At 35.3% G+C, this 72,089-nt stretch overlaps 1 protein-coding gene across 1 annotated transcript; it reads left to right on the forward strand.

Moving 5' to 3' along the window:
* Window positions 1–5,587: 5,587 nt before the first annotated feature.
* Window positions 5,588–31,477, forward strand: C2H5orf15 (chromosome 2 C5orf15 homolog). The gene is made up of 3 exons (XM_031953061.1): window positions 5,588–5,816; window positions 23,423–23,931; window positions 28,995–31,477. The coding sequence occupies exons 1-3, from the start codon at window positions 5,651–5,653 to the stop codon at window positions 29,124–29,126; spliced, it is 807 nt and encodes a 268-aa protein (XP_031808921.1). The 5' UTR covers window positions 5,588–5,650; the 3' UTR covers window positions 29,127–31,477.
* Window positions 31,478–72,089: the final 40,612 nt, after the last annotated feature.

A 72,089-nucleotide genomic window follows, 5' to 3' on the forward strand; every position in this document is an offset into this window, starting at 1 on the left:
ACTTTTGGGATTTTCTTGTACTGGAATGGTTTGCCTTTTTCTTTTCCAGCTTTTTTACAGATAAGGAAACTTAAGCAGAGTTAAATGACTTGCTCAGGGTCATACTGCCAGTAAGTGTCTGAGGCTAGATTTGAACTTGGGAAGATTAGTCTTCTGACTTTAGGCTTAGCACTTTTTCCATTTCACTTAGTTGTCTTTCAGTAATTCTATTTAAATGTCACATATATAAATGAAACCTATATTCATTCACAGTATCAATGAATAGCTAACTCAAGGAAGAATGAACAAATGAACTTAAGGTCATCTAATCTTTGTATCTAATGTAAAATAATCCCTTTCCTTATGCTCTAGATCCCATCCTTTCCTGAAATTACCTTCACAATCCTTTCCTTTCTAATATTCAGACTCTACTTGCTTTTAACTTGCTGCCTACAAATATTTTCAGGTCTTCAACTTTACTCAAAACCCCCAAAACACCCCCCCCTCCCCAACCCTTACTTGACTTTACCATTATTATTACTTTATCTTTTATAGCCAAATTTGTAGAAAAAACTGCCTATTCTCAATGCTTCCATTTTCCTTTTCACTCCTGCCCTCCTTTCATTAATATTTCAATACCTTGCAATCTGATTTCCTATGTTACTTAATGGAAACTGATCTCAGGTTATTTAGAAATCAAGATTGCCAAATTTTGGCTTTTTCTCAATTTTCAGCCTTCTTTACTGTTGTTTAAAATTTGATAATTTTCCAAAATACTTTCTCCTGCCTGGGATTTCCTGTAGAGAAGAAAGTTTTCTGGTTAGAGGGTGGTCAACTCCTGCCACCTTCTTGAGAATTGGTTGACTCCCCCCTCCCCCTGCTACTTCCTCCTTGGATCTTCCTGATTGTCTCTCTGGGTTCTTTTAGCTCTCCCATCTCTTGCTAGGATCACCATCCAGGTGTACTTTTTCTAAAAGAGTGGTTGTTTCTCAGCACTATATTGGGCCTATCTTATCATTTATTTCTTCACTATGATCTAGTCAGTGTGGGTATCTCATTGCCTGCTCTGCTGCTCACTTTTCCCACAAGAATCAGACCCCAATCCACTTAATGCCCCCTTGTTACAGATCAGCCCTGAGGGGAGCTACCTGGATAGAAGTGTCAGTACTCAAATTAGACTCCTGTATTTACTTGTTTTAGAACTCTGGCCAATGCTTTATTCCATATAGCTAGCTATCTACTAGTGTTCCAGAGTGTTATGGGCCAGAACTCTGAACTTGAAACAAAGATGCTTACAAGATACTAAGTGGAACTGATGAGCCGATAGTTATCTAGTTTAGCATGGTTTAGCATGATTAATTAAATCTTACCACAAATGGTTTCCTAGGGATATGATTGGTTTATACTCAGTGTAGAGCATATAAGTTGGGAGCCTCGGCTAGGTTCATTCAGAGGCAGAGAAGACGGGAACTGGGGGGCAGGAGCTTAAACTCTCTGAGGCTCTAGAGAGAGCTAGAGAAGACAAGCACACTAGATCTCGTAGCCAAGGAGAAAAATTCATTTCACCTTGAGTCAAGCTCCTGGTGGCTGTCTTGGCCTCTTGCACCGAGACCAAGGCAGGTCTGAAAGGCTCTCCAGAAAGCTGCCCAGCCCCAGCAAAGAGATAAAGGATTTGGACTTTAATCCTTGACTACCCTTGTGATTACTAAACTGAAAGGCTGCCCCAGAGACCCTAAGAAACTGAACCAAAGAACATTACATCAGGGGACAACCGATGCAGGCATCTTGCCATTACCCTTGACCTCACGTGTGTGTGTATTATCCCCTTATTTAACACTCCCCAGATCATCATTCCTCAAATATGCATTTATGTACCTAATAGGGTATATGCTTCTTGGGGCTAGGTGTGTGTGTGGGCTAGTAGAAATTAACTTACTTTTGTATCCTAGCACCTAGTACAATATTGGACACAAAAAGGATGCTTAATAAATGATTGTTCACTATGTGGATGTCTCTTCAACCTATTATCTTAAGCCCCAGTTTCTTGAACTCCAGTATTAAATCATCAAGTGCTGTTTGAACATGACTTATTTAATGTTGCATAGACATCTCATTTCTCCATTTTCCCCTTCCACTTAAACCCATCCTGTATCCTCATATATTTTTTCTACCAACCTTGTCACCCAGATTGCAAACTTGAAATTTGCCTTCTTTTTTCTAACCTTCAACTCCAACTCTTTCTTACCACCACCCTAATACAGTGCCTTCAGTTGCTCTCACCTGGTCTATTGCAAGATTGCTAAATTGGTCTGCCTCAAGTGACTCCCTTCAAATAATCACAGCTGTCAAATTGATATTCTTAAAGCACAGGATTGACTAAACTCTGCTCCAAAACTGCAGCTTCTATGGCTAAAGCTTTTCACAGTACAGTTATAACCTAACTTTCCTATATTATTGGGCATCAGTTTGCTTCATGCATACTTTATTCCAACTAAATTGGTCCTGAACTTATTGTTCTCTGTGTTTCTTCCATCTCTGTGTTCTGCAATATTAAATGTCCTCCTCCTCCTTTGTCTCTTTAAATCCCTAGGTGTTTTTTTTTTTTTTTAAAGGGTCTGTCACATCTCCTATATGAACTTTCTAATTCTCATATAATAATTTGTGTGAACTTTGAATTTGTCTATCTACTTGTTTCCATCCCCAATCAGAATATAGTTCCCCCATTTCACAGTATCTGATACATATTAAGCATATATTAAATTCTTGTAGAATAAATGAATACCATGAAAATAATAACAGTAACTGGATTTGAATGCAGGTTTTTGTGGCTCTAAGTCCAGTTCTCTTTTCATTATACCACATGAAGGGTGGTCTGAAAGTAAGGACAGAATTGACTGTATAGTCTGAAGTGAGACTTAGGAAAGTGTGTTTGAAACAAGTATGTCTTGTTCTATACCAAATCCTGTGGAATTTTTGAGAAAACATGATAGGAATGAAATTTGGATTACTGGTTCTGTCTGGGGTATAGTGGTTTCTCAGTACATATGAGACAAATAACACAGAAAAGATATTCTCTATAAGGTTTCATATATATGGGTAGCCAAGAAACCTTGCAATAAAGAGGGCATTCATCATTTTCTTGCAGTGTTTGCGTTAAGGGATGAATAAGGCCTCAGTCACTGACATCATTGAATCTATATATTCCTGGTAACTCATGGTAGCCAGAAAAAACTCATATAATTAAATGTAGGGATAGAACATTGAACCTGTTTCCTTCAGAGGTCTGTTTAGAGCTGAACTCTGCCTTCTAGTTTTCTTTAAGTGGATTATGAAGTTCAGAACTTTCACAGCAATAAAAAGGGAAGAGAAAATTGCATATGAAATGAAATTTTGGAAATTGTATCTTTTGATTAGACAAAAAATAGAAAGTGTCTTGTTAATATAAATTACTGTTTTGACATTTCTCTCTACACACAATTATTTTTTATTTTTTGGTTAACCTGTGGCCCAGTACCCCTTATGGACTCTGATTACACATATATATGTTGGATTTAGACTTGGAAGTTTAACCCAAAGAAGGTTCATTATGCCTTCACCTTAAGAGTTTTAACTTCAGAGAAATCTCTAAGATAAAATTTAAGTTTGTGTCTAAGTTTCCCCAAATGTGGGTAATTCCCATGGGAGCATAGTGTACAGCTCTGACATTGGGAATGGAATAGATTTTATTTTGCCACCACAGAAACTGCATAAGACACAAAGGACTAACAGAAGCCTATGAAGAGATACAGAAATACAAGAAGCATTCAAATATTCCACCCAGAAAGTAAATACATTTTGTGGGATGAGGCTTCTGAACAGGTAATCACCTTCTGACAGGCTTGCATCATTTGAGTTACATGAGAATTAGGAGTGGAGTCTACAAGGAACAAAACTTTAACCCTCCTCATGGTATACTTCCCCATGGTTTTAATAGCAGAGTGATTCTATATGTGTTTTCTGGTTTTGGAAGCACACTATTAAGGAAGTTTTCCTCTAGAAAACTAGTGCTCAAATGTTCAAACTCATGAACACATACCTGGAGTTAATTAAACATGAGGCAATTTCCAAAGATTCTGGGATCATGTTGCCTAGGGTATTAAATTTAAAATTTCCCCTCTTTTAACAGAGGAATTTGGGGCTACAAACATTATCCATGAACTACCTATTGGGGCTGAGCAGACATATACATGTTTGTATATTCTGCTATAATTAGCTATAGGCAACTAGGTGGAACAGTAAATAGAACATTGACTTGAAGTCAGGGTAGGACAAATTCAAATCTAGCTTTGGATATACTTAAAAACTGTCTGAATGCATGCTGCTGGGCAAGTGGCTTAACGTCTGTCTGTCTTATTTGCAAAAAGGGGATGAATAACCACCTACTGTCCAGTGGTGTGAGATAAAATGAGATATTTTTAAAATGCTTTGTAAACCTTTAAACAAAAGCGCTAGCTATTATAAACTATTTCTCTGCCTGCTAAACTCTAAAAGAAGATGCAGAGGAAAAGGAAAAGAGGAAGTTCTGAAAGTAAATATTTTTTTAGTAATATAAAAGTAATATGGAAAAAAGTTTCATAGTTTGATTTATAGTCTGGGGAGGGAAGGGCTGCTTCTCTCAAAAGAACTTATTGTCTCTGATTCTCAGGCACAATTCATCTTGGAAGACTCCTTATTCACAGTAAACCAACCAGAGGGATGAATTCTCTCTGTCCTCTCCGCAAGGCCCTAGGCATATATGGTATCCCACAGTGGGTACCTTTCTGATGCCTGGAAAGATTCACACTGTACTTTTATCCAGTAAAATAGCGAAGTATCAAATTAACAGAAGTGTCTCCTGATCAAGACCCTCCTCACTTTAAAAAAAAGGGGCACGCCTGAAGCTTGCGTGGCTTTTTTTTTTTTTTGACTCCATCTCCCTTCTCCATTCTCACCAAGCATATCAGATCAGAGTAAGGAGGGATTTCAGGGACCTGGAATCCAGCAGAACAAGTTAGGTTCTTCCACAGAGCTCCCTTTCAGGCACATTTAAATGGCCAGCGAAATGCTCAGAATGTCTCCTTTTCTCCAGTATAAGGCAGGGAGAAAGACCGAGCTTTGGCCAGAGCTGTCAAACCCACCGCAGAAACCATGTTAAAATATAATGGGGAAATATTTAGCCAAATAAACTTAACAATAAAACAGAGAGGATAAAGGTGTATTTAACATTAAGTCAGTAGGGGTCCGCAGGGGTCTTTATGTACGGGTTAGTGACCCCTCCCCCTCCTCGCGTCTTCTCCCCCTCCCCCTCCAGTGTGAGTGACCCCCCAAACGCTCTGCAGTTCGCCAAGGACGCAAGGGCGTATGCTTTACTGCTAACTTTCTACTCGATCTTGGGTAAGTTTCCCCCCCCCCTCTCTCTGCCGTCCTCGTTTTTCGCGTTTATAAAGTGACGTCCCTGCAACCGGGGACCTCTAGGAGCGCTGCTACTTCCTGCCGGCCCTGGGAAGCCTCTAAGCGGTTTCCAGTAAGTATTCCAGCCTCTGCCTCAGGCCTCCGGGGTGGGCGGGGCCACGCCTTACTGGCGATGACGTCGCCACGCAGGAGACGCAATCCTTAGCAACCGGCGCTCGGGTCGGCTCCGCCTGTCCGGGCTATGGCTGGTGTTCCCGCCCGCAGGACCATGGAGGGGGCCCTGCAGGAAAGGCCCCCGCCTCGGCTCCGCGAGTCCTCGCGCCGCCGTCCTGACCTTCCAGCCCGGGCCTCGCCCGTCCTCCTGCTCCTGCTGCTGCTGCCGCTCGCCTCCCCGGAGCTGCCCGGCGGTGAGGGCCGGTTGGGCGCAAGGCAGGGGTCTGGGGGAACCGAGAGCTGGCGGCCGGCCTGGCCCGGAGGCTGTCGGGGCCTGCGGAGTCCGGGCCGTGACGGGTCGGGGGAGTCCTCGAGCTAGGGGGAGGAGCCAGGGCTGACTGGGGAAGCATCTGTGGGGAAGGGTCGGGGAGTGACCTGGGAGGGGTCTGTGAGGAAGCGTCCTGGAGTAACCAAAGGAGGGTGTGTGGGAGGCCTGGGCTCGGTGGGGGCTCTGTGAGGAGGGGACCCAGGACCAGCCGAGACTGGGGGGGGAGGGGGGGGAGAGCAGGGCACCTGGGAAGCGGGGGGCGGGAAGGAGCGCAAGGCCGGGAGTGACTAAGGCAGGTGGGAAGGGAGAGGCTGGACCCTGCACCGTAAAACTAGGGTTTTAGAGTCCAGAGCTGCAATCACAGAGAAAACGGAAGGGAGAGGGAGGGAGGAAGAGAAAGAGAGAAGTGGGTGTGTGTATGTATGTACGTACGCCTACGCCGGAGGAGGACACATTTTAGAGTAAGGCCAGGGGGGAGCGGGGTGAAGTTTTGGGTTGGAAAGAGGTTCAGAACGAGCAGTCAGGCTTAGGAAGAAGCGAAATTTGGGGGCATTGTGAGGTCTGGGAAGAGGGGCCAGGACGGTGGCGATGTCCTCCCTCAAGCTCCCACCCCAGGAGGAATTAAGGTTGATATTAAGCCGAACAGCTAATGGGACCTTGAGCTACATCAGAAACATTACTTCCAGGAATAAGGAGATGGCTGTCCTAGTCAGACTATACTTGAAATATGGCGTTCAATTCTGTGCTCCACAGTTCAGGAAGAACATTGATAAGCTGGAACTTCGAGAAGAGATGGGGAGCCTGTCTGTTGTTTTTGAACACAGGAAAGAATTGGGAACGCTGGATGGAAGTTGTAAAGAATCAAATTTATTTAGATTTAATGTGAGGGAAAGTGGTCCAAAAGGGAGATTATGGCTCCCAAAAGGGTTGACCTTTTTTTAGATATCTTCAAGCATAGACTGCATGACAGTTTGTCAGATATGTTCATAGTAGCAAGGATTTCCTTTTTTTTGTGGTTTGGATTAGGTAACTTCTGCAATTGTGAGTTTGTGTCAAGGGCCAGGAGAAGCAAGAATAGCGTGGCATTAGGATGAAAAAGGCCTGTGAGGCTATGGCAGATTTGTGGTAGGGCATACAACATGGGGCCTAAATTTTTAGGGAGGAGCTTTGTGTCTATATGAATAGAGGGGGCCTTCTTGGGACTTTAATTGAGGAATTGCTTGCTTTTTTTTTTTTTTTAAACATTTAAAAAATTGATTTAGTATTTTATTTTTTCTCAGTTATAGGAAAAAAAAACATTTTAAAATTTATTTTTAAAATTTTGAGTTCTAGATTCTTTCCTTTTCTCCCTTTTCCCCTCTCCCCTTATTGAAAATTCAAGCAGTTCAGTGTATATTATACATGTCATTTCCATAATTTTTATATTTATGAAAGAAACCAGACCCCACTCCCAAAAAACCCTCAAGAAAAATAAAATAAAGAAATGTGATGAAGGGAGGAGAGCCACCATGAGGGTGGTCAAGTCTTCTGTGTGTCTGTGGCTGAAAGAGCCTTGTGTGTCTGGGAGTCCATTAAATACCACAGAATGATTATATCACTACAACACACTGAGAGTGGGCAACCATTACATCATCATCACATTAAGTAGGGAACCATTATCTCACACTGAGTAGGTGCTTAACTGTAAGTACCATGCTGTCCTTGATTCAAGTATATCTTTTCAGAGCTCCGGCCCTCTACACAGACATCATTAGTTTTTTCTCTTGAGTATGGATAACATTTTTCAGCATAAGTTTTTCAGATTGTCTTGGAAATTGTTAAGAATAGTTAGGTCATTCACTGCTGATCATCTTACAATGTTGTTACTTTGCACACATTATATTTCACTTTTTATCAGTGATAATATAATATTGTAGATGGAACACAAGCTATAGATATAAATATTATATGAAAAAAAGACTCTTGGAAAATCTGCAAATTGTGGCATGAGAAAATAAATCAGCTAAGTAATCTTTTGTGAATTGTACAGAAACTTCTGGGACAGGGTGATCCCAAGCCTTTTTGGATTATCAATTAGGAACAATAAAGAGTCAGAACTGTTATACTTGCTCACTACTGTCAAGAGACAGTCATCCACCCACCTTGCAGGGAGTCTCCCTGACCCTAAAACTAGAATCTCATTTTAGTTTAACAGGCCTCTATTTAAGCCTAAGATGAGAGACAATGGGCAGAGTTTTCAGGTTCAAGTCTCACTTTTATGATGCATTGTGTTTTTAATTGAAGTTCTTTTTATCCCTGTTTCTCAAGTGATGCTAGATTAAACTTTTGGGTTACTAAATTGTCTGAGAAAAGCTATTCTTAAATGTGTATGTTCCGTAGGAAATCTTAAGAGAAATTATTATTGTTTCTTTTAAGAGAAACTCAGTTCTTCCAACTGATTAATGGAAATTTTCCTGGTTTTGATTTAGTATTAAGTGCTCCTTTCATTTCAAATTTTAGTTTGAAGGAACCTCAAAATAGAACTGCCTTCAAAATAAACGAGCTTATTCATTTAGAAAGAATCCCAAAATATGGACTCATAAATTTTATGAAGAAAGGCAATTTTATGTAAAGATTGAGTCATTAAACAAATATAGAAAGTTGTACCATAGCATGGATACTTGGAACATTAGAATTGGATATGAGGAAAGATAAGAAAGATGAATTGAAGAATTTGTTGTTGTTGAGTTGTTTCTGTCTGTCCAACACTTTGTGGCTACTTTTAGGGGTTTTCTGGCAAAGATATGGAAATTTGACATTTCTTTCTCCAGTTCCTTTTACAGATGAAGGAACTGAAGCCAGTAAGTTTAAGTCGCTTGCCCAGGATCTAATATCTAGTGTCTGAAGCCAGATTTGAACTTGGCTTCTCACTCCAGAGCAAATGTTCTATCCACTGGGCCAGTTAGTTCCCCAGACAGGTCATCTCTAGGAGGTGACATTTGAACTAAACTTGGAAATGCAGGAGTGAATTATCATTTATTTCTTTCCCTAATTAACATATAAAAACATTTTTTAGAATTCATTAAAAAATTCTTTTGGGGGAAAGCTAGGTGGTGCAGTGGATAGAGCATCAGCCCTGAAGTCAGGAGGACCTGAGTTCATACTAGCCTCCAACACTTAACACTTCCTAGTTGTGTGACCCTGGGCAAGTCACTTAATTCCAATTGCCTCAGCCCAAAAAAAAAAAAAAAAGAAAAGAAAAATTCTTTTGGGTTCCAAATTCTCTCTCTCCCTTCTTTTCCCTGCCCTACCTTTCCTCTTTGAGAAGAAAATCAATTTGATAAGTTATATATGTGTAATCATGCAAGACATATTTCCATGTGAGTCATGTTGTGAAAGAAAACAGACCAAAAAAAAAGAAAATTTTAAAAAGTATGCCTCAGTCTATATTCAGCCTTCATCAATTCTTTCTCCAAAGATAGATATTATTTTTCATTATATGTCCTTCAGAATTATCTTGAATTATTGTGTTTCTGATAGATAAGTCATTCACAATTGCTCATCATTCAATATTGCTGTTACTGTATACAAAGTTCTGGTTCTGCTGATTTTATTTTGCTTTTATTTATTTATTTATTTAATAGCCTTTTATTTACAGGATATATGCATGGGTAACTTTACAGCATTAACAATTGCCAAACCTCTTGTTCCAATTTTTTACCTCTTACCCCCCCACCCCCTCCCCTAGATGGCAGGATGACCAGTAGATGTTAAATATATTAAAATATAAATTAGATACACAATAAGTATACATGACCAAAACGTTATTTTGCTGTACAAAAAGAATCAGACTCTGAAATATTGTACAATTAGCTTGTGAAGGAAATCAAAAATGCAGGTGTGCATAAATCTTAGGGATTGGGAATTCAATGTAATGGTTTTTAGTCATCTCCCAGAGTTCTTTTTCTGGGCATAGCTAGTTCAGTTCATTACTGCTTCATTAGAAATGATTTGGTTGATCTCGTTGCTGAGGATGGCCTGGTCCATCAGAACTGGTCATCATATAGTATTGTTGTTGAAGTATATAATGATCTCCTGGTCCTGCTCATTTCACTCAGCATCAGTTCGTGTAAGTCTCTCCAGGCCTTTCTGAAATCATCCTGTTGGTCATTTCTTACAGAACAGTAATATTCCATAATATTCATATACCACAATTTATTCAGCCATTCTCCAACTGATGGACATCCATTCAGTTTCCAGTTTTTAGCCACTACAAAAAGGGCTGCCACAAACATTCGTGCACATACAGGTCCCTTTCCCTTCTTTATAATCTCTTTGGGATATAATCCCAGTAGTAACACTGCTGGATCAAAGGGTATGCACAGTTTGATAACTTTTTGAGCATAGTTCCAAACTACTCTCCAAAATGGTTGGATTCGTTCACAATTCCACCAACAATGCATCAATGTCCCAGTTTTCCCGCAGCTGATTTTATTTTGCATCAGTTCATGTGAGTCTTAGGTTTTTCTGAGAGCATCTTTCTCATCATTTCTTATAGCATTGTAGTATTTCATCACAATCTTATACAACTTGTTTAGCAGTTCCCCAATTGGTGGACATCCCTTCAATTTTCAGTTCTTTGCCACCACTGAAAGAATTGCTATAAATATTTTTGTACATACGGGTCCAGTTAATTTTTGTTTATCTTTTGGGTATATAGACCTGGTAGTGGTATTGCTTGGCTAAAGGGCTTATGTGGTTTTATAGCCTTCATGATTGCAAATTGCTCTACAGAATGGTTGGATCAGTATACAACTTTACCAATACTGCATTAGGGTCTCAATTTCCCCAAATCCTCTCTAGCATTTGTCATTTTCCTTTTCTGTGATATTAGCACTCCTTCTTCCTCTCAACTCATTTTCCCTCTGCCCCAGCCTTCTCATCCCTTTCCCTCCTACTTTTCTTGTAGGGTTAGATAGATTTCTATACCTAATATGTAAAGTTCATTCGCTTCCTCTCACTTACCCCAACTTCTCTTCCACTGTAAAAATTCTTTCATGCCCCTTTTATGTGAGATAATTTACCCCATTCTACTTTTTCCTTTTCTTTTCTCCCAGTGCATTCTTTTTCTCACCCTTTAATTTCATTTTTTAAAATAATCATCCCATCATTTTCAATTTATATTCATGTCCTCTTTTTATGTACTTCTAACTATCCTAATAATGAGAAAGTTTTTAGAACTTATAAGTATTATCTTCCCTTGTAGAAATATAATTTTTAACCATATTTAATGCCTTAGGATTTTTCTTTCCTATTCACTTTTTAATTCTTTTTTTAAATCTTATATTTGAAAGTCAGATTATCTATTCAGCTCTGGTCTTTTCATCAAGAATGCTTGAAAGTCCTCTATTTTATAGACCCCCCCAAAAATTGGAAACTAAATAATCTCATACTAAAGAATGATTGAGTGAAACAGCAAATCATAGACATAATTAATAACTTTACCCAAGAAAATGACAATAATGAGACGTCATACCAAAATGTGTGGGATGCAGCCAAAGCTGTAATAAGGAGAAATTTCATATCTCTAGAGGCCTAATTGCATAAAATAGAGAAAGAGAAGGTCAGTGAATTGGGTTTAAAACTAAAAATGCTAGAAAAGGAACAAATTAAAACCCCCCAGTCAAACACTAAACTTGAAATTCTAAAAATAAAAGGAGAGATCAATAAAATTGAAAGTAAAAAAAACTATTGAATTAATAAAACTAAGAGTTGGTTCTATGAAAAAACCAACAAAATAGACAAACCCTTAGTAAATCTAATTAAAAAAAGGAAAGAAGAAAATCAAATTGTTAGTCTTAAAAATGAAAAGGGAAAACTCGCCACTAACGAAGAGGAAATTAGAGCAATAATTAGGAGTTACTTTGCCAACTTTATGCCAATAAATTAACCAACTCCCTAATCAAAAATCGCCAGGACCAGATGGATTTACATGTGAATTCTACCAAACATTTAAAGAACAATGAACTCCAATGCTATATAAACTATTTGAAAAAATAGGGATTGAAGGAGTCCTACCAAATTCCTTTTATGACACAGACATGGTACTGATACCTAAACCAGGTAGGTTGAAAACAGAGAAAGAAAATTATAGACTAATATCCCTAATGAATATTGGTGCTAAAATCTTAAATAAAATATTAGCAAAAAGATTACAGAAAATCATCCCCAGGATAATATACTATGAGCAAGTAGGAGTTATACCAGGAATGCAGGGCTGGTTCAATATTAGGAAAATATTAGCATAATTAACTATGTCAATAACCAAACTTACAAAAACCATATGATCATATCAATAGATGCAGAAAAAGCATTTGATAAAATCCAACATCCATTCCTAATAAAAACACTTGAGAGATAGGAATAAATGGACTTTTCCTGAAAATAGTCAAGAGCATATATTTAAAACCGTCAACAAGCATCATATGCAATGGGGAAAAACTAGAACTTTTCCCAGTAAGATCTGGAGTGAAGCAAAGTTGCCCACTATCACCATTATTATTCAGTATTGTATTAGAAATGCTAGCCTTGGCAATAAGAGTGGAGAAAGAGATTAAAGGAATTAGAGTAGGCAATGAGGAAACCAAACTATCACTTGTTGCAGATGATATGATGGTATACTTAGAGAACCCCAGAGATTCTACTAAAAAGCTATTAGAAATAATTCATAACTTTATCAAAGTTGCAGCATACAAAATAAATCCCCATAAATCCTCAGCATTTTTATACATCACCAACAAAATCCAACAGCAAGAGATACAAAGAGAAATTCCATTCAAAATAACTGACGACAGCATAAAATATTTGGGAATCTATTTACCAAAGGCAAGTCAGGAATTATATGAGCAAAATTACAAAAAAAAACTTTCCACACAAATAAAGCCAGATTTAAATAATTAGAAAAATATTAAGTGCTCTTGGATAGGCCGAGCGAATATAATAAAGATGACAATACTACCTAAACTAATCTATTTATTTAGTGCCATACCAATCAGACTTCCAAGAAAATATTTTAATGATCTAGAAAAAATAACAACAAAACTCATATGGAAGAACAAAAGATTGAGAATCTCAAGAGAATTAATGGGAAAAAAAAAATCAAATTAAGGTGGCCTAGCTGTATCTGATCTAAAACTATATTATAAAACAGCAGTCACCAAAACCATTTGGTATTGGCTAAGAAATAGATTAGTTGATCAGTGGAATAGGTTAGGTTCACAAAACAAAATGGTCAACTATAGCAATCTAGTGTTTGACAAACCCAAAGATCCTAACTTTTGGGATAAGAATTCATTATTTGACAAAAACTGCTGGGATAACTGGAAATTATTATGGCAGAAATTAGGCATTGACCTATACTTAACACTGTATACCAAGATAAGATCAAAATAGGTCCATGATTTAGGCATAAAGAATGAGATTATAAATAAATTAGAGGAACATAGGATAGTTTATCTCTCACACTTGTGGAGGAGGAAGAAATTTGTGACCAAAATGAACTAGAGACCATTATTGATCACAAAATAGAAAATTTTGATTACATCAAATTAAAAAGGCTTTGTACAAACAAAACTAATGCAAACAAGATTAGAAGGGAAGCAACAAACTGGGAAAACATCTTCACAGTTAAAGGTTCTGATAAAGGACTTATTTCCAAAATATAGAGAGAATTGGCTCTAATTTATAAAAAATAAAGCCATTCTCCAATTGATAAATGGTCAAAGGATATGAACAGACAATTTTCAGATGATGAAATTGAAACTATTTCCACTCATATGAAAGAGTGTTCCAAATCACTATTGATCAGAGAAATGCAAATTAAGACAACTCTGAGATACCACTACACACCTGTCAGATTGGCTAAGATGACAGGAAAAAATAACGAGGAATGTTGGAGTGGATGCGGGAAAACTGGGACACTGATGCATTGTTGGTGGAATTGTGAACGAATCCAACCATTCTGGAGAGCAATCTGGAATTATGCCCCAAAAGTTATCAAACTGTGCATACCCTTTGATCCAGCAGTGCTGCTATTGGGCTTATACTCCAAAGAGATAATAAAGAAAGGAAAAGGACCTGTATGTGCCAAAATGTTTGTGGCAGCCCTGTTTGTAGTGGCTAGAAACTGGAAAATGAATGGATGCTCATCAATTGGAGAATGGTTGGGTAAATTGTGGTATATGAATGTTATGGAATATTATTGTTCTGTAAGAAATGACCAGCAGGATGAATACAGAGAAGCTTGGAGAGACTTACATGAACTGATGATGTTAAGTGAAATGAGCAGAACCAGGAGATCATTATATACTTCAACAACGATACTGTATGAGGATGTATTCTGATGGAAGTGGATTTCTTTGACAAAGAGAAGATCTAACTCATTTTCAATTGATCAATGATGGACAGAAGCAGCTACACCCAAAGAAAGAACACTGGGAAATGAATGTAAACTGTTTGCATTTTTGTTTTTCTTCCCAGGTTATTTTTACCTTCTGAATCCAATTCTTCCTGTGCAATAAGAGAACTATTTGGTTCTACACATATATATTGTATCTAGGATATACTGACATACCTAACATGTATAGGACTGCTTGCCATCTGGGGGAAGGAGTGGAGGGAGGAAGGGGAAAAGTCAGAACAGAAGTGAGTGCAAGGGATAATGTAAAAAATTACCCTGGCATGGGTTCTGTCAATGAAAAGTTATAATTATTAAAAAAAAAAGTCCTCTATTTTATTGAATATCTGGTTTTTCAGATTATACTTGACGGATTATACTTACTTTTTCTGGGTAGACGATTCTTGGTTGTAATCCTAGCTCCTTTCTAAGCCCTCCATTCCAGAAACCTCTAGATCTTTTGTATCATAACTGACTTTGTGTGATATATTTGATATTTGAATTGTTTCAGGTTACTTGCAGTGTTTTCTCTGGAATTTTGCTGTAAATTGTTGGGACTTTCTATTTGGGGATCTCTTCCAGGAGATGATTGATGGATTCTTTCAATTTTTACTTTGCCCTCTGGATCTAAATTATCAGGGCAGTTTTCCTTGATAACTTCTTGAAAGATGATGATCAACCCTCCCCCCCTTGTTTTTGGTCATGGCTTTTAGATTGTTCAATACTTTTTTTTTTTTGCAAGTTTTTTTTTTTGCTAGTTCAATAATTTTTTAAGTTCTTTTTTCTGGATCTGTTTTCCAGATCAGTTGTTTTTCCAGTGAGATATTTCATATATATATATATATATTTTTTTTTTTTTGGGGGGGGGGCACATTTTTTCATTCTTTTGGCTTTGTTTTATTTTTTTCATTGGTGTCTCATAAAATCATTAGCTTTCACTTGCCTAATTCTAGTTTTTAAAGAATAAATTTTTTCATTAAACTTTTGTACCTTCTTTTCTCTTTAGCCAATTTGACTTTTTAAATTGTTCTTTTCTTCAGGGAATTTTTATATCTTTTTTCCATTTGTTCTTTCTATTTGTTAGCCATAAGGTCTGATATGCTAGTACTCCTTGCTGTACTAGGACTAAAATCCAGGACTACAACTCAGATTCAAATATGGGCAAAGCATCCTGATGCTAGTAAAGGGATTGTTATAACTTTCTGATCAGTTGTCTGACCCATTTTCTATCTATGGGCTGAGAAATCTGGAAACTGCCAGCTACTGCAAACTTCCAGTGCCTGCTGGTTTGGTGGGGTATGTATGGCCTGTGCTTCACTCATTCTTGTATAATAGACCTTTCTTATTAACCTAAATTGTCTTGGGCTAGAAAACTGCTTTTTGTGAGTTCTGCCACTCCAAAATTTGTTTTGAAGCATTATTTAAATGGGTTTTGAAGGGCTTGGGGAGAGCTCAAGTGAGTCCCTGCTTTTCTTCACCATCAGTGGAGTTAAGCTCAGCAGTGAGGATTTTAACAATTTTAATATATATAACTTTATTCAGCAACTTTATAGTATTCAATCCATTTGATACTTGAGCTTTGTTTTTTCTACATGAAGCAGACTTTTGAACCAAACAGGACACACAGACTTGAGTGTTTGTATAAAAAAAGATCTATTAGACATGTGAATATTCTTTGTGAAGTCTATGCATGACTTGATTCACTATAATATCTGATATATTACTTTACAGTAGATCATGACTCCTGGCAAGTCCTACTGAATTGAACAAGGCTTTGAATATGAGTTCGGCAATAGTCTACATATTTGCTTTTCCAGATCAGAATAGTTAAGTTCAAAGAAGTACATCATTAGTTTGGACTTTCCAGCTTCAGCAGGTTTTATTTACTCAAGGCATAGTGGGTTTCAGAATACATTGGTAGGCAGAGTGAATATTCACACCAGGGAAATTATATATCTTTGAAGCAAAATCTAGTTTAGTATAAATATTTAGTTTGGGTGTTTAATTTCCAGGTTTTGAGTTATGTAGGGCTCATAACTTTGAAAGTATAGCATTCCAGTGATTCCCATAGTAAACTACAAATTGATAACTTGAAATTTTGAACAAATGTTATATATGTAACATGTGCCCTAAGTGAAATCTTATGCTTAATAAATAGAATTTTTCCTTCTTCCCTCCTTCCCCTCCCTCCCCTCTCCTCCCTCCCTTTCTTTCTCCCTCCCTTCCTGCCTCCCTCTTTCCTTTCCTCCCTCCCTCCATCCCCCTTCCTCTCCCTCCTCTCCCTCTTCTCCCCTCCCTTCTTCTCTCCCTGCCTTTCTCCTTCCCTCCTTTCCTCCCTCCCTCCTTCCCTCCCTTCCTCCCTCTTTCTCCCTTCCTTCTTTCCCTTTTGTTCCTTCCTCCCTCCCTCCCTCCCTTCCTTCCTCTTTCTTTCTATCTTTCTTTCTCTCTCTTTTCTTCCTCTCCCCCCTCCCCTTTTCTTTCAAAAAGGGAACCTATTGCTTCTTGATGCAGTCCATTCTACTTACTGGTTAACTATAATTGTTTGAAAGTGTTCTCTTGACATCTGGTCTGAATTTGGCTCTGCAACTTCCACTCATTATTTCTGGTTCTGGGACCACATAGAACAAAGTTAATCTTTCTGCTATAGGACAAATAGCCTGACAGACTCTATTTATTTGAAGATGCTTTTCCTGAGTCTTAGCATGAGGTATTGGGGAGAAGATGACAGGTATTTTAAAGAGATGCCATCCTTGCAACACTATAGAAAACTAACAAATTTTTTGGTTTAATTTGTGTAATCAGTATAATGGAGGACTGGCTATGACAGGAGCTAACATGCTAAGTTAATTCATAGAAAAAACTCACTAAGTACTTCCTGTGAACATAACACAGATCTAGGGGATGTGTATGCATAGAGAAAAAAGGGAATAATCTTTTCCCCCAAGGAAGTTAAATTTTAAGGGAAATAACCTTATTTTGGACTCTCAATTTCCCTTTTTGTAGTTTAGATGAGAGTAAACCTATTCTGTTTACTTTTTCCAGGGCTACTAAAAATTGGTGGTAGATTTAAATACTTACACCCAATAACATATAAAAAATAACATGTCAACATTTTAAATGTGCCTACTTTGAAAGATAATAAAGATATAACATGTATTCTAAATATTTGTGATTTTTCAGTTGTTCCTACCACGATGAAGATAGTAGTCCCACTTTGTGGTTTCACAACTCCACCATTACTTGGCAGACAGTCCTTTAGTAGTGAACCTACTTAGGCTCGTCGTTGGACCATCCTCAGATTTTATAGTGTGTTTTCCTTTCCAGACCTCATGCATCATTGGTTAACTTCACTGCTATAAGAACTGTTCAACTTTTAGTCCCTCCTGTTTTCAAACCTGGCCTTACAATAGCTAAGCATTTGTCTATGCCCATCCAAGATGGTACATTGGTGAAGGAAAAGAGTAATATATGTAAATATAGCATGTGCTGTGATTTTTATCATTGTTGTCTTATAACTTTACAGTTTCTTTTTTTGCAGAGTTGGCATATAATGAGAATAGAGGAAAAGAGGAAAAAAAGAATTATATATACTATTTTTGTGTAGCTCCTTTGATAATAACTGTCTCAGAATGTAATTGTGATTGATTGTATCATAATTATCATTTTGTCATCTTAGCTTCTTCTGGGGAAATAATAGAAGAGATTGCATGGCTTCCCATCCCCTAATATCTTTCTGCCATATTAAATGTGTATTCTTGCATCATACTCTTCTAGGCATTAGAGGAGACATAAAGTTTAACTTCTCGCAGGGGTTAATTTATAATAATAAAGATATATAGACAGATAAAATAATATACAATATTACTTGGAAAGTGCATCTGTTTTAAAATGAAATCTAAAGTATAAAGGGTCAAGTAATACCAAACTATTGCCACTTAGACATGGATTTTAATTTCTTTATCCAGTGGTTAAAGATGGTTTGCTCTTTTGTCATTCACACTTTTCCGTTACCCAGAAACTTTTGCCACTTCTAGCACTTATTTTTGAGACAGCAGATAGTTATTGTAGATAATGTGGAATAAAATATGAGGGATAAAAGGGTTGCTTTAGATGAATGTTAAAGTCCCTTTCAGCTCTAATGATCTCTAATGCGAGCTATAATCTTAGCCTCATTAGCCTTGTGCTTGAGTAAACCTTAAATGATATAACTTTTGATTGCTTCACTTTATGTTGCCAGATTTGAGATTTATGATTTACAAATTTGTCATGGTTAATTAATAATTTTTTTTATGAAGTACAGTGGGTCAAGTACCCCATTTTACTTATGATAAAAAAAATTCTGAGTTTATCATTTAATTCTGGTTAAAAAGTAGTACTTTACATAGATTATACTTGCATTTGTAAGGACTGTCTTTCATGTGGAGGATCTATTTTGTTTATTGGGCCTTTCTCCCTTGCCTTGGCAGTTTTCTGTTTCCTGGACTGTGTTGGTAATTGTTTTTCTTTTAGGGAGGGTGGATGGGTGAGGGAGATATGTATAAGCACATACCTTTTTAAGTTTAATTTATATTACCACTTTTTAAAATTTAAATAGTCTAAAAAATAATTATATTTTGATTTGTAGAGATTGCCTTGACTGAGTTAAAAATGTTCACACTGAAAATTTAACAATCATCAAATCAGTCTCAGCTGATTCTAGTACTCCTTCCCTCTCTATGGATACACACACACATATATATATACACACCCACAAAATCAAAAGAAATCCCCACATTGATTGTAATTATGCATACATATACACATATGTGTGCATATATACACACATACATACAAATAAATGCATGTGTGTGTGAGTGTGTGTGTATATTTATATCAATATACCTCATACTATACCCTGAGAACATTACTTCTCTATCAGGAAATGTTTGACATGTCATTTTGACCTTTTGGAATCATGGTTAGTCATTGTATTGATCAGAATTCTTAAGTCTTTCAAAGTTTATAATGTTATTGAATAAAGTGTTCTGCTTCCACTTACTTCACTCTGCATAAATTTATAAAAGCCTTCTTTACTTTGTTCTGCATCAGTTTATATAAGTTCAGGTTTTTTTTCCCCCTAAATCATCCATTTCATCATTGCTTTTACTGTAATCATATTCCTTTATATTCATATATTGTAATTTGTTCAGCCTTTCCCCAATTGATGGGTACCCCTTAAGTTTCCAGTTCTTTGTCAATGTAAAAAAAAAAACAAACTAGCATAAATATTTTAATATATATACTTCCTTTTCTTTTTTCTTTGATCTCTTTGGGGGTATAGGCCTAGTAGTGGTATCACTAGGTCGAAGATTATACATAGCTTAGTTGTTTTCTGATCATAATTCCAAACTGCTTTCTAGAATAGCTGGAGTAATTCACAGTCCCACCAACATCAATAATGTGCTTATTATCCCTAAGCCTCTCCAATATTTGTTAATCACTCTCCCCCCTTTTTTGGTCAACCTGGCTGCTTTGATGAGTACAGCCTCAAGTATTTCTTTGACAATCTGTGATTTAGAAGTATCTAACTCTCACCAGCTGCAGGCAGCCAGATTGAAATGTTAATTGAGAAATGTTTAACAAAATAAATGAAAATGCAAAATGGATAATGTTAATTTGTGGTTTTATAAGCCAGTATGTGGGCCATAGGGATCCATTTCTGCTTGAATTTGACACCAGTAATTTGGAACATTTCTTATTAATGTGGATATTTATAGCTTGAATTTCTTCTTCTTCATTTCCTTTGATCATTTGCCATTTGGGGGAATAGTTCTTACCCATTTGAATCAGGAGTGTGTGTATGTATGTGTTTCTTGAAAATGAAATCTTTATCAGAGAAACTTGCTATAAAGATATATTTTTAAATTGGTTTACCTGTTTCTCTTCTAATATTAGTTGTACTAGTTTTGTTTGTACAAAACTTTGATTTTATATAACCAGATTAGTCCTTTTGTGATCCTCTCGAACCCTTGTTTAGTCATGTACTCTTTCTTTTTCTGTAGATATGAAAGATATTTTTTCCTTTGCTCCTCTCATTTGCTAATGCTGTAACTTTTTATTTCTGTGATGTATCCATAGGTCTTATTTCCATAACCAGAGTAAACCTCTTGATTAGTGTTTCCCAACGTTGGAACTTTAGAGCTTTTAAGAGAATTCATAAATACATTCGTGAAATCATTAAATTTAAAATGTTCATTGCTTTAACTAGATATCTCATGTACAAAAACTACAAAATAAAACTAGACATCTCATTAGAATGACTCAGTGGAATATCTAAAAAAGCTTAGATAGCTCAAATATCTGTATCTAAATATAATTTTTCTTGTAAGTAATAAACCACAAATTCATTTACAGCCAATCAAATTCATAATAGCTTATTATTTTTTCAGTCAAGAGATACTTATAGCACATCTCTCCAATAGGTCTGTGAAATTTTGTTTAGTTCTCTTGATGGAAATTAGTTACCATTGCTCTAGAATAAGTATTTGTTTCCTTTGAAAAGTTATGTTGGGGTTTATTTGAGCTTTTCCCCCTTATTCTCATTTTGACAGAGTGAAAATATCTTTTGCTTCATTTATGGATGCCAGAATAGTTTGGAGTCATCCTGTCCTACATTCTTGGAGATTTCTCTCTTACAAGCCACTTATATAGTGCATTGGTATTTGACAAAGCAATTATTATACTTTGATTTCTAATTTACTTAAACTTTTTTGTGATAGCAAGAAACTGGAAGCATATTTGCTTACCTATTGATTGGGGAAAGGCTGAACAAATTGTGGTATGTATATATAATGGACTATTGCACTGTAAGAAATAATGAATATGACAATTTCAAAGAAACTTATATAAACAATATAAAGGAAATACTGTAATTAAAAAAATGTAACAGTAATATAAAGGAAAATAATAATAAAAGATTCATACCAGTACATTGATCAATCTTGACTACTGAGGACTGATAATAAAATACCCCCTCCTCCCAGCATACTTTAATCTTTTTAATAGGAGAGGTATGATAGATTACAGCAATAGAGAGTAAGTCTTATATTGTCAAGGCTTGTTCAGTGTGTCAGATTGGTTTGCTTTACTTCCTTGTTAGAAGAAAGTTTTATTTTGGGGGGAGGAGGTAGACTACAGGAAAATAACAGTGATGTTTAAAAAAAAAAAGAAGTAATATAACACTAAAAAATTAGTTTACTGTTGGTTGTTCAGAGAATCTTTAGAGCCTTATTAACTAGTTCTGGTCAATTAACTTAAAAAAAATTTTTTTTTATTATAGCTTTTTATTGACAGAACATATTCATGGGTAATTTTTCAACATTGTCCCTTGCAATCACTTCTGTTCCAGCTTTCCCTTTTCTCCTTCCACTCCCTCCTCTAGATAGCAGGCAGTCTCATACATGTTAAACATGTTAAAGTATATCTTAAATACAATATATGTGTACATATTTGTATAGTTCTCTTGTTGCACAAGAAAAATCAGATTTAGAAAGGTAAAAATAACCTGGGAAGAAAAACAAAAATGCAAGTAGTCCACATTCATTTCCCAGTGTTTGTTCTCTGGGTATAGCTGGTTCTGTTCATCACTGATCAATTGGAACTGAATTGGATTTTCTCATTGCCGAAGATATCCACTTCCATCAGAATTGATCCTCATATAGTATTGTTCTTGAAGTGTATAATGATCTCCTGATTCTGCTCATTTCACTTAACATCAGTTCATGTAAGTTTCTCCAAGCCTCTCTGTATTCATCCTGCTGGTTATTTCTTCTTCTTCTTTTTTTTAAAGTGTATATTAAATTTTTTTTTAATTTTTGTTATAGTTTTTTATTTACAAGATATATGCATAGGTAATTTTTCATCATTGACAACTGCAAAATCTTTTGTTCCAATTTTTTCCCTCCTCCCTCCACTCCCTCCCCCAGCTGGCAGGTTGACCAATACATATTAAATATGTTAAATACAATATATGTATACCTGTCCATACAGTTATTTTGCTGTACAAAAAGAATCAGACTTTGAAATAGTGTACAATTAACCTGTGAAGGAAATCAAAAATGCAGGCGGACAAAAATAGAGAGATTGGGAATTCTATGTTCATACTCATTTCCCAGAGTTCTTTCTTGGAAGTTTCTGGGTATAGCTGGTTCAATTCATTACTGCTTTATTGGAACTGATTTGGTTCATCTCATTGCTGAAGATGGCCAGGTCCATCAGAATTGATCATCATATAGTATTGTTGTTGAAGTATATAATGTTCTCCTGGTCCTGCTCATTTCACTCAGCATCAGTTCATGTAAGTCTCTCCAGGCCTTTTTGAAATCATCCTGCTGGTCATTTCTTACAGAACAATAATATTCCATAACATTCATATACTACAATTTACTCAGCCATTCTCCAATTGATGGGCATCCATTCAATTTCCAGTTTCTAGCCACTAAAAAAAAGGCTGCCACAAACATTTTTGTACATACAGGTCCCTTTCCCTTCTTTAATATCTCTTTGGGATATAAGCCCAGTAGAAACACTGCTGGATCAAAGAGTATGTACAGTTTGATAACTTTTTGAGCATAGTTCCAAACTACTCTCCAAAATGGTTGGATTCGTTCACAATTCCACCAACAATGCATCAATGTCCCAGTTTTCCCATATCCCCTCCAACAATCGTCATTATCTTTTCCTGTCATCTTAGCAAATCTGACAGGTGTGTAGTGGTATTTCAGAGTTGTCTTAATTTGCATTTCTCTGATCAATAGTGATTTGGAATGCCCTTTCTTATGAATAGAAATAGTTTCAATTTTATCATCTGAAAATTGTCTGTTCATATCCTTTGCTGGTCAATTAACTTTACAACTTCAAGGATATGTAATTTAATGGGTTCTTTCCTTCAGGCCAGTAAGACTTTAGTGGAGTCTGAACAATTAAAACTATAGCAATTGAGTAAAATGAATAATATAATAAGAGGCCTATGTGAAATATAAGTAAGTAATGCTTTCAGTCTTGTGCATATGAGAGTAGACTTCACATTTTAATGTTTCCTATTTTTCATTCGTTTCTAGCATCAGCTGTGAAACAAACCTCAGAAACTGTGGAAACTGAGTCAACAGCTAACCATACTAGAGCTAATGTTTCCACCACCAGTATCCCAACCTCTGTGCCCAGTTCAGAAAAAAATGAAGTGATCACATCTGTAGTCTCTCTGTCACCTACTACCATGCCTCAAATAGAAGTTGATGCTACTGAAGATACTAGAATAGAAGAAGAGGAACTTCTTACACTAAACAGTTCTCCATCTGTAACCAAGGATCCTTTGGACAATGGGGATTATGGAGAACAAGACTATGACTGGACTCCAAATTCTAGAGATGATACCGATGAGCAAATGCAAGAAAATACAGGTTATGCAGGATTTGAACAGACTGTTAATCTGAACAGTTTTCATGAGACAAAATCCTTTAAGTCTCCATCATCAAATATAGAAGAGGAAGACAGCCATTTCTTTTTTCATCTCATTATTTTTGCTCTTTTGATTGCTATTGTTTATATAACATATCATAACAAAAGAAAGGTGAGTTTGAGAATTTTCTTCACCTCTACCACTGCATGTCAGAATCAAGTTTTTTCCCCAAGTACTGTTAAATATCTACTTATTGTGTCTTGACCCATGTTACCTATGTACAATTTTACTTCTGAAGAGATTTATTTTCACTTTTTGTTCATATAATTAAATCTTTGAAACATTTCCTTAATAGAGTTTTTGAAATTATAACTTTTCTGACTAAACTAAATGTAGTGAGACTGAAATAATAGTGCTAGGAAATGTGACTAGTATCGATGGTTATATTTTTGCAAGAACTTGGTTGAAGGTAAAATTTAAGGATATCTAATCAGTAATCTATATATCTGCATTCCAGTTTTGTATGTGTGTGTATTAAACCTCATAGCCCAACATGATAACATGTGTGTCCTTCTGATTGAGAATTAAATTGGATCTTTAATGATCAAAGTAAATAGAGTTTTAAAATGTTTTCTATATAAACTAAGTATGACTAGTGTTATAGAATTCATTTTCTTAAAACAATTCAGCATTTTATACCTTTAAATTTACTTTGGCACTTCATTCATGGCTTGATTTTTTAAATTTTTTTTAAAAGAAGAATAGGTTTAAAATATCTATTTCTTATTTTATATTTTTTTCATATCTTTAATTTCTTTTGAATTCCCAGTATTACTGGCATGTATTGTGTTAGTAGTTTTTAATAATTTAATAATTTCTTGAAAGTTTTGTTGTGAATTCTTGTTCATTTCTTTGTTAATATCATTTTACTTTCTCTTTTTTATTCAGTTGTCAAGTGACATTGACTTTTTGATAGTCTAAAATAGCAGCTTTTAATTTTTATTTTCTCCACTTTTTAATATTTCTCCTTTTGCTCTTGTTTTCAGATTCCTAATGTGTTAATTTTTTGTAGTATTTTTAGTTGCTTTAATTCACACTTATTGTTGTTTGTTTTATTAATATAAGTTCCAGAATTACAGAATTTTCTTTGAAAACTGCCCTATGTTAGAATTTTTTTCTCATATATAGTTTTAGTTTATTCATTATTAATTTGACTGGATTATGCTTTTAAGGAGACTGAACTGAATCTGTGATTTCTTTGGCATAAGAAACTCCCACATAAGGAAATTCCCACTGTTAATCTACCTTCACTGGAATTTATAGTCTTAGAAAGAGTTATTTAGAGCACTGAGAAGTTGAGTAATTTATTAGCACAGTCACATAGCTAGAATGTTTCAGAGAAAGGACTTAAACCCTGGTTTTCCTGGCTTTGAGATGGACTCTTTATTCACTATGCTATGCTGTCTTTCTGTCCACAAAGGACCATTTATTATATATTTTTCTTTATATATTTGTATAATTTCTTTTTGTTTTAGCATATTGTTGATATACTAGGCATTACAAAAAGTTTTAATGCAGTTTTAAATTATTAAAGCTTAATACATTTTAGTAACATAAAACTGTACTAACTGCATTTTTAGGATGTCTTGAGTATATGTACACTTTAATATTCCTATTTAAAGTTATGGGTCATTCATGCCATTGAGCTCTCTAGTTTTCTTCTTGTTTATCCTTTAGTTGTTTAACTAAGAGGGGAATATTCATGTCTTCTATCAATGTTTTTTTTTTTTCCCTAGGTTTTCTTTAAAAAATTGAGTCTATGCTATTTGGTACATGTACATTAATATTAATTTTTCATTATAGTATTTTTTAAGTACTTATTTTCCTCTCTTGACTTTTCATTTTTATTGATACTTTATTTGAAATTATAATTGCAATTCTTGCCTTTTTTAGTCATTTGAAGCACTAAATAACTACATTTGTGTGTATACGTGAATTTAGGGTTCTGTGAATATACAAAACATAGATATTTAAAGTATTTTAAATGTCTAAAAATGTATATACACAAATGACTAAAAATGTACACACAGCATGTAGTGAACTTTGATTTTCTATCAGTTGCTTATGTTTTTTCCTCTTGTTGGGGAATCAAATGATAATTAAATATTTAAGGTTATAATTATTAAATTTGTGACTTTTAAAAATGAACTATTTACATAAATAGAATTGCTCTCCATTTGTTTTGCTTATAACAAGCTTTTCTCTCTCCCATTATCTTGACTAATTTCAGACACCTTGGATATACTTTTATTATTGTTTACTCTTTCTTTTGTTTATTTAACCTTTCCCTTTCTTAATTCAGATACCTTTGTCAGAACCTTCCACATCGGTCTTGTTACTTTGTAATGGCTTTTTAGAAGAAGTTGTTTTCCTTCTATTTCTTTCTTATATTTCATCCAGGAATCGTGTAAAATAAGTTATTCCTTGACAGAGGAATAGAGTTGAGAAGAAACTTCCATAACCTTACTCCATTCTTATTTTTTGTCCATTTCCTTATCATTTATCTTTAATGTCATGCTATTCTTGCTTTGAATTCTTTCCAAACCATGCTTCCTGGCTAGCCAATTACTTTCCCTCAGAGTATGAGTTAAAATTAAGCCCATTTTGAAATAGCTAATCAATCCCTGACTTAAAGCATCCAGATCCTCCTACTCGCTCCCAACTTTCAAATCAGTTGCCTTTTCTTATTATCTTCTCCTTCAACCCAATCTTACATGAAGATGTGATCTTTCTTCATGCCAAATGATCCCAGTCTATCTTATATTCTGTAAACAAATTTCCTCTTCTCCCATCCTCATTCTGCTGTTCCTTGATGCCTACAAATACTTTGATGTATCTTCCATCCTTAAGAAATCATTTGATCCGATTATCTTTGTTAGCTTGTGTCCCATATCTTTGCTATCCTTTGTGGATAAAGAAAATCTTTTACACTTGATATATATACTTTTCTGCTTACCTTCTAAATTCTCTGAATTTGAAGATTTTTGCTTTTATTAATTGATATGGATTGGGGAAATTTCCCTTAGGAAATCTTTCTGAGAAAAATTTCCAAGTTTTTGCCTCTAAATTTACCAAGTGTCACATTGAATTGTCCCATATTTTATTTTTTGAGATACACACACACACACACACACACACACACACATATATTTAGGTTATACATGTGTATATTCCTTTTTTACACATTTGCATGCATATATGTCATGTTGGGAGAGAAAAAAAGGGAAAAACCACAAGAAAGAAAAAAAACCAAGAAAAAGAAGTGGAAATAGTTTGCTTTGATACATATTCAGTATCCATAGTTCTCTCTCTATGTGGATAGCATTTTTCATCCTAGATTTATTGGAATTGCCTTGAATCACTAAATTGCTGAGAAGAGCTAAGTTTATCTTAGTTGAGCATTACACAATCTTGCTGTTTTCCTGGTTCTACTAGCTTCACTCGCCATCAGTTCATGTAATTCTCTTCCAGGCTTTTCTGAAATCAGCCTGCTCATAATTTCATTTTATTTATATATATCACATATATGATATATATATATATGTTGTGTATATATATATATATATATATATATATATATATATATAATATTTCAATAATATTCCGTTACTTTCATATACCATAATTTATTCAGCCATTTTCCAGTTGATAGGCACCCACTCACTTTCCAGTTCTTTGCTACCACAAAAAGGTCAAAAAGAGCTCACAGTCATTTTTGCACATATGGATCCTTTCCCTTCTTTTATGATCTCTTTGAGATATAAACCCAGTAGATAGCATTATTGGATCAAAGGCTATGCACAAGTTTGATAGTCCTTTGGGGGCATAGTTCCAAATTGCTCTGCAGAATGGTTGGATCAGTTCACAACGCCACCAACAATACATTAGTGTTCCATTTTTCCCACTTCCCCTCCAACATTTATCATTATCTTTTCTGAGCATTTTAACCAATCCAATAGGTGTGAGGTACTAACTCAGAGGTGTTATAATTTGCATTTTTCTAATCAATAGTGATTTAGAGAATTTTTTCATATGCCTATAAATGGCTTTAATTTCTTTTTATCTTAAAATTGTTTGTTCATATCCTTTCACCATTTATCATTTGGGGAACAACTTTTATTCTTATAAATTTGACTCAATTCTTTCTATATTTTAGAAATTAGGCCTTTATCAGAAACACTTAATGTAAAATTTTTTTCCCAGCCTTCTGGCTTCTCTTCTCATCTTGTTTTGTGCATTGGTTTTGTGCAAAAATTTTTGAATATAATGTAATCAAAATTGTCCATTTTGTATTTCATAATGTTCTCTATTTCTTGTTTGGTTATAAATTCCTCCCTTTTCCAAAGATCTGAGAAGTAAACAATTCTTGCTCTCCTCTCTTAATTTGCGTATAGTAATACTTTTTATGCCTAAATCATGTACCCATTTGAACATTATTTTGGTGGAAGTGTTGACTTAGTTTCTGCCATACTATTTTCCAGTGTTCCTGGGCAATTTTTCTCCCATATTTTAAATGACATGTTAGGTTACATGAGGACAAAGGGGTTGTACATAGTATGTGATGATCTGTATGTTTAGAGCATCTGAATTCTTTGCAGTACCATAAGTTCTAGACAAAATATTGTATAGAAAATTCAAACACTAATTTGTTTTGTCTTTAATAAGTTAGAATGTAATTCTTTCTGTTTTCCCTTTTTTCTCTTTCATTTCCACACAAACATTGTACATGGGTAAGGTAGGAAAAATAGAGGGCAGAAAAAATCCCCCAACTTCCAGAGAACCAGTTAATAAAGAAAGCACTGAAGAAAGGCAAATAATGTCTATGTGGTTTTTTTCTAAATGTTTCATGTAATCAGTATTTTAGTTGTTTTATCACAAGAATATCTTTTAAATTTAAAATGTAGTTATAGAAAAACACAGTTTTGTTAGTTGACAGAGCAGAAAGGTTTCAAGTTTTGTTTGTGGCCATTTACTACTATTCAGTATGTATTCATTTATAAAAACAATTTTAGGCAGGGTCATATTTAAATATCAAAATATTATACTGTAATTTTTTAAGAAAAGAACAAAATATTTTATTATTAGAGAGATGGAGGATTTATTAATTATTCAAAGCTCTACTTTCTGCTTCTATGTAATCATTTGCTCATTTAAATAATTTTGTTTTATTTCAGATCTTCCTAATGGTTCAGAGCAGAAAATGGCGTGATGGTCTTTGCTCCAAAACTGTGGAATATCATCGGCTAGATCAGAATGTTAATGAGGCTATGCCTTCTCTGAAGATTACTAATGATTATATTTTTTGAAAATACTGTGATTTCTGAGGTTACTTATTTAGTCATTTTCTTTGTCTGACTTTTTATATCATATTATGCAGATGTTTGCCATAGACAATTTGGTACATAAATGAGAGGTTCATCTCTCTCATTTTGTCATGCTAGTTTGGAAATAAGGGATGTGTATAATTTTTAATCTTTATTATTATCTTTTTTTTTAGCTAAATTCAGAATCTGATATTGAAAGTGTGAAGCTAAATATTATCTTGTGTACCCTGTTTTTTTTTTTTTTTTCAGGTTTATTTATGCTGTGTCTTCTGAAAATGTCAGTGAAGCTAGTTTTTAAATCCCTTGAAATATTTATGTCAATTTAAAATAGTCTAGCATCACTGCAGCAGTTTCTTTGATAGCCAAATATTGATCCTTTTTTTAAGCACAGATTTCTTTGTGCTTTCAAACTAATATAAATGGACATAACAGAAATAAATGTTCTGCATTTTAAATAGAACTTTCTTTTGGAAAAAATACTTTAGATATTTCTTAGACGACTTCAGCAGTACTCTTAGACATTGGGATTGCTCATTTAGGCCAAAACTTCAAGTTGATAATACACCAAATATATTGAAATTTCTGGCATGACAGACTTTATAATCACAATTTCGTCACTTAAGAGTTAAGGAAATTAATTTATCCTTTGCTTATTGAATTAAATCTAGAATTAGAAATTTTCGATCAAGTGTGAAATATGAGTTACCATATAATTGGAACTTATTGGCTTCTTCAGGGTTCCAAGGTGGTAGCTCAGTGGCAAAGAAAGGATTGCTATAAAACTATACTTATTAAGTAGTTATTTTATAATAAGATCTTGTGGGAGATATTTGGGATAAATCTTGTATTAGGGTGCATCTTCCCATGTCTGTCATATTCAAATTATATCTGAATTAAGTCAATAGATTTTTTGTGGGTACACGGACTTTTTTTTAATGTGTCATCTTGTTACTTCACAGATAAAAGAAAATGACTGATTTTATTTTTGTACACCTCTTAGTGATGATCAAAATTATAGAGAAGTGATTTGAACTGAAGGTGACTCATAAGAATCATTGTTTGATTTTTTTGTTTTTTTTTTTTGGAGAGAGGATGCTCTCAGATATATTTTAAAATTATTAACCATGGAAATAATTAGTAGGTGGGCTCTCTTATTTACTCAGATGAAGCAGTTTAGCTTAATTCCTTCAGTTGAATACTTTATTAATACTGAGAAAGTGAAGCACAAATGTCATATGTCAGAACTATTTTCTTGGAGTAATTTTTATTATATTTGAATTTGCATCATTTACTATTTTGAATTTTTTAAAATAAATAGTAAGAATATAAATCTATGATGTCACAACTTGTGTTATGTGTAGCATTTCAGCATATACGTTGCTGTTAGGAAGCAATAACTTAGTTGCACATAACTTTATAGAACACTTTACTTTAAATAAACTTTGTAAAGTGTGCTAACAAGTAAGTTAAACTCAAATACTATTAGTCACAGTGTCTCAGATAATCTAGGGAAAAACAGCTCAGTGACTTGGCTGCAGACTGAATTTATTAAAGAGTATTTTATTCTGTGTAATTATAGCAGGTATTCTGCCTGATAAATAAGTTTGTTGCTATTGCTTCAGACTCTGACTTTGTGGGATGTGGGGAAGTGTCTGTAAGTCAGTGTAAGAATTTCTGCTTCTGAACTTCATAGTTTCTTCAGCATTAAGCAGGAGACCATTCCTGCTTGACTTCTCACGTTCCTTTCTTTCAGCCCAGGAACACACATGGTAATTGAACCAAATAACAATGAAAGAGAAAGCTAAAAGTTCTAAGCAGAGTCTCCAAGTTTCACTAGATGAAGAGTACTAGATTGTCATTAAGCATCTCTAAATGGGGGTGACATAGGAAGAAAGGAAAAGCAAGCCGATGTGAAAAGAAATACTCTGCAACTGTCTAATTTTTGTTGAATTGAGGTAGTCAATATTGGTGCATTTCTACAGACCATTATATGGAGTAAAACATGTTATATATTGTGGCATATAAGCCCACCACACTGTCCCATGTTATCTAAATTAATGGCAGTTCTTAATTTAGAAATGAACTTTCAAATCTTTCTTTACCATATAAGTCATAATTCCTCCCCTTTCCAGTTCTTCATCTGTCCTCATTTGCAGGCCCAGATCAGGTGCCTGGTTGAGAAGGTTTACAAAGAAGATCTAAGGAAAAAACAGCTATCCCGTGGAAAGTGAAGCAGATATCAGAAAAAGTGCTGAAAATCATTGGGCAGTGGTGCTGAGAGGCATGGTGTATCAACAGTGCAAATAAAATACTAGTTTTGTTATAACCTTGTATTTTGAATCCCCCCCCCCTTTTTTTTTTTTTTGTCAAAAGGCAGTCCTGAATTAAAAAAATGTGGGTGGTTTCAAGTTGAGAACTTTGTGTTGTTTTCTAAAGGAACCTCAAAAGTTCCTCGATGAGACAATATCTGTTTGTTTTAAAGTTGCTAATCTTTGCATGGATATGAAGGTGGGCTTTGGACAAAAACAGGAAAGGCACTCCTCCAGAAATGCAGGTATTATGCCTAATGAATCCATTTTGGAAGCCGCTGTGACAAGTTTTAAGCTAATTGACCCCGTGATTTTTCTCACTCATAATTTCTATCTCCTCATTCTTTTCTCATACTTGTCTCCTCCCTCAGGGCCCAATCAGCTCCAGAGTACTCACTCTTGACTTTTAAATCCCCAAATTGCTCCCTTTCCCTAGACTTCAGACTCTCAAAGACCTTAAATTTTCTCTTCTGCTTTAAATCCTCTACTTCTTAACTTCTAAATCCTCTTCCTTACTTTAGGCCCCTCTTTTTCCCAGTTCCCTCCCTCCCATCCTTTTCCCCCTTTGTTTCTTACTCTGGCCTTAGTCTGCTGGGGCAGGAATAGACGAGAAGCCACTCCTTAAACCAAGGTGGTTGAACAGTGGGTCCTTAGCTCAGACACGGGATGCACCGTCTTTGCACAGACAACTTGTTTAAAAGCAAGCAGTTATTGTCTCACGAAGAGAGGTTGAAATCTCTTTAGGGAAAGATGCAGATGGTTCACAGGTCAGCTTCACAGGTCAACCCTGGTTCTAGCTTTAAAGGGCCAGTGAAGGAAATCCCTGACTAGGAGGATGTGCACTAATATATGAGGGAGTGGAATGAGCAAATGGAGTTAGAAAAGAAATGCCATCTCTTCAGTTTCAAACAGTATTACTGCTAAAAAACATTCTTTACCTTACTGATAATATAAAATAGTATATGCCTGCCATCTTGGGGAGGGGGTGGAGGGAGGAAGGGAAAAGTTGGAACAGAAGTGAGTGCAAGGGACAATGTTGAAAAATTACCCATGCATATGTTCTGTCAATAAAAAGCTATAATAAAAAAAACAAAACAAAAATAAAATAGTATAATATAGGGTAATGCAAGTGAGGTGATGATAGCAAAGGAGAAACAAAGTAAGAGAATTTCAAGAGTGCAAAAGTGTGTATTTTGTAGAGTGGAGATTAGGGTAGGGTAAAGGAAGAAAGAACCACATTGTAATGGAAGAGGACTCAGAAAGAGGCCTGTGGAAGGACCTTTGAGATTTTGAAGACATAGAAGAGAGTATTGTGACTAAGGGGAAATCTAATATGAAAGGGAGTAATGTGGTTAAAGCTGAAGAGAGGTCGGAACCAGTTTGGTGGAGGTAGCCTTAAAAGCCTGTCATATATGTTGTCCTGTTATTCATATATGGAGTGAGGAAGTGACATAAGGAGGATGATCTTGATTGATAGGTGTGTAATGGATAGATTGGAATAGGGTAGGCGAGACTAGAGCCAGAAAACTTAATTAGGAAATTATTTTAGTGTAGGCAAGACATAGAGCAGGAACTTTTTGTTGTCATTCAATTGTTTCAGTTGTGTCAATTGTTTTTTGACCCTATTTGGATTTTCTTAGTAAAGATAGTAGAGTAGCTTACCATTTTCTTCTCTAGCTCATTTTACAGATGATGAAAGAGGCAAACAGGATAAATGACTTGCTTGAGGTCCTAGAGTAAGTGTCTGAGGCCAGAATTGAACTCAAGAAGATGAATCTTACTGATTTTAGGTTTGGTATCATATCCACTATGGCACCTAGCTGGTCAAGGGCCACAACTGAGGTAGTGGTAATGTGGGTAGGAAGAAGGAAATTTAATGGAAGTAGAATTAGCAGGCTGAGCAATTTACTATATCCATGGGGTGAAGGAAAAGATATAATCAAAGGACGACTGGGTTGTGAATCTTGGTGATTGAGAGTAACAGTGGCATCAAAAAATTAGAAAACTGGAAGAAACTGGAAAACTTGGAGTTGAGTTTAGGGGAGATGAATCAGTTTGGGACATTTCAACTTGAGATGCTGGAGGGATATCCAGGTGGATATATTCAGCAGATAATTGAAGATACAAGTTGAAGTCAGTTGAGCATAAGTACAGTGTGAATTCAAGATTGAGAATGGGTATATTAATCTGGAAGTCGTTTGCTTACAGATGATAATTTAACCCAGGAAAACAGATGAAATAACTACAGGAGAGTATAAGGAAGAAAGGAAAAAAAGGCTTGCACAGAATTGGGGGGCATTCATGCTTAGAATAGTTGGCATTGGATATTGACCCAGCAAGGATTTAAAAGGAGTATTAATGCAAGGAGAGCATCATACTAGAACTGAAGGAGAATGTAGGAGGTAATGTGTTTAATAGTATAGAATATTGTAGAAAGGTCAGATCTATTATCAGGTGCACTGGATCCCTCACAATCTGGTTTCTGATTCTATGAAATTTTCTTTCAAAGCTTGCCAATGATCTTATAGTTATTAAATCTTTATCCTTTTTGACCTAATAATCTTAGGGGCATAGAATCCCCTTTCCATCACTGCTATTGATCAAAGACAAGGACTTCAAAAGGAAGAATCAGTTTGGAGAAGTGAATTAAGACATTGAGAAGAAAATTTTGGATTTAAATAGTGAGGGGAATAGAACACTGGGCCTGTAATCAAGAAGTCTTGAGTTCAAGCCACATTCAGATACTAGTGCTGGGTCCTAGGCAAGTCACAAAATTAGGCTCAAGTTTCCTGAAGTATAAAATAGGAATAACAGCATCTATTTCTTAAGATTGTTTTGAAGATAAAATGAGATATAAAGTTCTTAGCACAGTGCATGGCACATGATAGGCCCTTACTGATTATTCCCTTTTTGGATCATTGCTTGCTATATAAAAACGATGGATTCTTGTCCAAGAATAGAAATGCTCCTGAACAGAAACTGATTTTTTAAAAAGTATTTTTATACATATATATATGTGTGTGTATATATATTTATGTTTTAATATATTTATTATTTATATTTATATTTATTAATATATTTATTAAAGCTATATCATATATGTGTACTATATATAACTTTTTAATATAGCTATTATATAATAGCTTTTTATTTTCCCAAATAATATGCAAACAATTTAACATTTACCTTTGCAAAACCTTGTGTCCCAAATTTTTCTCTTTCCCTCTCTCCCCTCCCCTAGACTAGCAAACAATTCAATATAGGTCGAATATATGCAATTATTCTAAACATATAATTTTATATTTGTACTGCAAAAGAAAAATCAGATCAAAAGGAGAAAAATGAGAAAAAAAAACAAGCAAATAACAAAAAAGTCAAAATGCTATTCTTTGAATCTACATTCAGTCTCCATAATTCTCTCTTTGGATGTGGATAAGTCTATTGGAACTGCCTTAAATCACCTCATTGTTGAAAAGAGCCAAGTCCATCACAATTGATCATCACATAATCTTGTTGCTGTGTACAGTGTTCTCTTGGTTCTACTCACTTAGTATTAGTTCATGTAAGTATTTCCGGGCTTTTCTGAAATCAACCTGCTCATCATTTCTTATAGAACAATAATCCATTACATTCATATATCATAACTTGTTTAGCCATTCCACAATTGATGGCATCCACTCAATTTCCAGTTCCTTACCATTACAAAAAGGACTGCTACAATAAAAAGTATATTTTAAGAAACTTAAAAAATCTAATTTTAGAAATCTTTAACTTGAAAAAAAAACTTCCTTAAGCATATCTTTCTGCCTAGATATTATTAAACCTGTTTATAAATTATATGTGTACTACTGTACACATTGCAATTTAAACAAAAGATAGAATTCTAAAAAGTAACATTTGATTCCAGCCTTAATAAGGAGGCTCTGGAGTCTGAGAAAGGGAGTAACCAAATCACTAAAGAGGTTGCTAACCAGCAGGCTATTGTGATGATCCAGGAAAAAAGGGTTTAAAGTGGTGGCTCTTAATGGAGAGAAGGGTAGATTGGGACTAGGAAGACCAATTGGATTTGTGAGGTAAGGAAGAGTATGAAAGTTAAAGACAATGAGGTGGTAAATCTGAGTGATTTTAAAGAACCAGAAGGAAGCTAAAAGCACAAAGCATGTAGAACATTTGGGTGAAGATCAGTGGAGGAAGGGGAAAAAAAAAGGGAAGAGAAGACCTGGGACAAAGTCCTTAGGGACATCTACAATTAGCAGAATTGACCTGGATGAAGAGCCAGTTAAGCAGGAAAGGAGCAATCAGGAAGAAAACCAGGAGAGAGTAGTGTCACAAAAATGACAGTGAAGGAAGTACCAAAGAGAAGAGGGTGATTAACAGTGTAAAACCCCTGGGACAACTAGATAGTGGATAGAGCAGTGGTCCTGAAGCCAGGAGGACTTGAGTTCAAATCCAGCCTCAGATACTTAATACTAGCTGGGCAACCCCAATTGCCCCACAAAAATAGTGCCAAAGACTTCAGAAAGGTCAAAGATGGTTGAAGAGTCCATTAGATTTATCAATTAAGGGATCATTGGTAACTTTGGAGAGGGCAGTTTCAGTTAAATGATGATGTTAGAAGTCAGATTACAGAGTTAAAAGAATGGGAAAAAGGAAGTGGGATCATCAATTGTAGACAACTTTCTCAAGGAGTTTTATTAACCACAAAGGAGAGAAGAGATATAGAATGGTAGCTAGCAGGAAAGGATGGAGCAAATGAAGGGTTTTTAAGGATGGTAAAGACATGGGCATGTTTGTAGACAGTAGGGAAGAAGCTAATAGGGAAAGGTTAAAGATAATTGAGGGGATAATAGTAGCTGCTAGAGAAGACAGCTTGGAATGAGATCATTGTAAATGTAGTTGGCAAGAATCACTTTATGTAAGAAAATGAAAGAGAATGAAGTAGCAGAAAGCATCTTAGTGATGTGATTTGAGGAAAGAAGAGGGAGCTTTAGGTAAATGGCTTACATATTTTTCAGTGAAATATGAAGCAAGATTTTTCAGCTGGGAGGATGAAGAAGGAAGAGATGTGGAATATTTGAAAAGGTTTTGAGGAAAAAACCCTTTGTGGTGAAAGTAATGAGCCAATTAGGAAGGTGTGGTGAATTCTATCTGCAGCTACTTATGTACAAGCTTTATAGCGTCAGAATTGGAAGTCAGTTCAGATGTTATGTAATTCAGTCCCATTTGATAAGGAAACTGAGGCTCAATTAAGTGACTCCTTTGACCATACAGATTATAAGTAGCAGGACCAGGATTTGAACAGAGGTCCAAATGTCTTATGATTTATTATCTCTCACCCTCATAGGATATAGGCGTATGATATACTCAATAAATTCTGGTAGGAGCCTTATTTCTCCTATAGTTCTGTGTCATATTCTTCTGATTCTGTTGTGGAGAGAAGGGGGAGAAAATGGACTCTGGTGTAGTTGGTTCATTTAGGAAATCTTTTTTTGGGGGGCTAGCACTAGGTCATAAACTCTGAAAGAGCAAGGACCAAATCTCACTGATCTTTATCCAGCATTCAGAAGGTATAATTATTGAATGAAATAAATGACTGAAAATATGAATGATAAAGCCCAAGTTCTTTTACTAGCTCTTAGTCACCTTACTGATCCATTCTGTTGTATGTGTAAACCAATTCAAAAATCCTAGTTTCTCTCAGATCATTTATTTGCCTGCCTTCCTCCCTCCCTCTCTCTCTGCCTCTTATTCTTCCCTCCCTGCTCTCCCTCCCTCCTTCCTCTGTCTCTTTTTTCCTTCTTCACTCTCCTTCCTTTCCCTTTTCCTTGCTTCCTTTCCTCTCTCACTCTTTGCTTCCCTCCCTTCTTTTTTCCTTCCTTCCTTCATTTATTTCTCTTTTCTTTTCCTCTCTTTCTTCTTCCACTTTTCTTTCCTTCCCTCTTTTCCTTATCTCTCACCTTCTTTTCCTTTTTGCCCTCCTGTTGTCTTTTCAGCACAATGATTTCTGCTCTGTTAAGTTTGTACCTCTATGGATAAAACATATTGTCGGTGGTTTAATTAAGGTGGTAGGTACTAGCAATATCATACAAAAATGAAACTGTTCATACCTTTAAAAAGTTTACATTCTACTAGGTAGATATAATACATACAGCAAAATGGGAACTAAGCTAGGGAATTTAGATCTGAGGGATTAATAGGGATTGTGAGCAAACCCTTTACAGTAGCAATGCATAGCACTGATTTTTATTACTGTTCATAGATTAAGAGGTTAGGGAGAATGAGGGAGAAAGGTAAGTAAGTATTCAGTGGCGGGAGGGGGCAAGCTGCTTGTATTAAGTAAGCTCTGTTGACTCAGTGGATAGTTGAATTAGGATGCCCACTCACTTAAATTCACTTTCAGGAAGCTCAGTTCAGTGCTGGAGCCAGCTACCCAACTGTTAAATTTTAATGTGAGCATTTCCATCTCAAAAATCAGAAAGTGGTACAAATTAGGTCTTTCTGTTTTTTTTTTTTTTTTTTTTTTTTGTTATTGTTGTTACTGATAGCTAACTATAAGAACATTATTGAAAAAATGTCAACAATGCAAATTAAAATTTTAAAATGTGTCTTTTGGGAAAGCAGCACACTCCTGGCTTAGCCCAGGATGTTTTGTCAAAGCTGAATGCTTTAACTTGAGAGGGAAGGGCTGATCACTGGAGGTTCAGTTTCAGAGTGTTACTATTTCTGGTAGGGCAGGCATGAAATAGCAAGGCAGATGTCAAGAGGAGGGAGGCATATTTCTTTAGGACTATCATTGTTTTTTGGCTTTTTTTTAGTGACATTTTTCATTTATATTGTACAATACATTTATATGTGTTGTACACACATCTATATCTCCTACATATATATATATATATATATATATATATATTACATATGTGTGTATATGTTTGTGTGTGTGTGTATCTCCTATAGACATGCATAGAGAGCCCATATATGTATATATTTTTTGGTTCTTATTTTATTCTGCATCTGTACATACAAATCTTCTCATATTTCTCTGAATTCTTCATACTTGTCATTTGTTATTGCACAACAATATTATATAACATTCATATACAGTAGGCTTTTTCTTTTTAGCCATTCCTCAATTGTTGAGCACTTTATTTTATTTCTAATTCTTTGCTATCACATAGAGTACCTCTCATGAATATATTGGCATATATCCAATTTTAATTTCTGTATGTGACTTTTTTGGGATCATGATATGTCCTTGAGGTAGATCTCCAGTAGTTAGATCTCTTTGTCAAACAATATGTACAATTTGGTCACTTTTCTTGAATAATTCCAAGTGATGTCTAAATAGTTTCATTCCGTTGACAATGTATTCAAGCACTTTTGTTTTTTACCATAACTTCTTCAACATTCAAATTGTCATCTTTTCCAGTTTTCAGAAAATGATGTGAAATCTGAATTATTTTAATTTAAAATTTTATTATTAGTTATTTTGAAACATATTTCAAATGGTCAGTTATACTTTATAATTCTTTTAAAAACTATTTATATCCTTTGATCCTCTGAGACACATGTAGTCTACTCATTTCACTCAGCATCAGTTTGTGTAAGTCTCTCCAGGCCTTTCTGAAATCATCCTGCTGATTGTTTCTTATAGAACAATAATATTCCCTAACATTCATATACCATAACTTATTCAGCCATTCTCCAACTGATGGGCATCCATTCAGTTTGCCACCACAAAAAGGGTTACTACAAATATTTTTGCACTTGTGGGTCCCTTTCCCTTTTTTAATGATCTCTTTGGGTTATAGACACAGTAGAGACATTGCTGGATCAAAGAGTGTCACCTCTATTTTTATAACATCTCTTATGTGTCACCTTTTCTCTTACCATAACCTAGTTAAGGACCTCATCATTTTTTATCTTCATTATGACAGTGAACTTTTAATTGGTCTTTTAGCCTCAAATCTCATTTTACTCCAATCTGTCTCTCACCTGCCAAAGTAATTTTCCTAAAGTATAGTTTGACTCTCTAATCAATAGAATCAAATGATTCCAGGAAAGAATATAAAATTCTCTGACATTTAGAGCTCTTTGTAATCTTTTTCTGTCTTTCCAACATTCTTATATTTTATTCCCCTCCATGTATTTTATAATACAACTACTCATTGTTCCTCTCATACAATACTCCATTGTCTAGCTCCATGTCTTTGTAATTGTAAGCCCCATACCTGCATGCTTTGCCATCTCATATCTGCTTTTTGGTTTCCCTGGCTTCTTTTAAGATAGTTGAAATCCTACCTTTTTGCACAAGTCTCTTACACTTCTCCTGGTCTCTCAAGCTATGGTCTTCCTTCTGACTTCATTTTCTATTTTTGTATATACCTAGTTATTTACATGTTTTCTTCTTCATTAGAATATGATCTCCTAGAAGTCAGGGACTGTTTTGGCTTTTTTTTTTTTTTTTCATATCTGTAGTTCCCAAGACAGTACAAATGCTTCTTGACTGATTGATTGACTTTTACAGTTTTGGGGTAGCATAAAACTTGGGTAGAACACAAAGGAAGGAAAGCAAGTACTTTTCTTTGAACATTCCTCTATGAATGTATTAATGAACACTATGAAACTCTTGCTCTTTTTCTCTTCTTTAGGAAGGAAGATAAAGCCTTTCCCCCCACTTCTCTACCTCAGTAAGCTCTTCTTCCTCAACTACTCTGAGAGTTCATTCTGGGAGAAAGTTGCACAGTTGCTCATCAAGCATGTCTTCTAGCCTCTCTTAGAACCTTTAGAATCAGATTTTGTTTCAGATCTTCCTGATGTATTTTAGAGGAGATTTAAAATTACTTTTTCACAGTATACAAGAGAGATGAACTAGTAATATGTTAATGATGTCAGATGGATGAATTTTTCTTTAAAAGTGTTGCTTAATGATTCCTAATACATTAGGGGGAGATTTCACACATAACTAGTCTTCAATATCACTCTTTCAGTATATTTGTAATTATTAGATTTTTTGTTTTATTAAATGTTTTATTCTCATAGCTACTTGTCTTTGAATTTTAAAATCTTGATTAAAATTAAAATAGCTATATTGTGAGAACTCACTCAGTTTTATTTGCCATGGACTAAATTAAACTGGGTTTGATCTGTCAATTTACATTTCCCTCAAGAAAAATGAACAATTCCTTGGGTTGTAGTGGTAGGCAAAGTTATTCAACCACTTCTATTTGGTCCCTCAACCTACCACTGGTTCATTGTCAGATGGGTTTCCTGTTATAATTATTCTTTCTTTGCTTTGAAAAGTTGTAATAAAATTATATTTATTTTAATTTTGAGCTTCAGGCCAGAGATAGAACTGGCAAAATACCTTATTGTAAACATCTATCTTTCCTTCTCCTCTGGGGTTTCTCCTCTGTAATGGATTCATTTCAACGGCATTCTCCATTTTTCCATTAAATATACACACCTCCCCACACCCCCACACCCCCACACATCCCTCCACTCACACATACCTATAGTTAACAGGTTTTTTAAAGGACAATGTAAATATTGTTGTAGGCCAATGACAGGAAAATGATAAGTATATAAAATTTTTTTTTTAAAAAAAAGCTTAAATAGATTTTCTCCATGCCCAGGAAAAAGGACTTTAGTATCCCATGAGAACACCCAGTGGAAAAAAAAGTACAGATGGATTACTTTGGGATCTGTAGAATGAAGGAATTTCAACAGCATGATATTGGTCTGTTTTTGTATTTGTAGCCTGGGCTACCCAGTATAGTAATTGCTTAATAAATGTTTATGGGATTGAATTGAATTGTTTTCTAAAAGCTTTCTCTGTTTTATATTTTCAATTAGTACTTTAGATTTAGTTTTAGAACTGGAAGGAATTTTAGTCTTTTTTTTGGGGGGAGCAATATTCTTTTAATTGATTTCTCAATCTCAAATCTTACTCCATTTGAATCCATCTTCTATTCAGGAACCAAAGTGACTTTCCTAAAGTATAGTCTGACTTGTCTAGGTCTTGTCTAGGTCAGAGCATCTAGAGCCGGGGGTTCTCAAACTATGGCCCGCGGCCAGATGTGGCAGCTGAGGATGTTTATCCCCCTCACCCAAGGCTATGAAGTTTCTTTATTTAAAGGCCCACAAAACAAAGTTTTTGTTTTTACTATAGTACGGCCCTCCGACAGTCTGAGGGACAGTGAATTGGCCCCCTAATTAAAAAGTTTTGAAGAGCCCTGATAGACCAACTGCCTTATTTAATAGATGAGAAAACTGGTTCAAGGAGATACTTGTTCATGTTCACATAGAGAACATCTGATGTGAGCATGTCAGAGAATCTGAAGCCAAGTCTTCTACTCCAGGGCAAACACTCTATTAACCATGATGCCACTCTACCTGTAAGACAGTCTGTTTTTTATATAGCAACTTGCATGGAATATGTGCCCAGTAAGTATTAAAGTTATTAAAACCTTCCTGATTTAGAATTATTAACACCTTCCAGTGGAAAGGAGCCTAAAAAAGATAAAAAAATTTAGAGCTAAAAGGGTTTTAGAAGTAAGACTTATATATATCACATAGATAGTGAACATCAGAGATAGGATCTGAAATCAAATGCTCTACTCCAGAGCAAACACTCCTTACAAATACATATACAGGAAACTCACTGTTCAGTTATTTCAGTTGTACCTGACTCTTTGTGAGCCCACTTTGAGTTTTCTTTTTTCTTTTTAATTTAGTATTTTATTTTTTCCCCAGTTATATGGGAAAAATATTTTTTTAACATTCATTTTTAACTTAGAGTTCCACATTTTCTCTTCTTTTGCCCTTCTCCTTCTCTTCCTCCCACCTTGAGAATGCAAGCAATTCAACATAAGTTATACATGTGTAGTCATGCAACATTTTCATGCTAGTTTCATTGTGAAAGAAAACATAAATAAATCCAAACCCGCTAAACCCCTAACCGTCAAGAAAAATAAAGTTAAAAATAAAGTATGCTTCAATCTGTATTCAGACATTATCAGCTTTGGTGGAGAGGTGTGTTTAGTCCTCTCCTGGCTAGTGCTGTGGTCTGTGAGTGATCACAAGCATTCTTTTGTGCCCTGGAACTGTGACAAGATTACCTATTCCACCTTGGCTGCAAGCTCTGGTGTGCTAGTGCTCTTTTTCCACCCTGGGATGGCCACTTAAGATTGTGACCTGAATTTGAGTCCTGCTGAGGCTCTGTGGGCTGGGAACTCCAGAAGCAGTCACTGCTACTGCTGATTCAGTAGTTCTATAGGTCTGCTACTGTTTTTTGGGGAACTGGGCTGTGCTGGCACAGCCTTTGTTGGACTGTTCTCCACTCTCACCCAGGTGTGACAGACCTGACCTTTCCTGCTGACCTTCTAAGTTGTCTTGGGTTGGAAATTGTTTCATTCTGTCTTTGTGGGTTCTACTGCTCTAGAATTTAATTTAGTCATTATTTGAAGGTAGGTGGAAAGGTTTAGGAGAGAGCTGTAGAGGGAAATGGCAAACCACTCCAGTATTTCTGCCAAGAAAACCCCAAATGGGGTCAGGAAGAGTTGGATACACCTGAATAACAATAACAAAAAAATCCATTTTTAAAAGTTCTAGTTTCAACTCTCTATTTACTTGCTCTGTGCTTTTAGGAAAGTTCCTTCCTTTTTTGCCTTCAATTTCTCCCTCTGTAAAATAAAAGGGCAGTTCTAGTTGATCTGTAAAGCAGATAAATATGACTTCTAGCTCTAAGGTTGTAGTTTTGATTTTAGTTTTTATTAGCACATATTTTCCAGGAGGGGGCAGTATGACTACATTCTAAAAGAGACTAAGCATTGGCGATTATTCCCCTCTGAAACAGAATGTTGAAAGTCTCAAAACCTGAAATTAGAAATTAGACTGAAATTAGTGCTGAAATTAGACAGAATCACTTAAATCAGAGAAAAGCCTGTTTTCTTTAACAATTTGTTTTCTTTAGAATTGCTAAGCAGCCTGAGTAAGGCAGACATAAATCAATCCATTATAGGAAAATTGCTCAGGAGTTCTGAGTTCTCTTAGGGTCATAGAAGTAGAAGAAATTTTTTATCTTATCTTTGCAAGACAATTAGGGTTAAGCGATTTGCCCAGGATTACCCAGCTAAAAGGTATTGGCAGTGGGAGGTCAAATTTGAACTCGGGTCCTCCTGACATCAGGGATAGGGCTCTTTCCATTGTGACATCAAGCAGTCTTGAAAACTTTTCTCTGTCTTATCTAATATCTGATGTCATAGAGGAGAAAACTGAGTTCCAGAAAAGGGAAATGATTTGACCAAGATAACATGGTAGGCTAATGGAATTTCCAGGACTAGAATGCAGGAATAATGACACTTAATCTGGGGCACTTTCTAAAAATGAGTACGATATTGTGCTTGCTGCCTTTGTTAATTTTCTTTTAAACATCTTTCCTTTAAACATTTTTTTCCCCTCAAATATTTCATCTGCTTCTTTAGGGCTAAATTCTCTCACTATAGGGAGACAACCAGGCTTTTCATTAGCCTAAAATATTGCCAAAGCATGTACTCTGGTCACATTTTCCTCTGGCTACATGAATTATGTCTATATGTATGTCTCATTACCACTGTATTTTAAGCATGAGCTCAGTCTCCCCAGATAAGAATACACCTGGTTATGGAGGAATGTTTTTGAAACTACTATGCTCATTATTCATTCTCAGTAAATACATTTTCTAAAGGCTAATGGAGTTCAACCAGAGTTATTGTCTCTCAAATGAGATAATGGATTTAAGACATTTTGCAAATCTTATAGCACTATATCAATATTATTGTTGTTGTTCAGCAATCATCACTCTAGTCTTGTGATGTTTTCATTCCTTGAACTTTCTTTTGCATTCTTGATGACCTCATGACATGTTTAATGAGTAGTATAAAGAGTGTGCTGGCAAATATTTAATAACTAAGCTCTTAAAAAAACCCTATGTACACATTTTTAAAAGTTTAATTTGCATTAATACTTTCTTAAGTTTAGACAAATGTCAATAAATCAATAAAAAATAAATCAAATCCTGGTTTGTAGCATTTACTTATTTCTGAGGTATAAATGCTCACATTGAAAATTTATCATGAAAGCTTAAGAGGTGGTTAAAGCTTTTCCCACCATATCTCTTGAGTTCCACAAGTTGATTAATAATGGGAAGGACATAATGGGTCTTATGAACATCTGTAATATAAACTTTAGTCTCTCAAGGGTAGTTGATAGAACCCTGAAATTAATAAGTAGTAACCACTCTCTGGAGAGTTGATGTCTTGGTGTGAGAGAGATTTGGGAAAGTAGTTTCTTGTGTGACTTTCACTTATGATCTCTTTGTATTCCCATTTTCTCCTCTGAGTGTTAATGTATTTGTGGGAGAATATATTCCAGGTTTATGGAGTAAATACTCAATGGTGACTTCTCTTTTTGTTATTTCAATAAATGTCTTTTAATTGAATTAATTTTGCCCTCTGGATAATTAGAGAAAAAGTAAAGATTGGTGGAGTCCTATGAGCTGTGGTTTTGAGGAAATATGTACACATAGGATATCTTCAATTTGTGGTGGCTATTCTGGGATTCTTGTGTGTGAGAAAAGGGACTACAGGTATTATCAGTAATAGCCGAGAAGCCAGAAGAATTAAAGGCATCTTACTAAGTTCCATGAATACTTCAGTCCTCTCTTCTCTTTTTTCCTTTCTCTTTTTTCTTTTAATTAAAAAGAGCTGTATTTTCATTTTTGAAAGGTAGAGTAGCTTATTTTTCCTTAATGTTTTCTTGGGGGAAATCTTGTGCAACAAAAGTTCTTGGCATTATTCCAAAAGTCATCCAGATCTAGGTCTTATCAAAATTGTTTGTATGATAAGTAAGATGGCTGATTAAAAAAAAATAACAAAAAAAATTCCCCAAACAAAAAAAGAAACAAAAAAATCCAATCTCTTGTATTTGTATTAACTATTCACACCTATCATTTCACTGTGATTTTCACTAAAAACCTGTGAGAGAAGAAAGGCACTAAATATGAAAAAACTTCTTGCCAGACTAAAGCCATCCTCTGATGTGTCACCAAAGAGGAGTAAATGAAGATTCTTGAAAGTCCTGCTGAGATGTTTACAGGCCAGTGACACACTGTGTTCCTGTTATCTTAGTTATCTTAGTTAATACAGATCACTAAATTTGGAAAAACTAATCGTGAGAAACTCATCAAAAGGTGGTTTTATTTTCTTGTCCTAATCACACACACACACACACACACACACACACACACACACACATAGAAAACTGTCTCCTATAGAAAAGCCGTAAATAGTATTGATGGAGGGACTTCCTAAACTGATGAAATTACATGTATTTTGAAATATTAAAGAATACTTATCTTTTTGTACATTATGTTCTTGAACAGAGGTTCTTAAATTTTTTGGTGTGTGTGTGGGTCATAGACCCCTTTGACAGTCTGGTGAAGCCTTTAGGCAAACTTCTAAGAATAAAAAATTTAAATAGATAAAATGAAATCCACAAGATTATAAATAAAATCAATTAAAATAACAATGTAATTTGCTTTTAACTCCATTCTAGTTCATGGGCCACCTGAAATCTGCTCACAAGTACAATGCTGTATTCTACTCCTACCTCTTCTCCCCTCCTCTGGTCTAGAGAAAAAGACTCTGGAGTGGGAGTTGGTAGCACAGTGATTTAATATTCCAATTGTCACTTATTAGCTAAGTTACCTTGTGTAATATGTCTTTTCTCATTTGCAAAGTGGAAGAAGGTGCCAGATTAGCTGATGTCTAAAGTCTTTTATAGCCTGGAGACCCTATGCTTCTGAATTCTATACTTGTTCACATATGTAGCTTAAGACATCTGGTTTTTAGACAGTGTTGTGATACAGCCTTGTGATGAACTTTCAGGAGCTAGTTAAATCATCTCTGAAGGGAAGAGTTTAATTCTGGACATGGAAGATTTCTGGACAGGATAAAAGACTGTTTCTGCCCTGAAAGAAGGAAAGCTTCTTGAAGTTAGGGATTCTTCTTTCTTTCTTTTTGGTAATTATAATCCCAATCCTTTGCACAGTGTCTGTCACATACTAGGTTCTTGATAAACTCTTGTTGATTGATAACACAGACAATTTTACAGTGAACCAGAAGTCAGGCAATGAGGGTTTTTATCCTGTTCCACTGATTTTTGGGGGACATGTTACTCAAATCTCTGTGTTTCAGTGTATTCATCTCTAAATTTTAGTTAAAATAACTCCTGTGCATTCCTTAGAGCCACTGGGACCTTAAAAGATCATCCAATCAACTGTACCAAATGAGAACCTAATCTTTTTCTAAAAGCCTGCAGTAAATTCTTTCTTTCTTACCCTAATGGTGGAACCATAGAAATATCATATGAATAATGAGATAATGGATGTGAAAAAAGGGTTCACATCCAAAAGACAATTATTTTTCCTGTTGTTTACTCAAATAATGTGCATTTTTTCCTAACAACTTCTCCATGGGTCAGTTGCGAATTTTTTTGGTTATACACTTGCTGTATGTGCCTCTTGGATTCTGTGGGCTGAAGATCTGTAAAGCACTTTAAAAAATGAAAAATAATACTGTCACTTAGAATATGGGCTTTGTGCTCTAGAGATTAATTTTATTATTTTTTTTTTTTTGCTGACAAACACTGTAAATATGTGATCTCCTATGGCAATTAGTTTAAGTAATCCTGTTAAAAGAAGACAGAATTCTGGTGAAGCCACGATAGTTTTTTTAATTGACCTTTGACTTTCTTTTGAAATGCTTACAAACCTTCCTTTTAAAAATGCTTTCTATAAGTTTGCTTGTCGTAATAACTTGAAGAATTTGTATTTGCTCTTTCCTTTTTTTTGAAAGGAACATTTTGCTTTTCTAGGCCAACCTAGGACAATGACTTGAAGTCTCTCAGGTTTTTTTTTTTTTTTTTTTAACTTCAGTTCTCTATGGTCTTTGCAAGATCATCATCAGTAACTCAGCAATCATATCTACTGATTCTATTAGTATTCTAGATATAATTTTTCAGTTCAATTCAAGTGAGTTGAATTCACTTAGAAAAGCTAGTTATTCTCTTACCATCTTGTTTACCTAATATTAATTATTTTATTTTATTCTTATTAGGCAAAATATTTTTTGGAACACAAAATAAGTAAAGTTAGAGTTGATTAATTCAGTCTTCTTATCTGGGTACTGTGAAAGAGTGATGGTTCTGAAATTTGATAATTGAGATTCAAATCTTTCCTCTGATGCTTCCAACTTGTATGACATTGGATAAATCACGTGACTCTCTTGGACCTGGGTTTCCTCATCTGTCAAATGAAGGACTTTGACTAGAAGGCTTCTGAGGTCTTTTTTTTTTTTTTTTTTTTTTAATAGCCTTTTATTTACAGGATATATACATGGGTAACTTTACAGCATTAACAATTGCCAAACCTCTTGTTCCAATTTTTCACCTCTTACCTCCCTACCCTCCTAGATGGAGGATGACCATTAGATGTTAAATATATTAAAATATAAATTAGATACACAATAAGTATAATGACTAAAATGTTATTTTGCTGTAGAAAAGAATCAGACTTGAAATATTGTAAATTAGCTTGTAAGGAAATCAAAAATGCAGGGTGCATAAATATAGGGATGGAATTAATGTAATGGTTTTTAGTCATCTCCTAGAGTTCTTTTTCTGGGCATAGCTAGTTCAGTTCATTACTGTCCATTAGAAATGATTTGGTTGATCTCGTTGTGAGGGTGGCCTGATCCATCAGAACTGGTCATCATATAGTATTGTTGTTGAAGTATGTAATGATCTCCTGGTCCTGCCTATTTCACCAGCATCAGTTCATGTAAGTCTTCCAGGCCTTTCTGAAATTATCCTGTTGGTCATTTCTTACAGAACAGTAATATTCCATAATTTCATATACCACAGTTTATTCAACTATTCTTCCAACTGATGGACATCCATTCAGTTTCCAGTTTTTAGCTACTACAAAAAGGGCTGCCACAAATATTCGTGCACATACAGGTCCCTTTCCTTCTTTATAATCTCTTTGGATATAATCCCAGTAGTACACTGTTGGATCAAAGGGAATGCACAGTTTGATAACTTTTTGAGCATAGTTCCAAACTACTTTCCAAAATGGTTGGATTGTTCACACCCACCAACAATGCATCAATGTCCCAGTTTTCCCGCATCCCCTCCAACAATCATCATTATTTTTTCCTGTCATCTTAGCCAATCTGACAGGTGTGTAGTGGTATCTTAGAGTTGTCTTAATTTGCATTTCTCTGATTAATAATGACTTGGAGCATCTTTTCATATGACTAGAAATAGTTTCAATTTCTTCATCTGAGAATTGTCTGTTCATATCCTTTGACCATTTTTCAATTGGAGAATGGCTTGATTTTTTATAAATTAGAGTTAATTCTCTATATATTTTGGAAATGAGGCCTTTATCAGAACCTTTCACTGTAAAAATATTTTCCCAGTTTATTGCTTCCCTCTGAGGTCTTTTTTAGTGCAAAATTTGAGTTCTGTTAGGATCTCGGTCATCCTGAACAGGCGTTCTATTTCTCCTCTTTTCCTTTTCATGTCCCAATTTAACTCAAAAACATCCTTCTGCTTGGTTTTATCATTATGGCCAATCTCAGTCATTTCTAGAATTTAGAGCTCTATTACATTTTTTACAGGGTTTTGCTATTCTTCCGTATTAATCCTCAGTTACCTTCCATTGCCTGCGGATGTGTGCTGGAACCAGCTTGAACTGGTTCCCAAGAAAATTGTTACATATTTGGTGTAAGTACATAGAGCATGGCAATTGCAAAAGGCAAAATCAGGGCTTGGTTTATTGTTTTGTTGATTATCCCAGACTTAAGAAAGTGATGGAAAAATGTTACAATGTAGATTAAAATTAATTCTCTAGAGATAAACATTTATCAACATACCTCTTACTACCTAGATCTTTTATACAAGTTTTTAAAAAATCTGAATTGGTAAACTCACATTAGGTATGTAGGTAGCATCCTCTTTTTCTTCTCACTGGAAACATTTATATCTAGCATTTTATTCTAAAGAATTTAACCATCCCATCTGGGCCAGATTCTTCCTATATGATAACAGGTAATTGAATATCACTTATCTTGAGTCATTTGACATGTGTCCTCCAAAAATCTAGTATGAATTTCAAAATATTCCTTTCTTCTCCTTTTCCAGTGTGAACTCAATGATAAAATTTTCTTACTATGATTTCCATTATTTCTGTTTTTAGTAGCTCCTTTCAGAATAAGTTCTAAACCATTAACTTCTTTTGTTTCTTCTTTTACCTTTTGAAATATGAAATCATCATTAAATCAAGTCAATCTTCATATTTCAATCAATAAACCCCTCTTTGTGCTATCAGTTAAGTGCCTATTATGATACTGTGTTAACTACTGGCATACAAAAACGGTGCAAAAGACAGTCCTTTTCCTCAAGAAGTTTGCAATCTAATCAGGAAGACAACATATAAACACATACACTTACATACAATACACACAAGCACACACACATACATACACAAACACACACACACCAAGCAAGCTACATATAGGATAAAGAGGAAATAATTAATGGAGGGAATGTAGAGGTTTTAGTTGGGACTTAGATGAAATTAAGAAAGTCAGCAGACAGAATTAAAGATGTATAGTGTTCTAGGCCTGTGGATCAACCAGGAAGAAATATGTAGATTGAGAAATGAGTATCTTGTTCAATGAACAGCCAGAAAACCAGTGTCATTGGATTAAATATTTAGCAGAGACTGAAAAGAGAACTCTAGTAGAAGTTTAGATAGTTTCATTGCTATGCTTCTGTTATATACCTCTATGCCAAATTTGTAATCTATTTCCTTATATAATGCTTTCTTCTGCATAGGTGGTCTGAAGTATTTTTTCCTCCTTAGACCTATGATTTCATTGGTAAAAAAACTTCATTTATTAATACAGATCACTATTGATCAATATATACCTTGAAAATATTGCTTCTCTTTCTTCTTTAGTTGATATTGGTCTATATGCCCATTTTTTCTCCTTTTGAGTGCCTAGATTAATTCATATGGCTAATTAAAAAGGCTAACAGGTCAGCAATGTTGTAAAGTTGATAGAGTTCTAGACTGGGATACAGGAAGATTTTTCTTCCTGAGTTCAAATCTTGTTAGAATCCTTACAAAGTGTTAACTCATTGCAATTAATAGAAACAATGCTTAAGTTTACACCTTTAAGAATTCACACATTAGAGTTCACAAGTCTTGGAGATTCACAGTTACACCTTCCACAAGCCCACTCTCTCAGAAGAGGAGTCAGCTTTTGGGTTCACACCTTTAAGAGATCATATATTAGAGCATCAGTCAGGGAGTGAGTGGAGGAGTCAGTTTGGGAGATTGACAGAGCCAGAATTCAAAGGAAACTGGAGGCTGAAACTGAAACTGGCAGAGGCAAAGGACTAGCAACAAGAGCTCTTGGAACCAACTGGGCTATTTTGGAAGAGACAATAAAGAACTGGATTTTAATTCCTGGCTGCATTTAAGGTGATTATTACTTTGAACTGAAATTAAAGCTGCTTCCAGAACCTCCCCAAGAAACCTGCTCCCAGAGAACCATCATATTTTAGAGAAAAGAAGAACATCACATTTTGGTGCCTGAATGTGGGACTGATAGGACCCTGATCTCAGTGGAAAAGCCTCTGATCTTGATTTCAGTGGAAAAGCTCTGATCCTGATCTCAGTGGAAAAGCCTCTGATCCTGATCCAGTGGAAAAGTCTCCTCGACCCAGAAATTAGGGTGAGTACCACAAAGAAATTTTGTTAAAGACCTAAAGTAGAATTTCAGCTAAGATGGGGCATATGTTTAGAAAACAGCCTGCTTTTCCTCTTCAAGGAAAATGTTTAGAAAGCATTGCCAGACTTATTAAAAAATCAAGGTTTAATTATAACATGGGAGCATATCATTGATCTTTTAAAAACTGTACAGTACACATCTCCTTGGTTCTCTGTGGGAAAAGAATTGAATCCAAATGAGTGGAAATTAGTAGGAGAACAACTAGGTGAATACTACAATTCTAATCTAAACTCAGTTTCCAAAAATACACTTTATACATACAATTTAATACAACTGGCTATAAGAAATTATATAAGTGTTAGAATGAGGAAAAAGAAGAAAGAGCAGGATGGGGAAGTACCAATTAAACTAGATGAAAAGGATGAAGAATCAGAATTAGATCATTCCCACCCCTGAGCCACTTCCCTCAATTAACCCTTCATGGGTGGAGGGAGAAGGAGGAGGGGGAGAGGAAGTAATGCAATCAGAACCATCTATTAAGGAGCCTGTGACAAGATTAGAAAAGGCATTAATTAAGGCAAAAAATGAAGGACAGGATGTATCTGATTTTATAGATGCATACCCTGTGATTGAAGAGCTTGACTCTTCAAGTCAAAAAAGGAGCAGATACACTCCTTTTAATTTGGAAAAAAATCAAGAATTTAGAAAAAGGGTTGTACTCTTTATGGGGCTACATTGTCTTATGTTAAATGTTACTAGATAGTTTGTCTTATGAAATCTTAACCCTGAGTGATGGGAAATCTATAGCTAGGACATGTTTAGAACCTGGACAAACCTTGTTGTGGCTTTCAGAATATCATGAATTATTCAAGCCCAACGAAATAGGGAAACAGGAGTTAATGTACCAATCATTTTTTACCAACTAGCAGGTGAAGGTCAGTATGGAGAGAATTCAGAACAGATTTCTTATCCCATAACAGTATATGAGCAAATTTCTAAAGCTGCAATAAAAGGTGGGGGTTCTCTTCCTGGACAGAAAGATGAAGGTAAAGCCTTCACAAAAATAGAGCAAAAAAAAAAAATAGAACCTTTTGCAGATTTTGTGGGCCGTTTGCAAATAGTTGTAACAAGAACTATTGGAGAATAGTTTATGCTATTAGAATAGTATAATAAAACAGAAATAATGACCAGACATCTGGCTAAGGAAAATGCCAATGAGATTTGCAAAAGAATTATATGGGGACTAGACAAAGATGTTCCTTTAGGGGAGATCATAAGGTGCTGTGCCATAGTGGGCACAAATGCTTATTATACCCAAACTATGATGAACATGGGAAGACAGGGTCCCTCTTGGCAAGGGACTTCTAGACAAATTCATAGATGTTTTCAATGTGGAAAAATAGGACATCTTAGAGCTCAGCGTAGGTACAGAGATAGAGTGAGAGGACAGGGTGAAAGAAAACCTAAAACCCCATGTCTAAAATGCAACCGAGGCTTCCACTGGGCCTCAGAATGTGATTGACCCAGAGAAATGAGAGGCAGAGCCCAGCTCTAAGATATCATACAAAAGAGAGGTGGGGCATGATGGCAGCTGAGTTTACACCCAAAGAGTCTTTAGAAGGTCAGGACTCTGATGTGATCTATCAGCCTAAAAGTAGTTAAATGGCAGAAAGGGATTACAATTAGGGGGAATACAGGCTTTTTAACCTAACAGGGCAGTGTCCATTGCAAACAGTTCCAATGTAATTGCCAGATGATGATGAGAAATCCCAAAAGTGGTAAATAGAAGGGAATTAGATAGGTTAACTGCCTGGGAGAGAGGGTTTGCTTGTGTTCCTACAGATAGAGAAGGAAACAGATGGAGAAGAAAACAGATGGGTGGCAATGAGCACCTGGAGAGAGATACAAAAGGAGAAAAACCTCAAAACAAAGGAGAAGATTTAAGAAACATTTGACACTGAAAGAGCATGGCTGACAATGAGCCTGTTAAAAGAACTTTAAAATCTTCAGGAATCATCAGATTCCCTAACACAAGATGAGACTGTTTCAAAGACTTGAAAACCAGCAGGAATCATTGGATTCTTTGAGATGAAAAATTGTTGATGAGACTATTGCAGTACTTCAAAGTTTGCAGGAATTATTGGATTCCTAGCACATGAATTAATGGACAATAGATTCCTTTCAAACTATTTCTAGCACTTATGGACATGTATAAATTCTCATGTTGGTTCATGTTATCTGTTACATGACTTCTAGCCTATCTTCTATTGCTATGTGCTTATGTAATTTATGTAATTAGGTGTAGTGTCTCCCATATTGATGGATTTATGTATACCTGTTTCAAGTGAGCCCCTTTAGAAACCCGCTAATATGATTTGATTTCCCATTTCCTTTAGTGTTTTCATCTCCCTTCTTGAGAAGTCAGGGAGGATGTGACTACCTTCTTTTTATGGTGTTTTCACTTCTTTTTCGAGCAGTCAGGGAAGGCATGATCACCTTCTTTTTTGGCATTCTCACCTCCTTGAGAAGTCAGGGAGGTCATGATCACCTTATATTCTAAAATCAAAAGAAAGCGGGAGATGTTAGAATCCTTACAAAGTGTTAACTCACTGGAATTGAAAGAAACAGTGCTTAAGTTTACCTTTGAGAATTCACACATTAGCTCACACATTAGAGTTCACAAGTTCGAGAGATTCACAAGTCAGAAACCCACAATCCCACTCTCTCAGAGGAGGAGTCAACCTTTGGGTTCACACCTTTAAGAGAACATATATAAGGAGCTCCTGGAGCCAGTTCAGAGGAGGAGAGCCAAGATTCATAGAGAGAGATGGAGACTGAAGCTGGCAGACCAGCTGCAAGAACTCTTGGAACCAAGGAGGGAGATAGGCCTCCAAGAAAACTAACTGGGCTATTTTGAAGGAGACAATAAAGGATTTAAACTTTTAACACCTGACTGCATTTGAGGTGATTATTATTTGGAACTGAAACTAAGGCTGCCTCCAGAAGCTCCCCAAGAAACCTGCACCCAGAGAACCATCATATTTTTAAAAAGAAGAGAACACTACAAAATCTGGCCTCAGATACTTAGTAGTTGGATGATCCTGGCCAAGTTTTCCTCAATTTCCTCATCTATAAAATGAGCTGAAGAAAGAAATGGGAAAGCATTTCATTATCTTTGCCAAGAAAACCCCAAATGGGTCATTAAGTTAGACATGACTGAAAAATGACTAAATAGCAATAAAAACTAAATCCAGTTTCCCTTAGTGAATTGAATCCTAAATCAGTTACATTTTTAGGTACCAAAATCTGGCATATCTGATTACTATTAAAAATCTACTGTCAGCAACATTTGAAAGATTGGGAAGATGAGAGAAGTACCACAGGATTGTTACTTCCATTTTTAAATGGGGACAACGAATGTTGCAAGCTATAGCTTTACTTTGATTCTTCAGAAAATTCTAGAATAGACCACCAGAGAGTTGGTTAGTAATTATCTAAAAAGGGAAGCAGTGATTAGAAAGCGCTAACATGATTTCATCAAGGATGTCATGCAGACTTAATTCTTTTTATGGCAATGCTAATAAAGTGGTAGATAAGGACAATTTTGTAAATACAGTTTACCTAGAATTTAGTAATCTGATAAACTATCTCATGATATTTTTGTAGAGAATGTGGAAAGATATGGTCCAGGTAATTTGATGGCCAGATTAAAAATAATAGTTAATGCTTCAATGGCAATTTGGCAAGATGTTTCCAGTAGAGTACAATAGGGACCTGTATTAATTTTATTCCATGTAAGGGTTAAAAAGCCTCTGGGAGCAAGGAATGTGGCTCAAGGCCTGTGGGAGAACCTGAGGGATGAGAGATTCTGAGGTGCAAGCAAGTCCTATGTGGAGGTGGGGCATAGCCCCAGGAGGCGGTGTCTGACCCCAGGTACCACGTCTCTCTCCTTAGTGCTCTCAAAGCCTAGCACGCCTCCCTCCTTCTTCTTGGGCCAATCCCATTTTGCCAGGTTCCTAGAGGACCTCCCCTTCCCCCAGAACCTCATTGGGGTATAAATATGTGCTATCTAAGAATAAAGTTCTCTTTCGCTTCACCCCTACCTACGGGTGATCTGTCTCTGTGGGATCCGGGTTGGTGCCTGAAGACAGGTAAGTGTGGCCTAGCCATGCAGTCGACGAAGGGGCATTAAGAGTAGCTCAAAGAGGAGCTACCAGGGTAGAGTAGTCCATAGGGGCATAACAATTCCACTGAGCAGTTTTATCCATGACTTGAATATAGGAATAAGTGGAACAATCTTAAATTTTGAAGATGAAGCAGAGCTGGGAAGGATGGTGAACACTCTGGTTGATTAATTCAGGATCCAAAAAGACCTTGACATTCTAGAATATTGGTATAATAAGATAAAATTAAATATGGAAAATGTAAAGACATATTTGGATTAAGAAAAAATCAACTTCTTAATCACAGGAATAGAGAGAAATGGTTAAGACAGTAGTTTGAAAAAGATATGGCAGATTTAGTGAATGATCAGATTCAGTGTGAACCCACAGGATGATACAGCGCAGTTAAAAATGCTAATGTGACCTAGAGCTTCATTAAAAGGGGAATAGCTATATGTAAAAATTTGCAGTTTTATATGCAATCACTTTTTAAAAATACTACTATGTTATGGAAATATTTTATTCATTTACTTATTTCATAAACTAAAAATAAAATAAATAAAATTAGAGAAGGAGAGAGGTACACTTCTAGGAGTTAGGATGTGGTAGTCTTTATGTATTCTACTCTAATCATACCACAACTAGCATTTTGTGTTCAATTCTGGGTGTCACAATTTAAGGATATTGGCAATCTGGAGAGTTTTCAGATGAGGGTAAACAAAAAGATTCCTTGAATCTATTCCATTCTATGAATATTTAATTGGAAAAGACTCAGGGTAGAACATGATAATTGTGTTCAAACATTTGAAGGGCTGTCATGTAGAAGGGGAAATAGATCTCTTCTGCCTGGTCCCAGAGAAAAGAACTTTGTGTAGTGGGTGGAAGTTGTAAAGAGGAAAATTAAAGCTTGAAGTTGGGAAAAACTTTTTAGATTACACCTGTCCACAAGTGGGATGAACTGCTTTGACAAGTGGTGAAATCCTATTTTTTTGGAGGTCTTTTAGTAGAGACTAGATGACCACTTGTCAGATTAAGCTTAGGGAATATATGGGGTTATGTAGCTGTGAATGTAATCTTTAACTCTCAAATTCTGTGATTCTATAATGCTAGATATTTGTAATGGGCCAGAACTCTGGAGAAACGCTTGAAACAAGGATTCTTACAACAAGGTGTTAACTCAATGGAATTGATAAGACAATGGTTATCTAGTTTAGCATTTAGCATCTCTACTTCACTATGATTGAATTAACCTTATAACAAATATTGGTTCCCTAGTGATATAATGATTGGCTTATATTGGCTTATATTGATGAATGGATTTAATTGTAATTGAGTATTTGAGAGGTCAGAGTCAGACCTAGAGACAAACTCTGAGACAAACTTTGAGAAGACAGAGGACTGGAGGCTGGAGCTCAAGCTCTAGGACTCAGAGAGACATTCCATTTTCATCAGCCTCATGATGGCTGGTCTGTCCTCCTGCTTCCCCCACTGAGGCCAAGGCCTGTCTGAAGGGCCTCCAGAAAGCTAGCCAAGCCCCAGGCAAGGAGACAAGACTGTGAAGGAGACAATAAAGACTTTTGGACTTTATCTCTAGCTATTCTTGTGGTGATTACTCTGCTGAAACGAAGGCTGTTCCAAAGACTCCCAGAAAACTAACCAGAACATTATAGACATTTCTTCTCTTTCTTCCCCTTCTCCTTCCCTTTCATCTTCCCCTCCCCCTTCTTTTTCCCTTTCCCTTTCCCTTTCCCTTTCCCTTTCCCTTTCCCTTTCCCCTTCCCTTTCCCCTTTTCCTTCTTTTGTTTGTTTTGAGGCATTTGGTTTTATATGACTTGCCCAAGGTCACACAGCTAGTAAGTATTTGAAGATAGATTTGAACTCGGGTCCTCCTGACTCCAGGGTTGATACTCTATTCATTGTTGATGATAGTTGCCCTAATATCTTCTTGATATATGATACTATTTTATCTCCCCATGAGAATTATCCATTTCCCCCCCAAAACCAAATCAAAACTTTTCATCACATTATATTTACATCATATTTATGAAGTCATCTTTATTTCCTTGAGCTTAGATTTGTAATATATTTTGTTTCACGTGTTCATATATAGCCATATAAGATCATAGATTTTATTGTAGCTTTCTTCTTGGAAATTATTTTCTATGAATGATATGTCCTTTTTTGATTATTCTTTTTTTTAATTATAGCTTTTTATTACAAGATATATGCATAGGTAATTTTTCAGCATTGACAGTTGCAAATCCTTTGGTTCCAACTTTTTCCCTCCTTACCCCCACCCCTTCTCCCAAATGGCAGGTTGACCAATACATGTTAAATATGTTTAAGTTAAATACAATATATATATATATACATGTCCAAACAGTTAATTTGCTGTATAAAAAGAGTTGGACTTTGAAATAGTGTACAATTAGCCTGTGAAGGAAATAAAAAATGCAGGCAGGCAAAAATAGAGGGATTGGGAATTCTATGTAGTGGTTCATAGTAATCTCCCAGAGTTCTTTCCCTGGGTGTTGCTGGTTCAGTTCATTACTGCTCTATTGGAACTGATTTGCTTCATCTTCCTTGTTGAAGAGGGCCATGTCCATCAGAATTGATCATCATATAGTATTGTTGTTGAAGTATATGATGATCATCTGGTTTTGCTCATTTCACTCAGTATCAGTTCATGTAAGTCTCTCCAGGCCTTTCTGAAATCATCCTGCTGGTCATTTCTTACAGAACAATGATATTCTATAACATTCATATACCACAATTTATTCAACCATTCTCCAATTGATGGGCATCCACTCAGTTTCTGATTTTCCCTTGGCAGATAGATTTCTAAATATTTTATAGTGTCAGTAGTTACTTTAAATGGAATTTCTCTTTGTAACTCTGACTGTTGGATTTTGTTAGTGATATATAAGAATGCTGATGACTTATGTGTGTTTAGTTTGTATCCTGCAACTTTTCTAAAGGTGTGGATTATTTCTAATAGCTTTTTAGTAGAATCTCTGGGGTTCTCTAAGTATACCATCATATCATCAGCAAAGAGTGATAATTTGGTTTCCTCATTACCTACTCTAATTGCTTTAATTTCTTCCTCAACTCTTATTGCCAAAGCTAGCATTTATAATACAATATTGAATAGTAATGGTGATAATGGGCAACCTTGTTTCACTCCTGATCTTATTGGGAATGGTTCCAGTTTATCCCCATTACATATGATAGTTACTGATGGTTTTAAATAGATGCTACTGATTATTTTAAGGACAAGACCATTTATTCCTATACTCTCAAGTGTTTTTAATAGGAATGGATGTTGGATTTTATCAAATGCTTTTTCTGCATCTATTGAAATGATCATATGGTTTTTGTTAATTTGGTTATTAATATGGTCAATTATTCTAATAGTTTTCCTAATATTGAACCAGCCCTGCATTCCTGGTATAACTCCTACTTGATCATGGTGTATTATCCTGGGGATGATTTTCTGTAGTCTTTTTGCTTTAAGATTTTAGCATCAATATTCATTAGGGAGATATAATTTTCTTTCTCTATTTTCAACCTACCTGGTTTAGGTATCAGTACCATGTCTGTATCATAAAAGGAATTCGGTAGGACTCCATTCCCTATTTTTTCAAATAGTTTATATAGCATTGGGGTTAATTGTTCTTTAAATGTTTGGTAGAATTCACATGTAAATCCATTTGGTCCTGGGGATTTTTTCTTAGGGAGTTGATTAATAGTTTGTTCTATTTCTTTTTCTGAGATGGGATTATTTAAGCAATTTACTTCTTCCTCTGTTAATCTAGGAAGCCTATATTTTGGAGGTAGTCATCCATTTCACTTAAGTTATCAAATTTATTGGCATAAAGTTGGGCAAAGTAACTCCTTATTATTGCTCTAATTTCCTCTTCATTGGTGAAAAGTTTCCCCTTTTCATTTTTAAGACTAACAATTTGATTTTCCTCTTTCTTTTTTCTAATCAGATTTACCAAAGGTTTATCTATTTTATTGGTTTTTTCATAAAACCAACTCTTAGTTTTATTTATTAATTCAATAGTTTTTTTTAATTTCAGTATTATTAATTTCTCCTTTTAATTTTAGAATTTCAAGTTTAGTATTTGATTGGGGATTTTTAATTTGGTCTTTTTCTAGCTTTTTAAGTTGCAAGCCCAATTCATTGATCTTCTCTTTCTCTATTTTATTCAAGTAAACCTCTAAAGATATAAAATTTCCCCTTATTACCGCTTTGGCTGAATCCCACAAATTTTGGTATGATGTCTCATCATTGTCATTATCTTGAGTGAAATTATTATTTGTGTCTATAATTTGCTGTTTCACCCAATCATTCTTTAAGATGAGATTATTTAGTTTTCAATTACTTTTTGGTCTATTTACCCCTAACTTTTTGTTGAATGTAGTTTTTATTGCATCATGATCTGAAAAGAAAGCATTTACTATTTCTGCCTTCCTGCATTTAATTTTGAGGTCTTTATGTCCTAATATATGGTTAATTTTTGTGTAGGTTCCATGAACTGCTGAGAAGAAAGTATACTCCTTTCTGTCACCATTCAGTTTTCTCCAAAGATCTATCATATCTAATTTTTCTAATATTCTATTTTCCTCTTTAATTTCTTTCTTATTTGTTTTGTGGTTTGATTTATCTAATTCTGAGAGTGCAAGGTTGAGATCTCCCACTATTACAGTTTTGCTGTCTATTTCTTCTTGTAACTCTCTTTTAAGTTCTCCTTTAGGAAGTTAGATGCTATACCACTTGGTGCATATATGTTTAATATTGATATTGCTTCATTGTCTATAGTATCCTTTAGCAAGATATAGTTTCCTTCCTTATCTCTTTTAATTAGATCAATTTTTGCTTTTGCTTGATCTGAGATAAGGATGACTATTCCTGCTTTTTTGATTTCACCTGAAGTATAATACATTCTGCTCCAGCCTTTTACCTTTACTCTGTATGTACCTCCCTGCTTTAAATGTATTTCCTGTAAACAACATATTGTAGGGTTCTGACTTTTGATCCAGTCTGCTATCTGCCTCCGCTTGAAGGGAGATTTCATCCCATTCACATTTATGGTTAAAATGACTAATTCTGTATTTCCTGCCATCATAATATCCCTGGATTGTGCTTTTATTTTTCTTGCCCCCCCCCCTTTCCCCCTTCCCTAGTATTAAACTTATAGGCCCCACTTGCGTCACACAGCTCTCCCTCTTTTGGATCCCTCTTTCCTCCCTTTGAATCCCCCTTTCTTGTATCCTTCCCTTATTACTCTTTTTCCTTTTCCCTTTTCCTCTCCCACTTTTTAATGAGGTGAGAGAAGATTCTCTGTAAAACAAATATGTCAATTATTTTTCTCTTTAAGCCAATTCTGATGAGGGTAAGATTCACACAATGTTCCTCACCCTCTCTAAATTCCCTCATTTATGATAGGTTTCCTTTGTCTCATCGTGGGATATAGTTTCCTTATTTTTATCTCCCCTTTTCCCTTTTTCTGACACTATCCTCTTTCCATTTTTACTTCCCTTTTTATGTTATATCAGTAAAATCAAATTATACATGTGGTTTTTATGTATATCCACAATAGAAATACAGTTCTCAAGAGTTCCTTTTACCTTTTTTCTGCTTCTCTTGAGTCGTATGGTTGGAGACCAAATTTTTTGTTTAGATCTGGTTTTTTCCTTAGAAACAAATGGAATTCCTCTGTTTTATTAAATGTCCATCTTCTTCCATGGAAGAAAATGCTCAGCTTAGCTAGGTAGTTTATTCTTGGCTGCATTCCAAGTTCTTTTCCCTTTTAGAATATCAGATTCCAGGCCCTTTGATCCTTTAATGTTGAGGCAGCCAGATCTTGAGTGACCCTTATTGTGGCACCTCGGTATTTAAATTGTTTCTGGCTGCTTGTAATATTTTTTTCTTTAGTCTGATAGTTCTGAAATTTGGCCACAATATTCCTTGGAGTTTTTATTTTAGGGTCTTTTTCAGAAGGTGCTCGATGAATTCTTTCAACGCCTATTTTACCTTCTAGTTCTATTACTTCTGAGCAATTCTCTTTGATGATTTCCTGTAAAATAGTATCTAGGCTCTTTTTTTCATTATAATTTTTGGGAAGTCCAATGATCCTCAGGTTATCTCTCCTAGATCTATTTTCCAGGTCTGTTGTTTTTTCCAAGTAAATATTTGATGTTTTTTCCTAATCTTTCATTTTTTTTTTTTTTTTGGTTTTGTTTGACTGATTCTTGATGTCTCAATGAATCAGTCATTTTTATTTGTTCAGTTCTGATTTTTAGTGAGTTATTTTCTTCATTATCTTTTTTTTTTTTTTTTTTTTTTGCTTCTTTTTGTATGTGTCCATTTGAGTTTTTAAATGAGTTGTTTTGCTCTATGGAATTTTTTTTTCATTTCACTATTTTTTTAGTGAGTTATTTTCTTTTTCCAATTCACAAATCCTACTTTCTTGGGAATTCTTTATCTTTTCCAATTCATAAATTCTGTTTTCCTGTACTTCTTGGGAGTTTTTTTTTTTTTTTTTTTTTTTTTTTACCTTTTTCAATTCTCATTTCAGGAAGTTGTTGCTCTCTTGCATAACTTCTCTTTCTTTTCCCATTTTTCTTCTGGTTCTCTTTTAAGGTTTCTAATAGTCTCTTCTAGGAGAGCCCTTTGTGTTGGGGGATCAACAATTGTCTGTTTGCTATTAGTCTCCTCAGGATTGAAAACCTGCTCTCTTTCTGTATAGAAGCTATCAATAATCCTTTTGATTTTTTTTTTTTTTTACTAATTTTGTTAAAGCCTGTAGGGTCTGTCTTCGGAGCCAGGAGGTTACCAGCTTCCTCTGCAGAGCAAGGATAGGTATGGACGGGTAGCTGCCCTGCCAACTGGCTACAAAGAGCAGTAAGGTATGGGAGTGCTCTGGGAAAGAGTTCCCCCTGGAAGTAACTCAGGCCTGCACTGCAGAGCTGTGGAAGTGCCCTGCAAAGAACCCTGCTGTGAGAGTTAAGGACTACCCTGGGCCTAGAAGCTGGGCAGTGAAAGTGCCACTACCCCAGGCCAAAGTCCACTGTGGGGCTGTGGCTATTAGTGGCTGACCAGTGAATAGTCCCCCACTGACCAGAAGTGTCCCTGCCCAAGGAAGCATGGTGACTCCTGCAAAAGTTCTATTGCCCCAGGCTGAGCCCCCCACTATGCAGATTAGAGGCTGCCCTGGACTCTGCCCCCATGCCATGCAGATTTGCAACTGTACCCTCCACCCTCCCTCTCTGCCTCCCCCCTCTGCTGCTGCCCCATACTGCTGCCAAGCCCCATACTGCTGAATGTGGCTACAGGGCTGTGTTATGGGTGCTGAGTCACTTCCGGTTTTGTGTGGTTATAGCCAGATCTTGTTAGGTTCTGGCGTTTTTTAGAGAGCACCCCTTGTCTTTAGCTTTAATTTCTCTGCTGGTTTACTGCTTTATAATTAAGGCAGAGCAGTTAGCCCATGGCAGAGTTGTCTCTAACCACAGAGGTCACTCCCACCCCTGGTCTGCTCTGGACACTAGTCTCTCCCTGCCTGCACTGGTCTGTTCCCGGCCCCTCAGGACAAACCTTTCCTGGTGATCTTCCAGATTATCTTCAGCTGGTAAACTTCATGGGTTTTACCAGTCAAGTGCTATTTTTGAGGATGAATTTAATAGTTGGTTGTAAGGGCATGAGAGGAGCTTAGAAAGTCACGTGTGCCTTTTCCACCATCTTGACTCCACCTTCTCTACTTTTTTGATTATTCTTAAATGCTAATTCTATTTATCATATTATGGTACTTCTCTCCTCCCTCTTCATCAAATGTGTAAGATGGAAAGCAAATATATTTTAACCAGCTCTTGTTAAGTGGATTCCATTCCTGGCTAAAAGTTTATTTTTTTTAGATTTTTTATTTTTATATAAATTTTTTTCAAAACATATGCATAGATAGTTTTCAACATTCACCCTTGCAAAATCTTGTGTTCCAAAATTTTTTCTCCTTCTTCTCCCCCCAACTCTCCTCTAGATGGTAAGCAATCCAATATGTGTTAAACATGTGCAATTAAGAGCTTATTTTTATGATATGATCCAGAAAGCCACATTACATTCTCCAACATCATTTTATTAGCCATCTAAAATCTATCACTTCTGAATACTCTATAATCAAACAGTCTTAGCAATGAAAAACTACGTGTACCCCTTGGCATTAAGATTTGCATGCGAGTGGAAGAAATATCCACATCTATGAGATTATAAATTTATTGAAGTGTTAGTGTTAGTGTAAGCCTTCCTCTAGCCTTTTAGTCTTCACTAGGTCAGAGATCAACTTACATTTGTCATGTATGGATGTATTGGGAGAACAGTAAACCTTGCCTTCTCCTTGCTTCTCAAATTTGCCTAAATGAGATTCTAAATACTTTGTTCTCTTTTTGGTAGCTTGTTGGATAATTATCATGGCTAAATACAGTGTCAAACTACTTGATTGTCAGAGGGATTCCCAAATGAGGCTTAATTTCTTTATTGTAGGCATCATCTTTTCTCTTGACAGGTTGACAGCTAATTGCTCAAATGCCTTTAATTGGTAAATAGCTCCATGCTGCCTCACCTAAATCAAAGTTAACCTAATTATCTAATTAACTCTAATTATCTGCCTTGCTTCTCACTGTTCACTTTTCTCCACAAGTCTCCAAATTCCTCTCTGGTCACTTGGATTTCTGTTAAAATCTCTTCTAAGATGAAATGGCCATTTCTGAACTCAATACTTCATAGAATCATATAATCTTAGAGTAGGAAGAAATCTTAGAGATCATCAAGTTCAAACTCCTTCTTTACACATAGGAAAAGAGAGGCTCTCATTTCTCAAAGATATAAAGAATTGAGTCAAATTTGTAAGAATACAAATCATTACTCAACTGATAAATGCTCAAAGTTTATGAATAGGCAGTTTATAGATAAAGAAATCAAAGCTTTCTCTAATCATAGGAAAAAATGCTCTATTAGTTAGAAAAATACAAACTAAAACAACTCTAAGGTACTACTACATATCTTTCAGATAAGCTAATATGACAGAAAAGAAACATAATGTTGGAGGAGATTGGGAAAATTGGGACACTATTGTTGGTGGAGTTGTGAACTGATTCAACCACTCTGGAGAGAATTTGGAACTATGAGCAAAGGACAAACTCTGCAATTTCACTACTAGGTCAGCATCTCAAAGAGACCATGAAAAATGGAAAAAAACCTACATGTACAAAAATATTTATAGCAGCTTTTTTTGTGATGACAAAGATAAGGAAATTAAGGGAATACCCATTATTGGGGAATACCTGAACAAGTTGTAGTAAATGAATGTAATAAAATACTATTATTTTATAAGAAATGATGAGCAGGCAAATTTCAGAAAAGCCTGGAAAGATTATATGAATTGATGTAAAAGAAAGTGAACAGAATCAGGAGAACATTGTACATAGTTATAGCAATACTATTGTACTGATGGGATTCTGATTGCCCAAACCTGTCCCCAACTCCAAGCTTCACAGAAATGATTAATTATGGATCTCATTAGAACAACGAGCAGACCAGCACATTCTGTAATTATCTTGCCAGCATACCATGTGATAGTTACCTCAAAATATAACACAAAAATCAGCTAATAAGAAAGTATCTTCAATAGGATGCAAAAGAGAACATTGGACCACAAAACTCAACAAATCTTTTCCCCAAAATGGTGCCTGTGCAGTTCCCTTTCTTTGCTATTTGATGCTGGTTATAATAATAATAATAATAATAATAACCTATGGTATTTACAATATAACCTATATTAGTTATATTATTATTATGTATCACCATACCTTAATACCCCCTAAGTGAAATTTCTCTCTACATCCTGGGTAACCAGATGTGCAGTTTCACCAAAGCTTTAGAATTTCCCCATTCTATAATCTCAAAATTTACATATCTTATGATGTAATCAGCATCATTTGCTCTATAAAAATCCTTGTCTTGTTTTTCTTGGCTGCTGACTTCTTAAGGGAGTTTGCTCCAACAATTAAGTGCATAAATCTCATTAAAATGCCTTTGCTTGGGCTGGAGACTGTCTGAGTTTGAATTCTTTCAGAGGCAATATCAGGACACATACCTTATACCTCAACACTATGATCAGCTATGAATAACTTAGCACTTCTCAGCAATACAATGATCCAAGACAATCCCAAAGGATTCAGGATGAACATTCAGTGAAAGAACTGATGTAATCTGTAATTGTAATTGTAATGCTATTTTCACTTTCTTTAATTTCTTTTTTTCCTTTTGGTTTATTTCTTCTCTCACAACATGATTAATATGGAAATATATTTACATGCTTGAATGTATATAATCTTACCACTTTAGGCAGGGAGGAGGAATGGACAGAGGGAGAGAGAAAATTTGGAATTCAAAAATTTAAAAATATGAATGTTAAAAATTGTCTTTACATGCAATTGGAAAAATAAAACACTATATATATATATTTTTAAAAGAAACATTATCTCACAATAATTCCCAAAGTTTTCACTATGTTTAAAAAACAGAAACCATACAAAATAGAATCCTAAGGAGATTATTTCCCCAAGATCATTTATCTATGCTATGTCAAAATTATAAATTGAAATTTTGTCCTTTAGCTTATAATACAATATGCTTTCTACTAAGTTTCTGTAATCTACTCCTCTATCTTGCCAAGATCTTCACTATCATTCATGTGCTTTGACCATATATGACAATGGTACTTTTACTTTTCTTACTGGATACTAAATTCTGTTAAATTAGCTTATAAGTCTTGCTACCTTATTTTTGCTTGCTGTGTCACAGTATTCATTAAAATGAGCTTCTGGTCATCTAATATCTCCAATATATTTTTCATATTAACTACTGTCTAGTCATATATTCATTATCCTGTACTTGTAGAGATAGATTTTGGAGCTTAACTACAGGACTTTCTACTTTCCCCCATAGTTTCATATTATTATATTCAATCCATGTTCTCTCTAGCTAAAATCTTTTTGGATCCTAATCCCATCATCTGGTGTTTTAGCTGACTCCTTCAGTTTTGTGTCATCTGCAATTTTGATAATCACACGATCCCATACTTTCAACCAAATGTTGAACAGTACAAACTAAAGGCAGATTCCTGGGATATTCTACTAGAGATCTGTCTTGATCAATATTAATTCATTTGTTGCTACTCTTTTGGTCCTATTCAATTAGTTTTCGCTACACCTGATTTTGCTGCAATGTAGGACAAAGGTATTAAATATTTGGCAAGCAGGTCCCATGATGCTCACAACATTTCTGCTTCCAAACAAGGTTAAACTCTAATTGGGAATTATTTAAGTTTACATCTGAGGATATATGGAGTAGAGGGAAGACTTACAAATGTGCTGAAGGAAAACATGCCCTTACCTAGAACATAAGGGTCAGTATAAATCACAATATTCACACTGGAAAGAAACATTATATGCAAAAAGGCTTTCACCTGGATCTCATCCTTTGTGTAGAAATCTTGCTGCAGATGAAACATGTAAATATAGTAAATGAGGAAAGACCTCTTCCTATAGCACAGATGTCATGAAACATTGCAATTTTATATTGTGTATAAAGATCAGAAAAAAGATTTGAGTTTTTCTCTGAAATCCCAATATTGGTATCCAAAGAAGGGTCTTTATAATGGGGGAACCAACAAATACATTAATATTTAACAAACTAAATATTTAATAATTAATATTTAACAAACTAAATAAAAATAAAATAAAACATAGATAGTATTACATTTAAAAACTAAATAAATAAGTGGCCTGCAGGTGTGCTTATGTATGAGTTAATGGCCCCTATTTCTATATGAGTCTGATATCATGGATCTAGCCTAGATTTTAGCTTTCTATTTATAAGAATCTCATCAGAGACTTTTTTTAGATGAATATTTTGTCTGTGGTGTTCCTTTGATATATCCATCTAATGTGAAAGATGATTGATAGTTATAAATAATTTGCTTGGTGAATTACTTTGATTTTTATGGAGAGAGTTGAGTTGACCTCATAGGTCTCCTCTAACTCTGAACTCTTTCAGAGAGCCTGTCAATTTGAGTTACTATTTATCCAGATTTTTGAGCTTTGAGTGGTTTTGCTCTCACTTCCTGGGGATTAACCTGGATATGAAGTAGAGTACATGTCTATTGAAACTTGTAGACATAGGGAAACAGCTATAAACCTGGGACTAGAAGGAAGGGGTACTGGACATGCTATAGGTTCTACCACAGTGGGTAAGAATGCTATGAATGGCATTTGGCTTCCTTTGGCTTGATTCCTCCTCCTTCCCCGTTCTTTTTGTTAGATTACCTGCCATTTATCTTAGGCAGAAGGGGAGATCATACATCATATATTTAGAACTGGAAGGAAACTCATAGTCCATCTAGTAAAATTTCTTCATTTTATAGATGAGGAATTGAGAATAAAAGACTCGCCCAATTGGGACTCACATAGATAATAAGTGTTTGTGATAGCACTTGAACTCAATTCTTCCTCACTCTAAATCTAGAACTCTATCCATTACATCATGACACTTTCTTAGGTTTAAGTGCATAGAAATACACTCTAAGAAACATATGAAGATGCATAATATGGCAAGCTAAAGGTTAGATTTCTACATACAAATTATAGACCATTAGGTGTGGGTATTTCTCAGTTGTCTCTGGTAGGTTTTATCTTTGAAATTAACCCAGTTTGAGGTCTAGCTGGGGAAACTGGTAGAGAAACCTCTGAAGTTTTTAGATTTTATATGAGTCTGCTATCTCAAGCTTTAGATTTAGATATGACTCCAAAGTTCCTACGAGGTAGCATGGTATAGTGAAAAATGCACTATTTCTGGAGTCAGATTACTTGGATTAAAATGATAAGGTAGAGCAGGATGAATACAAAGAGGCTTGGAGAGACTTACATGAACTGATGCTAAGTGAAATGAGCAGAACCAGGAGATCAGTATATACATTAACAACGATACTATATGAAGATATATTCTGATGGAAGTGGATTTCTTTGACAAAGAGAAGATCTAACTCAGTTTCAATTGATCAATGATGGACAGAGCAGCTACACCCAAAGAAAGAACACTGGGAAATGAATGTAAACTGTTTGCATTTTTGTCTTTCTTCCCATGTTATTTTTACCTTCTGAATCCAATTCTTCTTGTGTAACAAGAGAACTGTTTGGTTCTGCACACATATAGTGTATCTAGGACATACTGCGACATATTCAGTATATATAGGACTGCTTGCCATCTAGGGGAGGGGGTGGAGGGAGAGAGGGGAAAAATCGGAACAGAAGTGAGTGCAAGGGATAATATTGTAAAAAATTATCCTGACATGGGTTCTGTCAATAAAAAGTTATTATAATAAAAAAGAAAATTAAAGAAAAAAAATAAAAATAAAATGATAAGGTAGGCATTCTGGGTGAAAAGCACTTTCTCTTTGGGACTGGGATTGCTTCTCCTGACCATATCTTTTTCTTACCAATTGACTTTTTTGGAAGTAAAGAGATTAATATGTACATGGGAATAGCCCCAGTTCTATTTATTTTCCTTTCTCTGTAAAGTTTTTTTATAAAGCTTGAAAATACAGATTACAAATATAATTCAAAAACTGCCTTGTATCCCCAGGCAGTCTAAGTGGAAACTTGATGTTGGTGAAATAAATTACATAGAGTTCTCCTTCTCTCCCCTACTTATCCCACTCTGTTGCAAAACTTTAACTTAGGACATAATTAAAATTACTTCTCTTTATCTAGAAAACCATTATTAAAATAGAAATAATCAGTAAGTAAAACTTAAGATAATATAGAAATAATGAACTATGCTTCCCATTGCAGAGGGCAATGAAACAAAAAGGAGAGAAACAGAAAGGATAGTAAATCTATTTAGTCAATTAGACTCACAATCAACCTCTTGGAAAGTGTCTCCCATTTCCCGCTGATGCTGCTCCTTCTCCTGTTCCTACTGACACTCACTCTTTCCAACTTTCTGTCCCCAGTTCTCGACCCCTATTTCTTTTTCAGAAAATTTGAAAAATTACAACTGCAATAAAAAAATTCTATGTTCTAGTGCCAGACCCTCAATATCTCAATTTCTTCTTGATATTGAAAGAAATAGAACTCCTACATCTTTAGTGACCCCTTGAAAGACCAAACCATGGGAATTTCCAAATGCATTCACAAATTCATTTTTTTCCATTTCTCTTTCTCCCTGCCTTTGTCCTTTTCTTTTCTTCCCCAAGTCTCTTTCTTTTCCCCTTCTCTAAGCTCTCCTTTTCTGTTTCTTCTATTTCTTCCTCTTTCCCTTGCAATTTCTTTGTGCTTTTCTCATCCTGCCTCCCTCTCTTTCTTCTTCTGTGCCCCCTTACCCGCCTATGTCATCTAAAATGAACATTTCCCCAGACTGTTGTTCTGCCTTTGGTGATGAAACTATTTCTCCCTCCTGTTTTAGATTGATTGGATCTTGTAATCTAGATGCAGGGAGGCTCCAAGACTTCCTTTTTGAGGTTTGTTTTCTGCATATTTCTTCAAAATCTCCCTAAAACATTGATCTGTTTCAGCGCTAACACTGGTTCCCTTCACTTTCACCATAGTCTGCTTCTGTTCCCCTCTCAATGATCAAATAGAGAACAGGCATACCTATTGCCAGTAGATTGTAGATGTCTATTGATACTGATTAAATAGAAAATATTTTTTGAGTATTTTCTAAGTATCTAGGACTATTGAGAGTATTGTGGGAGATAGAAAAGTCTCATTAACAATAATAAAACAAAAATAATGTATTCCCTCGTCCTCTGAGGATAGATTTTTTATCTGAATTTTTCTGCTTTCCCCTGAGTCATTGAGATTTGAGAGGACAAGAGAAGCTATGTTGCAGAATTTATTCTTTCAAAGTGTGGCTCTGGAGAAGATTTTTTTTTTAGAATCTAGTTTTCTTTCTTTCTTTTTTGATTTAATATTTTTATTTTTCACAGTTAAATATAAAACCTATTTTTTACATTTGTTTTTAGAACTTTGAGCTCCAGATTGTCTCCTTTCCTCCCCACCTCTACCCTGCTTTAAGAAGATGCATATGAAGTTGTGGAAAACATTTCCATAGAAGTTTTGTTGTGAAAGAAAACATAGATTCCCACCCTCCAAAAAACAAACCTTCAAGAAAAATAAAGTAAAAAAAGAGTATGTTTCAATCTGTATTCACATACAATCAATTCTGGGTATGGATAGCACTTCTCATTGTGAAGTTCTTCAGACTAGTCTTGGATCATTGAATTGCTGAGAAGTTAATAATAGCAAAGTCAATAACAGCTGATAATCTTACAACATTGCTACTACCTTATACACAGTACATTTCACTTTGCTTGAAGTCATAGACTTCATAGACTTTCCAGATTTTTCTGAAAGCATCCTGCTTATAATTTCCTATAGAATAACACTGCATCATAATTATATCACAATTTATTCAGTCATTCCCCAATTGATGGGCATCCTCTCAATTTCCAATTCTTTGCCCTGAGAAGAGAGCTGCTATAAATTTTTTTGTACAGATAGGTCTTTTTCCTTAAAAAAAAAAATCTTTTTGAGATTCATGTAGGCTTCAAAAGGTCAAAGGCATTCTGGGTGAAAAGCACTTTCTCTTTGGGACTGGGATTGCTTCTCCTGACCATATCTTTTTCTTACCAATTGACTTTTTTGGAAGTAAAGAGATTAATATGTACATGGGAATAGCCCCAGTTCTATTTATTTTCCTTTCTCTGTAAAGTTTTTTTATAAAGCTTGAAAATACAGATTACAAATATAATTCAAAAACTGCCTTGTATCCCCAGGCAGTCTAAGTGGAAACTTGATGTTGGTGAAATAAATTACATAGAGTTCTCCTTCTTTTTGGACATAGTTCATATCTTTTGTTCATTAATTAATTGGGGAATGGCTCTTTTTTTATTATAGCTTTTTATTTACAAGTTATATGCATGGGTAATTTTACAGCATTGACAATTGCCAAACCTTTTGTTCCAATTTTTCCCCTCCTTCTCCCCACCCCCTCCCCTAGATGGCAGGATGACCAATACATGTTAAATATATTAAAGTACAAATTAAATACAAAATAAGTTTACCTGTCCAAAGTGTTATTTTGCTGTACAAAAAGAATCAGACTGAAATATTGCACAATTAGCCTGTGAAGGAAATAAAAAAAATTGCAGGCAGGCAAAAAATACAGGGATTAGGAATTCAATATAATGGTTCTTAGTCATCTCCCAGAGTTCTTTTGCTGGGTGTTGCTGGTTCAGTTCATTACTGCTCCATTGGAACTGATTTGGTTCATCTCCTTGCTGAAGATGGCCAGGCCCATCAGAATTGATCATCATATAGTATTGTTGGTATAGTATAGTATAGTATAGTTATATAATGATCTCCTGGTCCTGCTTATTTCACTCAGTATCAGTTCATGTAAGTCTCTCCAGGCCTCTCTGAAATCATCGTGCTGGTCATTTCTTATTGAACAATAATATTCCATAATATTCATATACCACAATTTACCCAACCATTCTCCAATTGATGGGCATC

This window comes from Sarcophilus harrisii, chromosome 2, assembly GCF_902635505.1.
Source record: "Sarcophilus harrisii chromosome 2, mSarHar1.11, whole genome shotgun sequence".
Classification (NCBI taxonomy): Eukaryota; Metazoa; Chordata; class Mammalia; order Dasyuromorphia; family Dasyuridae; genus Sarcophilus; species Sarcophilus harrisii.

Coding starts and splice junctions, on each gene's coding strand:
- C2H5orf15 (XM_031953061.1), top strand. CDS start 5,651: ATGGCTGGTGTTCCCGCCCGCAGGACCATGGAGGGGGCCCTGCAGGAA. Junction 5,817..23,422: donor CTCCCCGGAGCTGCCCGGCG/GTGAGGGCCGGT, acceptor ATTCGTTTCTAG/CATCAGCTGTGAAACAAACC. Junction 23,932..28,994: donor CATATCATAACAAAAGAAAG/GTGAGTTTGAGA, acceptor GTTTTATTTCAG/ATCTTCCTAATGGTTCAGAG.